We start from the raw sequence: 72,089 nt of genomic DNA, 5'->3' as shown, positions 1-72,089 counted from the left end.
ACCCCGGATCTACTGGATTTGGAAGCAGAGGGGGGTCACTTTCACTGTCTTTGAGCAGAATAGTACAATTCTCAAGGCAGGACTTATGCTGGTGAGACTTGTGTGTTTGGGACTTGCTGGCCCTCGTTCTCTCGGAAAGGGATCCTGAAGCATCTAGGGTTGCACCCCTGCTCACACTGTGATGGACAGGGTGTCAAAGGGCTGTCACCTGAGGCCACATCAGGGATTACACCTGAGGTGAAGGTCAATAGGTCATACCTTATAATCCAGAAAATCCAGTTTCATGTTGCTCTCTCTTTTTTCTTCTTTCGATCTTCCTGAGGCTTAGAGAACGGCTTCTCTGAGGTCCAGCCTGGTCTTAGTCATACTCTGGGGATATGAAGATACGGTCATAAGTCCCTGCGTGGCTGAATAAGTATAAGAACACATACAGGTTAAAGGTAAAAGGATGGAAAAGATACATGATGCAAATCTAGTCCTAAGAAAACTAGAGTGGCTATTTTTTAAATTAATTAATTTATTTTTGGCTGCGTTGGGTCTTCGTTGCTGTGTGCAGGCTTTCTCTATTTGCCGCGAGCGGGGGCTACTCCTCGTTGCAGAGCACGGGCTTCAGTAGTTGTGGCACGTGGGCTCAGCAGTTGTGGCTCGCGGGCTCTAGAGTGCAGGCTCAGTAGTTGTGGCACACGGGCTTAGTTGCTCCGTGGCAAGTGGGATCTTCCCAGACCAGGGCTCGAACCCGTGTCCCCTGCATTGGGGGTGGGGACATGGGTTCCACTGCACCACCAGGGAAGCCCCTAGAGTGACTATCTTGAGTGGACTTCAAAACAAGAAAAATCGGGCTTCCCTGGTGGCACAGGGGTTGGGAGTCCACCTGCCAATGCAGGGGACACGGGTTCGTGCCCCGGTCTGGGAAGATCCCATATGCCGCGGAGCGGCTGGGCCCGTGAGCCATGGCCGCTGAGCCTGTGCGTCCGGAGCCTGTGCTCCGCAACGGGAGAGGCCACAACAGTGAGGGGCCCGCGTACCGCAAAAAAAAAAAAAGAAAAGTCGAGAAAAAATACTTCAAAACATATATTTTGCTCACAAGTCTGCAGTTTTGGCTGGCAGATCTCAGAGGGGGTGATGTCCCTGCCCCAGCGGCTGTCAGCTGCGGCAGTTCATGGTGGGGACTCGAGAGTCCTCTGAAGGGATCTTGCCCACTCACGGGGCTGGCAGGCGATGCTGGCTGCTGGCTGGGATGGGAAATGGAGTTGACGGACCCCATCCACGCTGTCTTCCACAGATGTATTTGGCTGCAAGGAAAGAGGCTTAAATTAATCAAAGAACAGTGGCTGAAATTATAAGGACTTGGCTGTGGAGGGAGGGAGTCACAGGGTGAAGGAATTCTGAGGCTCAGTGAATCCCAGGCTCTTGTCCGGACCTGGGAAGGGTCTGACGTTTTACCTACTTGCAGAGTCACTGTTTCATGGACACTGGCGGCCACGGCTCCTGGCTTCACACAAGATCTCAGGATGAGAAGGGAGACAACCAAGGTCTCTTCAGGCTAAACCGCAATCCAGAGCTGGAGAACTGACATGGTCTTGAGTGAAGAAAATACAGGTGAATTACTGATACTGGTCCGCAAGCAAGTCCACTGTTTTATCAGAAGGTCCGTCTCTTCTCACAAGCTCCACGCTGACTGCTCCCAGGTTCCAACGCGAAACCATGGCTCCATTGGTTCTGTTTCTCCAGGGAATCCTGACCAGTACGGGGACAGGAAGACAGCAACGGTCCTGTATCCGGGCAGGCTCACCCTGTTTCATACCTATTTCTCTGGATGGTGGGAAGCGTGCATCAAGCCCAAGTAGCCACAGGACTCGGGAGACCTGGCCCCAGGGGACCCTCACTCTCACACTAGGACATTCGCCGGGACCCTCTGCTTCGGCTCTGTCCCGTAGGTCGGGGCTGAATGGCAGAAGGAGGGAGCAGATCCGGCCACAGCCAGGCTCTCGGAAATGGGGCTCGCCACCTCCAGTTGCGGATTCCCAGGCCGGGCAAGGTCAGGTGCCACAGGGACAGGCCCTGTTTCCTCCGCTCCTGCCTTTCTCTGCTGAGCGTTCTTACCAAGCACACACGGCAACATAATCCTTCTCACAACACCAGCCTGCCCAGAAGCTTCGGCCCTTAGTGCACCTCGGTTGGAAGACTTTACTGCTCAGAGTGAACGAGGCCAGGCCCCCAAGATGCAGAGCTGACAGGGCAGGGAGACGGGGAGTGCGCTCAGCTGGGAGCCCAGCCATGCAGAGCGTTTGCGTGGGGAGTAGATCAGGGTCAAGGGCGGAACCGAGGTGTCCACCTCCTAGAACCCGGCGCTGAGAACCCGTGGGACTGGTGGATGCAGGGCAACTTCCTGCCGACGCTTGTCGACCTCCACAGGTGGGTCTTGGCTTCCAAAAGAGACTAGAAATTAGAGATGATAATCTCATCTCACCCGCCGTGCCCTCGACGGAGCTGTATCGTCACTGAGGCAGCTCAGTTGAGATCTCTACACTGTAACGTGTTTAGAATCAAAGCCACTGATTCAGAAGAAATCCTCCGAAACCTTACACGGAGCAAGCCCGCCTGCTCCGTTCCTCTGCACAGGTACCCTAACCTCCAACACCAGAGGGCCAGTTGGTATGTGCCCGTTTCACTCTACTTCTGGGAGAAAAGAAAAGTACTCAAAAGTCTTCAGCGAGGCGAAGCACAAAACCAGAGAGCCGTAATGAACCTGCTGGCAGGAAGACTACGGTGGATAAAGGGGTTTCTCAGACCCAAGGCGGTCAGTGGCAGAGGTGGGGACCAATTCATTCTTTCACTTGAGGTGCCTTTGGCCATTCAGCTGCTGAGTCCAGGAGACTCAGGGTCCCCTCCCGCAGTGTAAGGGGTCCTCCTCCCATCGGCCCAGGGATGGGAACGGGATGCGGGGGCCAGGGAGGCGAGGGCAAGGGGACGGGGGTGCACACGATGAGGCACGGCCAGACTCCTCCCTCGCCATCCTCGGAGGCCGGCCCTCCCTCCCTCCCTCCGTCTCCAGCCCCCAAGAGGGCCTCAGGGTCCCAAAGCACGGGTGCAGGTAAGTCTGTGGCTTTCCTCCCCCACCCAGCCCCCATCCCAGCCTGTCCAGGGGCCACGGCAGCCTCGGCTGGCCGGTCCAGCCTGCTCTAGCCTCGGTTTCTCTTGTACAACAGCCTGGCAGCTCCGAACACGGAACTTACTTACTGTGCTTCTTGTCACTTCTGTTTTTGAGTCAGCGGCTCCGTGGAGCAGAAGATGCTGTGGGGAAAAGCTTCCAGGTCAGGGAGGCGCTCACCCACTGGCTGCTCGGTCTGAAGTGACAGCCGCCTTCACTGAACACGCAGCTGTGTCCACACAGCCCCCAACCCCCCATCGAGGTCTCTTAAAGTGTCCTTCAGGCCCATCAGGCAGCGGTTAGAGAGCAGACGAGGGCTACGTGACACAGCATCCTGCCTCTGAGGACCCGCCCACTCAGACCCACGTCTGGACGCAGAACTGACGGCCTGCAGTTGGAGGAGGGCGATTTAATACCTGCTCCTTCCAGGCAGGAGTGAGGACCCAGGCCGGGCACTGACACCAGCCCGCTCTCCCAGGCTCTGTCAGGGGCACGTTCCGTGCGGTAGGAAATGCCTACTTTCAGGCAGAAGTAGCCTTGGGAAGCAGAAGTTTTGGGTTAGACCACTCTGACTGCATACCCTACACTCAGAAGACTCAGCTGGGGGGCCGGGAAGCCTCTGGGCTCCAGACCCCGGGGTGGAGGACGGGCCCAGCGGCAATGTCCACCTGCACTGGGCAGCTGGTCACTTGAGGGCAGCGGATGACAAGGCAGGTGGGAGGCCCCACAGGGGTGCTGAGGGTCCCTGCGCCGGGTGACACCTCATCCTGGTCCTTTCAGACACATCCAGGCGGGAAGCTTCCGAGGTGCTCGAGGCAGTGCTGACCCCCCGTGGAAGGTCCCTGCGCTTCTCCGTGAACTAGCATCCCAGCCAGCTGGTTCCCGACAGCACGTGTAGCAGCAGCGCTAAAATCCACTCATCGCTGGATTTGGGTCCACCAACGCTCCCGCTATGGAGTAGGCATCGTTCTCACCTTGTTACAGGCGAGGAAACTGAGGCTCAGAAACCGTATGTGAGTAAGGCCAGCAGGTCCGGGGAAGGGCCTAGGGAGCCAGACGGAACCCCCGCCAAGGAGGCGGATGCAACCGACACCCAACATTGCCACAGCACCCGAAAGATTACCAAAAAGGGGGGCTGCTTCACACAGCAAGCACCTCCCCTGCGTCCACCCCTATACATTTTGTTGGCGCCCGCACCCGGGCGCGACTTCTCTGGCCCCTTTCTCTCGGACCAGTGAACCTCGCCCGGGAGCGTTCCCAAATAAAGCTTGTTTAAGCTCTCCTCCGTTTTTGGTGCCCTTCCTTACATTTGGTGCCGAAACCTGGGAGGGGTACCCAGCCCCACAAATTACCGCGGGGCCACCCCTCCCCACCAGGGGACGACCGGCGACCTCTGCTCACCCACCCAATCCGGCAGAAGCGGGGTAAGTTCCTCCTTCGTTCCCCTCGACCCCCGGGGTCCCTACCCACCGGACTTCCTGTCCTTAACCGCAGCCGCGTCAGGGACTCCTCCGTCCTCCCTCCGAGCCTCGGGCGATTGTGGAGACGTCCCAACCGCCTGACTGCTCTCCGATCCGCCACGACCAGAGATTGAGACCAGAGACGTCTCTCTCTTTCTCTGTTCACCCGGGGACAGACCGGAGGTCATGGGGACTTCAGAATCCAAACCAGATCCTAAGGCACCCCTGGGGTGTCTCCTGGCCAACTTTACAAAACTCGGCTTTTCTCAAGATCTCTGCCGCAGGCGGCTCGTATTCTCTTCCACCGAGGCCTGGCCGGGGTACCCTCTAGACAATCAGTCTAAATGGCCTCCTGAAGGGACTTTTGATTTCAACATCCTCCGCGATTTAGATAACTACTGCTGCAGGACGGGTGAATGGTCCGAGGTCCGCTACGTCCAGGCCTTCTGGTATTTACACTCCCGCCCTTCCCTCTGCATCGACTGTTCCACTTCCCAGATCCTTCTTGCCAAACAGACATCTACTACATCCAAGCCCCTAATTTCCTTTGACGATGACCCCTCTCCACTCGCCGACCCACCTGAATCTCTCGCCTCTCCCCCCTCCAGAGCTCCTCTCCAACCCCCACCCTACCCTGGACCGGCCCCTCTCCCTCCCGAACCCACTCCATCACCCCCCACCTCTCCCCCCTTCCCCCGCTTCCTCTCCCTCCGTCTCTCTCCCATCACCCCTCTCCTCGCCGGTCAGCTCACACACCCGCTCTCACCACCACGACTCCCAAAACCCAAACCTTCTCTGTCCCTTAAGAGAGGTGGCCGGAGCAGAAGGATTAGTTAGGGTTCATGTTCCCTTTTCCCTCCAAGATCTCTCTCAAATAGAAAAGCAATTAGGCTCCTTTCCTGCCGACTCCTCCCGCTACATCAAAGAATTTCGCTACCTCTCTCAAGCTTACCATCTAACCTGGCACGACATCTTTGTGATCCTATCTTCCACTCTGACCCCCGACAAGAGGGAACGAATTCAAGCTGCTGCCCATAACCACGCAGATCAGGTCCACCTCACTGATTATGCCCGTCGGAGCCACTGCCGTTCCTGGCACCGATCCGGGCTGCAGTTATCAGGACGGCCAAGACGGGTCGCCGCAAACGCAATCTAATGATCCAGTGCCTCTTGGCTGGTATGCTGGCTGCCTCCCACAAGACTGTCAACTTCGAAAAGCTAAAAGGGATAACCCAAGAGCCCAATGAAAATCCAGCCGTTTTTCTCACCTGCCTTATAGAGGCCCTAACTCTCTACACCTGCTTGGACCCTGACACCCCCGCAGGTGCAACGGTCTTGGCCACCCACTTTATCACCCAATCAGCCCCTGATATCAGAAAAAAACTTAAGCGGGCAGAGGATGGCCCCCAGACTCCCATCCGAGACCTGGTAAAAATAGCCTTTAAAGTCTACAATGCCTGTGAAGATTTGGTAGAGTCCAGCCGACAGGCTCGGATGCACCAAAAGGTGGCCCTCCAGACCCAAGCCCTCGTAGCCACCCTGCGGCCGGCCATCTCCCTTGGACAACATCCACGGGACCCGCCGAAGGCAGCCCCACCAGGGGCCTGCTTCAAGTGCGGAAAAGAGGGGCACTGGGCTCGCCAATGTCCCAATCCCCGGCCTCCTTCCAAGCCCTGCCCTGGCTGCGGGCTAACAGGCCATTGGAAGAGTGAATGCCCTACGGCCGGCCCTCCCTCAGCGCCTCCACGCAGAGGGCGAACCGACCCGACGGCTCTACCACTCGAACTCCTGGGATTGGCTGACGACTGACATCACCCGGACTCGAAGACCCCCATCACCCTCGCCGAGCCCGGGGTATCGCTACAGGTAGCGGGTAAGTCCATCTCATTCGTGGTGGACACGGGGGCTACCTATTCGGTCTTGCCTACATATTCCGGGCCAGTTTTTCCTTCCCAGATCTTGGTTATGGGCATTGACGGTAAGCCGTCCTTCCCGCTCCAGACCGGCCCCCTCTCATGTTACATCGAGAGGCCCCCTTTCACTCGTTCTTTCTTAGTCATACCATCCTGCCCGGTTCCTCTGCTAGGTCGTGATGTTCTCTTCCAATTAGGGGCCTCTCTCCAACTGGCCAGGCTCGATCCTAAGGCCTCCTCCTCTCGACTCCTGTTCCCCTTCCTCGGCCTGGCAGCGGAGCCCTCTCCCTCCTCTCTCCCTCCTCCCATCTCCCCCAACCTGATAGACCCCCAGGTCTGGGATACATCAAAACCCATAATAGCGACACACCACCCCCCGTCCTAATCCGTCTAAAAGACACCTCCAAGTTTCCATCCAGGCCCCAATTCCCCAGCTCTGAGACTCATCTAAGGGGCTTACAGCCTATTATCACCAGACTCTTAGACCAGGGGCTCCTCGTCCCCACAGACTCTCCCTGCAACACCCCCATCCTGCCTGTCCGCAAGGCCTCAGGAGATTACCGCCTGGTCCAGGACCTCCGACTGACCAATGAGGCGATAATTCCCCTCCACCCAGTTGTGCCAAACCCATACACTTTGCTCTCCCATATTCCCCCATCCACCACCCATTTTACAGTCCTCGATCTCAAAGACGCCTTTTCTATCCCCCTACACCCTGATTCCTACTTCCTTTTTGCTTTCACCTGGACAGATCCGGATACCCAGGCTTCCCACCAGCTCACCTGGACGGTTCTTCCCCAGGGCTTCCGCGACAGCCCCCACCTCTTTGGCCAGGCTCTAGCGCGGGACCTCGCTTCCTGTCCTCTCACCCCCAGTATAGTCCTCCAATACGTGGATGACCTCCTCCTCTGTAGTCCATCTCTCAGCCTCTCAAAACAGCACACTGCTGACCTCCTCAATTATCTTGGCTCTCGCGGCTATCGGGTCTCTCCAACCAAGGCCCAACTGTCTACACCCTTAGTAACCTACCTGGGAATCCACCTCACCCCCACAACAAGGAGCCTGACAGCCGACCGCACCCAGGCCATCCGCGACCTCCAGCCTCCAGAGACAGCTGACCAGATTCTCTCCTTTCTGGGCCTAATAGGATTTTTCCGACACTGGATCCCTAACTTTGCTCTTCTTGCTAAGCTCCTATATTTAGCTGCTAAAGAAACCCCCCCAAGGACCCCTTACCTCTCCCTCCACTGTTCAACGGGCCTTTCTCACCCTCAGAGACGCCCTGATATCCTCCCCTCCCCTCTCTCTGCCTAACCCAGACCGTCCTTTCCACCTCTTTACAGATGAACGGACCGGAATAGCTACTGGACTCCTTGTCCAACCTGTAGGGCCTTCCTACCACCCCGTGGCCTACCTCTCCAAACAACTGGACCCAACCATTCGGGGATGGCAACCATGCCTCCAAGCTGACCAAACAAACACTCAAACTGACCCTGGCCCGCCCGCTGACTGTATTTTCCTCCCACCGACTGGCCAACCTCCTCAGCCATAAGTCTCTCTCTCTCGGGCCCCTCCCGCATCCAGGAATTCCACCTGCTGTTCATTGAAAACCCTGCTATCTCCCTCGACCTCTCCCCCCACCCCCGCCTAAACCCGGCCTCCATCTTGCCTATCTCCGATACCAGGACCTCCCCTTCCCACTCCTGCCCCCAAGTCATAGAGGCCCTCAGCCCGCCGAGGGAGGGACTCTTTGATACTCCACTGTTAAACCCGGACCGCACCCTCTTCGCAGATGGCAGCTCAATACTCGGCCCCGACGGACGCCGCCGGGCGGCCTATGCGGTAGTAACCATCTCAACCATTATCGAGGCCAACCGCCTCCCAGAAGGGACAGCCTCTCAAAGGGCTGAACTGATAGCACTCACGCGGGCCCTCGAGCTCTCTAAGGGCCAAAGGGTCGATATCTGTACAGATTCTAAATACGCCTTCCTGATTGCACACCACCGTTCAGCTCTTTGGAGGGAGCGCGGATTTTTGACCACCAAGGGCTCCCCAGTGGTCAACGCCTCCCTCATCGCAAAACTCCTGGATGCCCTCCAGCTGCCTGAGGAGGTGGCAATCATCCACTGCAGGGGCCACCAGGCTGCCTCTAACCCAACAGCACAAGGTAACTCAAAGGCCGACTCCGTGGCCGCGAGCTCGCCAAACAGGCCCCTCCAGCTCTGATCTTGTTCCTCACCACCTCAATCCGACCCGCATACGACCCCCACGAAGAGACGGCCCTACTATCCAAAGGGGGCCACCAGGCCGAAAAAGGATGGATTTTTATGGACAACAAAGTTGCCCTCCCTTCAGCCCAAGCGGCCAGCCTCCTAGCAGACATCCACAAGTCCCTACACATTGGCCCGAGGGCGATGTTCCGTTTCCTAGATCCCCTCTTTTACATGCCTGGACTCAGAGATGCCATCTCAAAAACTCACGCGGCTTGCCAGACTTGCGCGTCCGTCTCTCCACAAGGAGGGCTACGGCCCCGAATCCCTACTCACCAGATGCGCGGACACCAACCTGGCGAGGACCGGCAGACTGACTTCACCCACGTGCCCCGCCATGAACGCTTCCGATATTTGCTCACTCTCATTGACACCTTTTCAGGTTGGATCGAGGCCTTCCCAACGGCCCAAGAAACGGCAGATACGGTCGCCACCATCCTTCTCCAACATATCATCCCCCGATTTGGCCTGCCTATCTCCATCCAGTCGGACAGCGGACCCACCTTCGTGTCTCAGGTGGTTCAACAGGTTTCTCCCCAGCCGTATACAAGTCTCTCGGGTGGCGGTGAATCAGATGCTCCTCCACCCACATGCCTTACTACCCACAGAACCCCCCGCTGCCGCCCTCCCCTAACCTCTGGACCGCTGGCCGCCCAACTCCCTTCCGGCGCCCCCATACAGCAGGAAGTAGCCAGCGACCAAACGTCGCCCCATTACACCAAAGAAGTCGGGATGTAAGGCCAGCAGGTCCGGGGAAGGGCCCAGGGAGCCAGACGGAACCCCCTTCAAGGAGGTGGATGCAACTGACCGGTCTTCCCGCTCCCCGAGGGGCGGAACCAACGGCTCTGAGGCTGATGCAGCCGACACCCAACATTGCCACAACACCCGAAAGATTACCAAAAAAGGGGGCCGCTTCACACAGCAAGCGCCTCCCCTGCGTCCACCCCTATACATTTTGTTGGCGCCCGCACCCGGGCGCGACTTCTCTGGCCCCTTTCTCTCGGACCAGTGAACCTCACCCGGGAGTGTTCCCAAATAAAGCTTGTTTGTTTAAGCTCTCCTCCGCTTTTGGTGCCGTTCCTTACAGTGACCTGCCCGGGGCCATGCAGCCAGCGGAGGGCCGATGGGCGACCAGAGCTCCGGACACAGGCAGGGCCCTGCTCCCTGCTCTACCTCGGTGCTGCCCCTCCCCTAATCCCACCCTCTCCTGATTACTGCAGCCTTACAGTGAGCCTTAAGCAGGAGCGTCAGCCCTCTGACTCTGTTTCCTCCTTCAACATCGTGCTGGCTGCTCTGTGTTTTGCCTCTTCTCAGACCAGCCCTGGCCCAGCCACACCCTCTCCTGAGCCCAGCCCCCCTGCACCACACCCTGTGGCCAGGCCAGGTTCCTGCCTGCCCATCCTCCAGGAATAGTGGCCGCTGTATAGACCGGTGCCAGCCCACAGCCTGGCAAAGGGCTTGTTTTGTCTTAGTCTGGTTTCCCCCCAGCAGACTGCGGGTTCCTGCGGGACCGCCGTGTGGGAGGGGTCCCTGCCCTAATCCTTCATTCCTTCACTGCCCCCTCTTGCCCAGCCGAGAAGCAGTAGCTGTTCTTTCATACCTCTTACCTCTGCACTCCTCGGGGTCCTCTTAAGGAATTAACCACCTGGTAGGACTTCACCTGTTAGGAATTAACCACCTTGTCTTGTTCTACTTAATAATTCTTTATAGAATTCCCTGGTGGTCCAGTGGTTAGGATGCCACATTTCCACTGCGGGGCGCACAGGTTCAATCTCTGGTCGGGGAGCTAAGATCCCGTAAGCTGCAGGGCCAAAAAAAAAAAAAAATCTTTATATTAAAATACCCCTGTTCAAATAAGCAGTAAGTTTCTGTCTCCCAATTGGACACTGACAGGCCCCGGCAGAGCTCCAGGCTGGCAAGAGGGGCAATGTCTCTGGCAGACTCCCCGCCCCAGGGCACAAAGCAGGGTGGGGAGAGGGGGTTGGGGGACGGGGTGTGCCTGTGGAGATATGGGAGAATCACTCAACAACGAACTGAGGGTGAAATAAAGATGTTTTCAGATGAAAAGAATGAGTTCTTTTCCATCAGCAGATACTCACTGAAACAAATTCTAAAATAACATACTTCAGGACAGAACGAAGTGATCCCAGATGGAAGTCTGAAATACGCAAAGAAAGGATGCGCAAAAATAATGATAAATATTGGGATAAATCTACAAGGACATGAAACAATGCTATCTTATGAGGTTAAAAAAAAGGAACATGCAAGTCAGATGGGGGCAGGGGGGAGCTATGCACAGAATCGTATTTCCCCAAAATTCACACGTTGAAGCCCTACTCCCACTGTGATACCATTTGGAGGCAGGGCCCTTGGGAGGTGATTAAGTTATGAGAGGGGCCCTCATGACGGGATCGGTGCTCTTATAAGAAGAGACCCCAGGGACTTCCCTGGCCGTCCAGTGGTTGACTCCGCCTTCCAGTGCAGGGGGTGCGGGTTCGATCCCTGGTTGGGGAGCTAAGGTCCCACATGCCTCGTGGCCAAAAAAACCAAGACATAGAACAGAAGCAATATTGCAGCAAATTCAATAAAGACTTTAAAAATGGCCCACATCCAAGAGTAAATCTTAAACAAACAGAAAAAGAAGAGACCCCCAAACAGCCCTCCCTCTCCCCCCGCCCTGCCGTGTGAGGACACAGTGGGAAGGCGGCCGTCTGCAAACCAGGACGGGGGGCCCCACCAGAATCCAGCCACACTGACACCCTGATCTTGGACTTCCAGCCTTTAGAACTGTGAGAAAATACATTTCTGCTGTTTAAGCCACGCAGGCTGTGGTACTTCATTATGGCAGCTGAGCTAAAACAGGGATAAATGCTGCAAAGACCCTTGTTATTGTCCTGAAGGAGTGAGCAGACAGGGCTGGCACCCAGGCGGCGTGAACCCGCACATCGTCCCAAGTGAATTGGCCACTAGGGTTCTGATTGGTCCGTGTGTGTCATAAAACAAATATTTTCATTACCTCTGCAGAAAATTACTGACTAACTTTAGACTTTGATAAATTAAGCTTTCATATTATAATTCTTAGAGTAATGACCCATTAAAATTTTTCCATTTAAAACAAAGAAACTGTCAGAATGAGGAAAAAATCCAAATATTTGCTAACAAGAGGCATATCTAAAACATAAGAATACAGATGTTGAAAGTAAAAGGACAGTAAAAGATGCAACAGGAAGATGTTAATCAAAAACAAAAAAGCTACTGGAACATTATAAATATTAGACAAAATAGATTTAAGGCAAACATAATCACCAGGACGAAGCTCGTGTCATAATGATAGAAGCTCTTTCAGTAGAACAATGTCAGTTTGGTTAGAAGAACAGGTTCCAGAGTCGGTCTGTTCAAATTCCAGCTCGGCTACTGACTATACGTGTGATCTTCAGCAAATTGCTTCGTCTCTGTATTTTTCAGTTTCCACACGTAAACGGGATGCATTATAGTAAGTACCTTGTAGGATGGTTAAGAGGATAACAGAGTTAGCATATATTTAAAGCACTTAGAACAATGCCTGCCATGTATGGACACAGTAGGCATTACACACATAGGGCATGAAATTGCAAACCCTAATAACATTCATCAAAATATGTGAAGAAGGGCTTCCCTGGCGGCGCAGTGGTTGAGAGTCCGCCTGCCGACGCAGGGGACACGGGTTCGTGCCCCGGTCCAGGAAGATCCCACATGCTGCAGAGCGGCTGGGCCCATGAGCCGTGGCCGGTGAGCCTGCGCATCCGGAGCCTGTGCTCCGCAACGGGAGAGGCCACAACAGTGAGAGGCCCGCGTACCACCAAAAAAAAAAAAAAAAAAAAAATATGTGAAGAAAAGTTTAACAGAACTACAGAAATGAACAGATACCAGTCCAAATTCTCAATGGGCTATTTTAAACACATCCTCTGAGTGATTAAAAATTCAGTAGCAATATGGAAGAGTTGACAATACAAAAAGTCTATGGACACATAAAACACTGCATCCAGTAACGTACACGTTATTTTCCAAAATTTGCCGTATACTGGGTCGTAAAGTGAATCTCATCAAATTTCATACAAAGCATGCGTGAAATCATGAGAAACATGTTCTAGAACTACATGCAGTAAAGCTAGAAATCAAGAACAAGCCAAAGAGCCTCGAAAATCCTCATTGGGAAATTAACATTTCTAAATAACTTACACAAGCTGGAAAATGTCTTGAACTGAGTGCACCATCACTCCCCATTGTACAGAGGAGGAAACTAAAGAATTGGTCATTTGAGTAACTTGCCCAAGGTCACAGAGCAGAGGCAGGATTTGAACCCCAGAAGCCTGATTCTAGAGCCTCACTCTTTACTGTCGTACTTTACTGTTTCCCTTAATTGTAGAAAAATAAGGTGAATGTTATGATGGCCAGCAGCAGTCTTTCGTCTCTATATCACCATGTCCAGCATATCAAAAGGCCTTTATACATTTAAAAATAATTGATCCATTTTTTTAGGTAGGTGAACATTTACTTGGTTACAAAATTGACAGGTACTGAAAGGGGAGCGTAGCAGAGATTCCCCTCCCCACCCCCAGACAGCCGGGTGCCCTCCAGAGGTAATGCTGTCACAATCTTATGGGTCCTTTCAGAAATATTTTATGCACATATAAACGAAGACACATATTTTTTCTTTTTATCTAATGAATAGCATATAGGCACATTTTTCTGCTCTTTGTTTCTTCACTTTAATGATCTATCTTGAAAATCACATTAATGCATTTGAAACACCCTCATTCTTTGTACACTTGCAGGGTATTCCATTGTGTACGTACTATAATGTAATCCATATTCTGTTGCTAGAACAGTAGGTTGTCACCAATCTTTTGTTATTTTAAACCATGCTGTGGGGAATATGTCATTTTGCACATGTTCAACTAAGTCTGAAATACCTATCCATCCCAGTTACTGGAATCTGTCTCGGTTCCTAAAGATGTATAACCAGTTACACCAAATCTGAGTTACCTAAAATGATGACATTTATTTTTGCTCACGGATCTGCAGTTTTGCCCTGATGAGCTCTGTCGGGATGGATGTCCTGCCTCAGCAGGTGTCATCTGCGGCAGTTCATGGCGGGGACTCTGAAGGGGTCTTGCCCACTCACGGGGCTGGCAGGTGATGTTGGCTGCTGGCTGGGACCATGGCTGGAACCAGACTTTGCATGTGGCCCCTCAGGTGGCCTAAGCCCGGAGGTGGGTCCTGAGGGAGAGCCAGGCTTCTTGCCTTTGTGACCTTGCCTTGGAAGTCAGGCCTGCAGTGAGGCAGTCCCATCAGCTCCAAGGGGAGGGAAATAGAATCCACCTCTTGCCAGTGGAGGGGCAAAGTGCTGGAGGAGAACGTGGGGCTGAAAATACTGTCCTCACACTTTGGGAAAATCCACTCTAGATGTGGATTTGCTTGGTCACGCATAGGTACAGTCTTTTTTTTTTCTTTTCTGTCCTTCGTTGTTGGCATTGCCTACCATTATTACTATTATTATCGTCTTGGCTGTGTTGGGTCTTCCTTGCTGTGTGCGGGCTTTCTCTAGTTGCGGCGAGCGGGGGCTACTCTTTGTTGCAGCGCGCGAGCTTCTCATTGTGGTGGCTTCTCTTGTTGCAGAGCACGGGCTCTAGGCACGTGGGCTTCAGTAGTTGCGGCACGCTGGCTCAGTAGTTGTGGCTCGTGGGCTCTAGAGCGCAGGCTCAGTAGTTGTGGCGCGTGGGCTTAGTTGCTCTGCGGCGTGTGGGATCTTCCCGGAACAGGGATCGAACCCGTGTCCCCTGCATTGGCAGGTGGGTTCTTAACCACTGCGCCACCAGGGAAATCCCCTACCATTATTTTTAAAAAAATTTTTTATTGGTGTATAGTTGATTTATCAACACAGTGTTGTGTTAGTTTCTGCTGTACAGCAAAGTAAATCAGTTACACGTATACATACATCCACTCTTTTTTAGAGTATTTTCCCATACAGGTTATTACAGAGTATTGGGTAGGGTTCCCTGTGCTATACAGTAGGTCCTTATTAGTTATCTATTTCATATATAGTAGTGTGTATATGTCAATCCCAATCTCCCAGTCTATCCCTCCTCCTCCCCTCGGTTTCCCCCCTGGTAACCACGTTTGTTTTCTACATCGGTGACTCTATTTCTGTTTTGTAAATAAGTTCATTTGTGTCATATTTTAGATTCCACATATAAGCGATATCACATATTTGTCTTTCTCTGTCTGACTTACTTCACTCAGTATGACAATCTCTAGGTACAGTCAGTGTTGACAGATGTTTGCTAACTGCCCTTTGGAGAATGTGTCCCAATTCACTCCTAACAGCAGGGCGCGAGAAACACGTGCAGGACGGATTGAGGGAAAGAACGGGTTAGTGGACGTGCCGCAGGAGTGAAGCTGGTGCACCATGTGGCCACTGGGGGGCGGAGCTGCGCCCTCGGGAGGCTCCCTAGCACTTGGTGACACGCACTTTAGCAGAAGGAGGCCGGAAGCTCCCTGCATCCGGTCCGTACTTCGGGGTCGCACTGCACGGATGCCTCGGTGGACGGAAGAGGGGAGCCGGGATCACAGATTTCCGTTTCTCTAGCTCATCTGTACAGGGGGCGTCTGTTCCCCGTGGAGAGTCCTCCCAAAACCACAGGACCGGGACTCAGAACCCACCTGTCTTCTGCAGGGGCCTCACGGGGTGATGCAATTCCTTTACAGGCAGGTTTCCAAACGGCCTCCGTGTTAAGCCGGGAGTCGCTCCGCCCCGGGAGAACAGGAGATGCTGCTCTGCGGCCCAGAGACCGTGCGGATGCTGAGCCCCGCGCTCCGCTGTTGCCCAGGTGATTCCAGGGGCGCCGCTCCTCGCCCCGCCCTCCCGCGTGCAGAATCCTCAGTCGCTTCCAGGGACCCCAGACCAGAGACCCCGAGACCACGGGCGTTGTGGGCTCCGGGCGTGGCATCCTACGGGCAGCAACTCCCACTCTGCAAACGTCTGCCCACACGGTCGTTTGCGGAACCTCACATCCTGAGATGCAGGCCCGCCCTGGTGTCATCATCATACAGATGCCTATTCCTGACAGACCCAGTGGGGATGTCCGTGTCCACCACTGAGACCCGGGCGGGGCTCGGGACCTGCTGGAGTCAGGGAGGGTCGCGGGAAGCAGCACAGCGCCTCGGGACATCCAACAATTTGCTTTTAGTCCAAAGTGGGGGACCAGCAGCTTTCTTCGGCTGAGCCCTGCCGCCTACCATGAAGAGGCCGTGTTGCCCCTTGCATGGACTCGTCTAGTTCTGGGGTCCATTTGTGCCCCAGCCCCTCGCTTCCACCTGCAGTCCAGCCTCAGTCCGGCAGCGGGGAAGGCTGCCCAACGAGTCCTCCTGCAAACTTCTCCAACGCCTGGGAAGGCGGGGGCGCGGAGTCCCATCAGGAAGGCCTGGTTTGAACCTCAATCCTGGGACCCCGGGCGGGTCACGTGGCCTCACTTTTCTCACCTACGAAATGGATCACAGCCCCCACGGCACAGAATCGCTGTGTTCAGTCAGAAAGCACACGCAGCCATCCTAGCGTGAGGCCTGCCACGGGGGGCTGCCGGGGGGTCAGCCCCTGTGCCAGTCCCGCCACTCTGGCCCTGCCCTGACCTTACAGCTCCCAGCCCTGATGCCTTCATCCAAACAGGAGATGCGGGCGTCCTGGCCACACTCACGGCAGAGGCGGGTCACGCTGAGACTCAGCACCAAGGCTGCCGGGGCTCACGAGCCTCCCTCCAGCTTCCCCCCACACGCTCTGTTCCTCCAGCTGACGTGGACAGGCCCTTGGGGACACGGCAATTGCTCCCCCTGCATCACCTGTGTTGGGGGGCAGGTTGAGTGTCAGGCCTCGAGTGCCGGCTCCACCAGGGCCCAGCCCCGCCCAACCCTCTGACCCTCTGCTGGACTTGGCCCTGAGCCCGGCGCTGGTGGCTCCAGGCCACAGAGGGGTGAGATGCGCTCCTCTCCATGCCGTGGCTGGCCCCTCACTGCCCTCTATCCCCATCCACTAAGGAGCCCGAACACGGGGAAGCCTGCCTCCTACCCTCCCAGGTCGGAAGCGAGGCCTCTGTGCTAACCTCCTTTCCGGATTGCTTTCTTGCGGTGGCCTCGGAACAGACTGCGTACGAGCCAGCGGGCAGGGCCGGGAGGGGTGGGCAGGCTCCAGCAGGCTCCCTGGGCCCCCAGGCTGAGCACAGGCGCGTCTTTTTCGTGCAGAGGTGGAGGGCCCGCCGGGGCGTGCATTAGTCTCTTTGACCGCTTGTCTTAGCAGAGGGCACATAACCATGGTACTAGGTGTGGGGCTGACTGGAGGATGTTTATTCTGTTTCCCATTTAAAGGCAGTTACCACATGGGAAAGGACAACCTAGGGTGCTCCCCACCCCGGGTGGTTAGGGACCCACCCGCCTGGGTCAGCTCTGCAGACCAACTGCACCCGGGGCGAGGAAGCCCCCTTCCCCCCTTCCCCACCCCGCGTGACGGGCCAGGACCCCACAGCAGCATCTCTGTAAGACACGCGGCCCGAAGAAAATCAAGGAAGTGCTTGGCTCTCTTCCACGCCACCTTTGACGCTGCCCGTCCCCGCGGGGCAGGGTACCCCCCGCCATCATAACCTGCCCCACAGGCTGGTTTTATGGGCCATGAAGGGAGATATGGGAGCCTTTAAGAGTGGGGTGCTCACAACCCCAGGAGAGAAGTCCCGGGAGCTCGGGGCCAATTCATGCACCTGCGTGCATCACGCCACCTTGTTCCCACCCCAAGGACCCCACGGCGGTAGAAACAGAGCCGAGAATCAGACTAACATCTCCCAGTCCAGCCACGGGAGGACGAAGCCCTGTCCAGTGAGTGACATCAACGGGGACAGCCCCCAGGCAAGGATCAGGCCCCAGCATTTGTCTTCCCAGGTTCTGAGACCAAGAGCTCAAAGGGGCTCCTAAATTACCTGCCCCGGGACCATAACATCTCCCAGGGGCTTTGGGCAGCCAAGACCCATCGATATAAACAAGTGAGAAGCTTGGTGGAGGTGCCGAGCCGCAGGCAGGTTTGGAAACGAAGGGACAGCCGCCCTGAAAGGAACATGGAGCTGGGCCACCGGATGTGAAATTAGGGATGGCGATTCTGCATCCCTGCGCCTGGGGTCCAAAGACGAAGATGACCAGCAGGGACTCAGCTCACCCCCGAGTGCACCAGGGCTGCACAGAGCCTCCTTCAGGAGCCAGAGTGACAGACAGCCCCTTCCTGTGGTCTGGGGCCCAATGTCCAGTCCATCTGGTGCCTCCGCCAGCTGAGTAACAGCCTAGGTCACCGCAGGGGCATCTCTGGGCTCCTGTCAACCATGTAAGGGCACGTGCTGACCTGGTGTTTCTGGAACTTTGGTGTCCCTAAGAATCACTTGCGTGACGGGATAAACTGTGGATTCCAGAGTCTCGTGCTCAAGGTTTGGGAGAGGGCCCGGAAATCTGCATTTTAACACGCATCCCAGGTAACTTTGAGGTGGGTAGGGTGAGGGACCGCCCTGGGAGAAAACCCCGGCTCTGCTGGTAAGACAGGGAAGGGGCGCCTGGCCTGGCTCCTCCCCCCACATTCAGGAGCACCTCGGCTCCGATGCCAGGCTGAGTCCTCTGTTAACTGCCTTGGGTCCCTGTGCCCCCAGCGTTGCCTCAGAACCCGCTGTGGCCGCCGGGGGGCGGGGGGCGGCGGGGGTGGGGAGTGGAGGGGCGGGAGCGCCCTGGAGGGGATTACGAGAATACCCCGCAGTGACTCACTCAGCTCTGCCTCAATGCACAGGCCGTTGAGACTCTCTAACTTACAAATCAAATGAATGCCTGGGTCCTTGAAATATTTCAAAGGAGCTCAAAGCTAACAACACCCGACCTTAATTATCAAGGTCATAAAGTCTCGATTTCGAGAGGGTACATTTCGACCAACCATCACGCGCGCACGAGGAAGGCAACGTCTGATCCACGGGAACGCTAAGTTACACTCACGTCTGCAGGATGTGAAGGCTACGTACTCTTCAATTGCCCGACTTCAATTGAAACTGGTTTTAGGCCAGAACAGCCGAAGCACATCCTAGAATATTAAATGCTTTGAAATGTCACTTCATGCGAAGGCTTGGTAGACTTTAATTACTCTCAGAGGGCATATTTTCTTCATTTATCTTCATTGTGAATCAGCGACCAATTCACCACCTCTAGCTAACCATGGTGCCGTGTTTGAAGCTAATTACTCACATCACAAATGTGCGGGACGAATGCAGTGGGGGATTTGGAAAGACGACAGAAGCAAATATTCACAACAGAGCTGTTGTGTTTGGGCAAATACACGTCCAGCAGGTGTCAGCTCTGTGAAGAAAGTGTACTTTGAAAGCAAATCTCTTTCTCATCTAAGTCCCTGTCAAGATAGATACCGCTACAAGTTACTCACACCTGCACATTCAATGTGTAAGTCTTCTCAAGCTTTGACATACCTCTGGATTAGCGCTGCCTTTGCAGAACACAAAACTGGCGCACGGTACGATGCGCTGTTAGCGGCGTGAATGCTTCTTGGTCTAAGGATACGAGAATCAGAGAGCGATGATGTCAAGCAGTGGTTCTCAAACCGTTAAGTAGTGAAACCATATTTTCAAATGAACCCCCAATAACAGAATTTACATCTCTAACACTCAGTGAAAACATTAAGGTTCTTTGGGGAACATAAAAATTTGAGACTGGGGTTAATTAAGGCCGGCAATTTGCAAAAGTAGCTTCAATCTCCACATTACTTATGTGCTGTGTTTTGCCGGCGGTTTAGAGAACATCCCGATTCACAGACATAAGGAGGTGCGTACAGCAAGCGTTTCAGAGCACGCCACACGCGCAATCCTTCTATACCATATGAATAAAGATGTCGCAAGCTTTACTGCAGAGTCCTTGCAAAAACAGGTTTGCCTGGTAGAAAATCTGAACCGTTGGTAGTCTGTTATATTTTGGTATTCAACAACAGTCTGCATTTTAAAAAATCACATTTAAAAAGATTTAAAAAAATAAACATGGCATCAAATATTTACAGACTGAGGGCTCCTGGGAAGGAAGGACTAACCCATTCCAGACCAATTCTTTACAGAAAACAATTATAAACTGGACAAAATAGACCTCACAACTATTTAAGGCACTGGAGAGAAATCAAAAAGACAGTAGAGGAAGTTGATGCTTGGGAAGGAAAGAAGTTTGGTGCATTTCCTGTTTTTTAATGGCTTTTTTTGCCTGAGGACAGGCTCCATCCTGCCAAGCAGGGCAGCTAAACTTGAATAGAAACCCTGAAGCCTTGCTGGCGTATCCCAAAGTCCACTGGCTTAAAGAATAAGAGGACCAAGTTCAGAGTGACCAGAGTGGATAGAAAGTGGAGGAGGATCCAAGAAAGGAGAGCCAGAGAAGGGACATTCTGTGAAAAACTGCCCACCTCCCGGTGATCCTGCAACTAGGCCTGAGCAACGCCAACTCCAGGCAGCCTAAGCCAAAAGAAAAGATTTCTGCTGTTATACATTGCAAGGGGAGTGGGGGCGCATTGGGAGCTTAGTTCTAGCCATGTTAACTGTCTCTCTTAAAAAAAAAAAATTGGCACTTTTCAGAGGAACATAATGGAATCCAGAGTCTCTAAAATGACTTATTCACCAAGTTTAGGATACAAACCTAAACTACTAGGCATCGTGTGCTCAAGAGAGGAGGCCATCAATAGGGATTCATCCTGAAAAGATCCAGATGTTGGAATTAGCAGGCAAAAATTTTTAAAGAGCTCGCATAACTGTGTTCGAAGATGTAAAGGAAAATAATTTTAATTTTTTTGCCGTGCCGCGAGGCATGCAGGATCTTGGTTCCCCGGCCAGGGATCGAATCCGCGCCCCCTGCAGTGGAAGCTCAGAGTCTTAACCGCTGGACCAACAGGGAAGTCCCGGAAAATAAGCTTTTAATAAATGAACAAGTAGGAAATCTCATCAGAGAAACTATAAAAAAAAGAACCAACAGCAAATTCTAGAATGGAAAAAAAAGAACAATGAATAAAAGATATGCTAGATGGGCTTAAGAGCAAATTATAGATTACATATGAAGATCCAGTGAACCTGAAGATGGAGACATAAAAATTATCCAATCCGCAAAACAGGAAGAAAAAGAATTTTTAAATCGAAAGAGTCCCAAGCAACTGTGGGCCAACATCAAAAGGTCTAACATATGTATACAGGCAGACCTCGGAGATACTGAAGGTTTGGTTCCAGAACACTGCAATAAAGCGAGTCACATGAACTTTTTGGTTTCTCAGTGAATATAAATTTATGTTTACACTATACTGTAGTCTATTAAGTGTGCAATACATCTAAAAATTAATGTAAATGCCCTAATTTAAAAAACTTTATTGCTAAAAAATGCCAAAACAATTAACAATAGTAACATCAAAGATCACTGATCACAAACCACCATAACAAATATAATAATGAAAAAGTAAAATATGGAGACAGTTACCAAAATGTGATGCAAAACAGGAAGTGAGCAAATGCTGTTGGAAAAATGGCACCGACAGACTTGCGTGAGGCAGGGCTGCCACAAAGCTTTGATTTGAAAAAAATTCAGTATCTGTGAAGGGCAATAAAGCAAAGCACAAAACGAGGTCTGCCTGTAACAGCAGTACAAGAAGGCAAGTATGGAAAGGGGCAGAAAATATATTTGAAAAAATAATGTCCAAATATTTCCCAGATTTCATGAAAGACATAAATTTACAGATTCAATATCAGTGAACCCCAAGCAGGATAACTACAGAGAAGATCACATCTAAGGATGTGGAGCAACATCGCTGATGGCGATAAAACAGTATATCCACTTTGCAAAAGTCTGGAAGTTTCTTATAAAACTAGACAGGCACCTACCTATGATACAGAAATGTCACTCCTAGATATTTATCCAAAGACAGATGAACATGTATGTCCAGAAGGGACCTGTGTTAAGTCTTATCCAAGAAAATGGATAAACCCACTGTGGTACATTCATACAAAGGAACAGTACTCAGCAACAAACAGGAACTAACAATTGACACACGCAATAATGTGAATGAATTTCAAGAACGTTACGCTCAAAGAAGCCAGATGCAAAAGGGCACGTACTGTTTTATTCCATTAGATGAAGTTTTAAACAGGCTAAATTAACCCATGGAAAACAAACAAACAAAAAGCTAGAACAGTGGTTGCTCTGGGGACTGGAATAGGAGAGAACTGAATCTGAAAGCGCCCGAGAGAACTTTCTGAGGTGAGGATAATGTGTCTGTCTTGATGGGATTTGCACTACACGAGGGCACACATTTTCAAACTCATTGAATGGTATACCTAAGATGTGTGCATTTCACTCTAAGTATGTTTTACCTTAAAAGACTAAATGCAAATATTAAACTCTAATTTATGATATACTGAAGTGCCCAGGGGTGAAGTATACTGGAACGTTGAAATGCATAAAATAAGGTGGACTGATGGACGGGTGGATGGATAGATACGGGTGTGTGGGCATTTACTGAACAGGTCTGCTGTGGAACAGGGATGCCACAGTTTGAAAATAAGACTTAAGAGACCAAGTTCTGCAACCCCAGCAATGGCCAGATTCCTCATCTTTAAGGCTAGGGAGCTGGACTAGCCTAGCACTAAGAAGCCTTCTAAATATAATATAAATAAATAAGTAAAACTGATCTAAGTGAAACTAACACGCTACATAGAGTATTAGTACTAAGGCACGAGGCTGTCAAGATCAATAAATAACCAACATGCTGCAAATATGGAGAGATTTTCTATACGTTTGAAGCTGCAGCTGTGGTGGCTTAAAAAGCCCCCTCAGGGGCTCCCCTGGTGGCACACTGGTTAAGAACCCGCCTGCCAATGCAGGGGACATGGGTTCGAGCCCTGGTCTGGGAAGATCCCACATGCTGCGGAGCAGCTAAGCCCGTGCGCCTCAACTACGGAGCCTGCGCTCTAGAGCCACAACTACTGAAGCCCGCATGCCTAGAGCCCGTGCTCTGCAACAAGAGAGGCCACCGCAATGAGAAGCCTGTGCACCGCAACAAAGAGTAGCCCCCGCTCGCCGCAACTAGAGAAAGCCTGCACGTAGCAACGAAGACCTGATGCAGCCGGAAAAAAAAAAGCCCCCTCGGTCCTGAGTACTGGGCCCAGGAAGGTCTCCATCCTATTTGTACCCCATCTCATGACACCCCCCTTCTTCTCGCTCCGTTTCACTGATACTTGGGTTCCATGGTCACCTGTCACGGTCTTTCCCACTCAGCAAACACCAGTGCTGTCCCCGCTATTGAGAAACTCCCTCCCCGCCCTTGGCTCCCAGCTAATTTCTGCCCATTCCTAGACCGCAGCTTCCCCTGGTCCAGTCTAGACTGAGGAGACCTCACCTCACCCCTGACTAAAGTACACAGACAATGATCGAAATTACTTATTCGACAACATATGACGTCTTTCTCTTTAGACGAGATGCTCCACGAGGGTTAAGACCGACCTGTGCCTCATCATCAGCAAGTGGCCTGCGGACGCCTACGGCCCACATCCCCGTCCGCCGACAAGGTGTCCGGCACAGTTCTATGCACTTTACGCGGGTTATTGCATCTACACTCTTCGTAAGCCTTCGAGTGTGTGTTGACGAAGGCTTCTCTTCTGCTCTTTGCTCTTTCTTCTGCAGACGACCATCAGTCAGTAAAGATGTGTGGACCCCTACGAAGTGCCAGGTGCTGGGCTCCACAAACCGGCTGTAACAGTAAACACGAGGCCCCACGTCTGTGCTGCGGAGCCCAGGCTGTCGCAAACACACCCAGATAGAGTGGGAGCCGTGCGTCCAGGGACAAGGAGGAAACACGGGGTACCTGGCAAAATGCTTCATGTCTTAAAAATGGCACACAATTAACTTTTGGTGAAAAAAAGTAACTGGAAAATGTCATTCATCCAATCACTGCACAAGCAGCTGCTCGCCATCGAGGGGTCGGGCCGTGCCGGGAGGGTCTCAGGACATGCAGAGGAACGTAGCACACGCGGAGCACACCATGCACACGGGCAGCTCGGGGCAGCGGCCACAGCAGCCTCGACGCCAGCCTGCTCCCGCTAAGGCGCCCCTCTTACCCCCCGACCCCCTGCAATGCTGCAGTTCAGATCCCCCGGGAACCTTCCCCGGGCCAGCAGCTGATCTTCACTCTGTTCCCTCCCACAGGAAGCAGAGAGAATGCCCCTTTCAAAGGTTAAATGGAAGCATCTCAGAAGCAATCAATGCTCCAGAGTATCAGTCGCTACGATAACCGAGACTGGATGCGGTCGAGACGCCTCTGTCTTCCGGGCAGGTTGCTTCCTGCTCCAGGAACGGCTTCTTCTTTCTAACTATACCAGTGCTTTCCCGACTCACTCGAGAATCCAACCTGAACTCTTGGTTACGCAAGAATTGTGCAGAAATTTAAATGGAAATCAGAGCAGTGTCTTCTGTTACCTAATAATGAAAATGCTAATTAAAAGCCCCACCCTTGGGCTTCCCTGGTGGCGCAGTGGTTGAGAGTCCGCCTGCCGATGCAGGGGACGCGGGTTCGTGCCCCGGTCCGGGAAGATCCCACATGCCACGGAGCGGCTGGACCCGTGAACCATGGCCGCTGAGCCTGCGCGTCCGGAGCCTGTGCTCTGCAACGGGAGAGGCCACAACAGTGAGAGGCCCGCGTACCGCAAAAAAAAAAAAAAAAAAAAAAAAAAAGCCCCACCCAACCCCCAACTTCCCCCCCACCCACGTCCCCACCAAAGATTAAACATACAACACTGTTATAAACAAGCAAAAGTGTTTAGGGTTAAAAGTGTAATTTTATTTAGATGTTACTTGTACATAATCTATAGTAAGATATACAAACAGATAAAAATTGTTTACTAGGAGGTTTTTTTTTTTTATACCACTTTAAATTCAATGTACAACAGCATTGGTAATACTGCAAGATGACAGACTCTGGTTTAGAAAACAAAAATTACTTGCTACTGTCGCTGACACATTCCCATGAGTGTTCAATGGATGAAAATGTATCATGAATTTCAGCTGCAAATTATTACAAAACTTTCACAACCTAGCCACTTGGCGCTCAGAAAAGATTTCGATATTCTAAAAATTCACTGAAATGAAAATGCTAATTCTCCAACAGTATACTTTTACTGAAGAAAACCGTAAGTGACCAAATCTTAGGGTTTGGGGCCAAGAACAGAAAATCAACCGCATCATGGGTGGTTCTGAGGAATCTTCTCATCCCTCTGCCTGATCTATGACATGAGGAAAAGCTTGTAAGAAATTAAACTAAATACACACTGGGGGAAACGGGACAATTTAAAATAACCTTACAACATACAACTACTTTAAAATGTAAAATCCACGGATATGAGGGATGCATTTACATGTTTTTCTCCATCTGTTTTGTAAATACTTTTTGAAAATGAGAACGGACAATTCAAAATAGTCACTTTTTCCTTTTCATGTACTATCATATTAGAAAAAGTCTGGATTTCATTTTTAGAATAAATCAAATGCGCTGAGAAAAATACTGCAAAAAATAATCTACACTGGATTTTAGTCCTCTCCCCTTCTGTTAAAGGCTACATAACACATCAGGGCAAAAGCTTTTTCACTTGTCAGAATATCAAGTTGAAAATAACTTGCTAATTAAACTACAGGAAGACAACCAATACTTAACAGGCTCATGAATATTTACGGATAAAGTGCCACTAATTTTATCGTAATGAGATATAAATAGAAGAAATCCTGACATGGATGGTAGCTTTACGCATTCTCTCCATCCTGAGGACAGAAGGGCCATAAAAAAAAAAACCAAAGAAGCACTACCAAATACAAGTTCTAGAATGACACAGGTGATTCCTTATCCAAAGTAAAGCTAAAGACAAAATATTATAAGAAAGACAAAATACGATCAAAACTGGTAAAAGTCCCAAGGAAAATGCCAACACAGTTGGCCTCCACATTGGGGAAAAAAAAAAAAGGAGAGAAATTAAAGAGAGAAACTGAGAAGTTCATTAATAACTACTACTTACAGGCAATAAACGTATGGCGACGAGCTCCAAGACACAGAAACTCAATCAAGGACCACGTGCCCAGACAGCTGGCTTTAGCTGAAAAGACTCAGATAACCCGGCCGGGGCACTGGGAAAGGTAATACAGACCTGAGGCTTTTCAGAGCTCCAACCTAGGTGACTAAAAGCCCGTCAGCCTGGCCTTACAGGATGACCACGACCTTCCACAGGCCACAAGTGTCCCTCGGGGACACAGACGTGGTGGGGGGCCAGTGACGTCCCGAGGAGAGCTCACTGACAAAACCCGGCAGTCGGGGTCCTGCTGACATTCTACCACCCACCCAAACACCTCCGTCTCAGCTACAGATTCCTGGGTCGCAACTGAGAGTCACTAGGACCCACAGTCCGTCTGACACACGGTACGGACGAAAGAACTGCTCAGTGGGTAAAGTGTCTCGTACATCCGTGAAGTTATATCTGAGATCAAAGCCTGAGATGTTTATTCCTTCCAAACAAGCAGTTACCCTTCACCCAGCATTACAGAATGTCAGCTCTCATTCATGAGTTTCCCAGGGGTTTGCCTTGGGCAGGAAAATCTGCCTGGGCTCACGTGTCACCACGTGGGAGGGGCGACTCTCCTCTGAGGTGCCTGGTCCAGCCTCGTGTGCTCACGACCGTGTGGGAAAGGGACCGATGTGCCTCTAGGACAGAGCGAAGGCCCTACTCGTGCTGGGTCCCTAAACGGCCACAGCACCAGGAAAGGTGAAAAGCTGCCCAAGTCTCCTTTCACCTAAACTGAAGCGGTCAGGATTCAGACCAGGTGGGGCGAGGTGCCACCCGGCCCCTCCTCTGCAGCACCGAGGCCTCCACGCGGCCTCACTTGGCACATGGCTCCGGAAGAGAGGTTGTACAGGGCTCTGCACCCGGGGCCACCCGGGTCCGGGCAGGCTGGCACCCGAGCTGCAAGGACTGCCAAGGGTTCTGTGTGCCATCGCAGACGGCAGTGGCCCTGAAGGAAGAAGGGCTGTTCTCCACTTTCATTACGACTGCGCTGCTGAAACCTCTTACAAAACTCCTCAACAAGCACCGACTCCATGGATGCCCACAGGGGATCCTGCCTGCAAAGGGCCAAGTTCCCATTTCACAAGAGTGAGCAGAGGAAACGCAATTCTTCAACAGAGCGTTCCAACGCACAGAGGCTACCGGGCCGAGAGACTGAAAACAGAAACATCTAATTCTCCTACTTGTCAAATCTTTCTCTCTAGAACCAACTTCTTCTGAAACACATTTAAAAAAAAAAAAAAAGTGGAAACAATATCACTTACTGATGGGAAGACATCAGTCTGACGCAGTCATTCATCTTGCAAAGACCAGACATCAGGCAGCTTCACAAACACACAGCGAGTCTGCAGGACTCTAATGATCAAGGGGAGCGAACCCAAACTGCACTAAGTACTTTGATGGCCAGGAGAAAGGAAGCAGAAGGCTGTTTTCAGGACAATGCAATAGTTACAGCTTATCTCCTCGTGTGCAGCATGGTTTGCTATGTTTCGTGGCACTTAAGTATTCCACAGTAAATACTGAAAAACCCAGAATTTTTGCATGTGCTAGAGCAATCTCACATTATCGATACAAAAGTCGCTAAGCTACGGGATTATAATACCACTATGTGGGCGCCGGGGCCACAGAGATCGTCAGCGCACTCCCCAGCCCGGTGCCCCGGGCGCCAGCCTCAGTCGGACCAGTCGTTCTCGTCCAGCTCCGAGTCATCGTCCGAGTCGCTGTACTCGACGGCGATGCGGCGGGACAGGATGGTGGCCACGTCGTTGCCCACGGGCTCGCGCTTGGCTTCCTGCTCCTGCAGTTCTTGCACCTTCTTCAGCTGGATTCCTGGATACACGGGACACGGCTTAGAATGACACCCCTCGGCTTACTGCTCCAACCACACAGAACGGACAGGGAAGGCTACCCGGCGGCTGTTCTCCCTACTGACACTCTCAGAAAAAGCTTGAGAAATCTGAGGGGAGAAGCTTGGGAAACAGAGTTTCACGAGCAAGAAAAAAGGAATGTGCAAAGTCATAAGGTTCTTTACAGCGATGCGTTGAAATGTAAGAAAGTCAGTTACAATTTCAGCGCACACAGCACCGTGAAAGAAAACTCCAGGACGGCACAGCCTGACCTGGCAGCCACCGGGCACGAGAGGCTGTTTCAAGGTAGATTTACGGTGGCCGGTGGCCCCCATAGTGGACCGTGCTCCTGGACAGCCTGGAACCCAAAGGCTTGGGAAACAGAGCCAAGTTCCTGGCTAGGAGGGCGAAGTAAGTGAGGAAGCTCAACTTCAACAATTACCGTTGAAAATGGGTATGAGATCGCAATCATCTTACTCTCTTACTTTTGTAAGTAACAAAATGGGATATCTAACAATGTGCTGTGTTATTTCCTTAACCTTTTCTTTCAGAGTAATTTCAGACCTCTAAAGTAGCCGTAAGACTAGTAGAAAAACGTTCCCATATAACCTACTCAGATTCCCCAACTGATAACATCTGACCAAATTTATCCGCTTTCGCTCTCATTTACACACACACACATACTTTTTTTCTGGACCATTTGAGAGTTAAGTGGCATATAATGTCCCTTTGCCCCTAAAATACTTCATGTGTCTTTCCTAAAAAAAAAAACTGATCAAAATCAGACTATCAGCAGAGATACAATAGCACCATCTATTCGGGCTTCCCTGGTGGCACGGTGGTTGAGAGTCCGCCTGCCGATGCAGGGGACACGGGTTCGTGCCCCGGTCCGGGAGGATCCCACACGCCGCGGAGCGGCTGGGCCCGTGAGCCACGGCCGCTGAGCCCGCGCGTCCGGAGCCTGTGCTCCGCGACGGGAGAGGCCACAGCAGTGAGAGGCCCGCGTACTGCAAAAAAAAAAAAAAAAAAAAAAAAAAAAGAGTACCATCTATTCTATGAATTTTATTTAAATTTTGCAAACAGACCTAATATAACAAACGAAAAAAGTTTTCCACCAGGTTTGGGATCCGCCATGGGATCTCACCTGTTACATTACTTGCCACGTTTCATTAACCTCCCTTAATCTCTGTGTTCTACGACCTTCATGTTTTTGTAGGACGTCCCTCGATGTGGGCCCCTCAGAGGTTTCCTCTGACAGATCCAGGTTACGGATCCCTCTCATTGGACACGGCTCACAGGTGTCAAAAAGCAAAACACTGTCCTACCAGGACCCCAAACGCGTGATCAGTGAGGTATTCTGACTCTGGGACTTTTTTCTTGACAAAATCATCGTGCGTCAGTAACGTCAATGCATACAAGAGCTCCCCGCCCTGATCTGACCAGAGACGCTCCACTTCTTAAGGTTTCATGCTCTGGGGTTTGGTGTAGGACCTTCACCTGACAAGGGTTTTGCTACTTAAATAAACGTTGAAAATCTACTGGCTTAGCACATCAAACTAAAAATATGAAAAGGCTAAGTAAGTTACATCCTAGGTTTCTAGAAAAACTAAATCACTGACATGAGCTCATGTTCTTTCATTTATACTTTGGCCCTGAGAGTAGAACGCAGAGAAAAAAGATCCCATTAACTCGTGATCATTTTTATTATCCGTTTCTGCTCAAGTAAAGCTTTCCTGAATTCAGTGCTTTATCACTGAGCTTACTTTGCACTGAAAAACAAATGTATCCACTATTAAGAAAAAAGAAAACCAAACAAGGCTCCTTCAACCCTCTTCTACCGGCCCTCTGGGGCAGAGGGGGTCCCTGGAAGCAGACGAGGCTGCAGCCGCCGGGACAGGGGGCAGCGTCCCGGGACGCGCACTCACCCATCCGAATGGCAGCGAGGAGGTCGCTCCGGGCGTCGCTCACGGGTGGCTGCGCAGCCTCCGGCCTCTTTGCCTCAGCTCCAGGCGGGCCGTGCATCGGGGAGGGGGAGAGCGAAGAGCCGGCACCTGGAGGGCCCGGCGGCGGCGGCGGGGGGCCCGGGGGGGGCGGGGCCGTGACCACCAGCCCACCGGAGGGAGGGTGGGTAGGACCCGCGTAGGAGGGGCCGGCGGACGCTGGGAAGGGGGGCTGCGTGGGCATCTGGAGGGGGCTGACGAAGGCAGTCTGTGCGGAAGGGATCATGGGCGGGGGCGGCGGCGGCGGGGGTCCTGAGGGGTTGTAATACTCCATGATCTGTGCCGGGAGCATCCTGGCGGAGACACGAAACAAGAGTCACCAAAGAGCAACCCAGGGTCCCAACCTCGGAGGTTCCTGCACGCCTCGGAGAGGGGCCTCCCCGGACAAGACGCACACTGGCAGCTGAATTTACAACACTGCAGGACACGAACATCCACGCTTTGGACCACAGAACCACATAAATCCCTAGGTCGGAATTCAAGAGCATCTACTGACGTGCACCAGAAAGTTAACCACTGAAAACGTAACTTTCTGTGGAACACTGGAACGGCTGACTGCAGAGGTAAGAAGGCAGCACAAATGCATCCTTTGCACGAGGCATCTCAGAAGTGGGGGCTTGAAAACCCATCTTACAAGGGTTCTGTGGCCAATCAGGTTGGAAAATTCTGTATTTTATATCGCGTCTCCATGGCAATTCCCCAAGCCCATGACGCCCATCAGAACACCCAAAGCTTTGAAAACCCCTCCAAGCCAAGAAATCTGCTGAGTTCTGTTTAGCCAAGAGCTTTCCAAACCAACTGGACCGCAAACCCTCTCTGCCTGATACTTGGTAAGAGCCACAGAACACACTCTGGGGATCCTGACTTAAAGAGAACCAACCACAGGGAGAAAACCTCGGGGAGCTGAGGGACATACATTCAGAATGTGACCCACGCTGCTCTGGAGTGAAGAAAAACACTGTTGATGGAAACACATTTTCAACTTCCCTGGGCGCTGACTCAGAGGGGCTAACTCTTTAAAGACTGAGGTTGTGCGAAAACTACAGCCTATCAAAACACAGGCGGGGGCTTCAATTAACAAACGCTAAACAGGAGGGTCTTTGTTTAGGTGGTGTTCGAATTTCTCCCGAACGACGGAAAGCAAGAGGACCTGGTGGCAGAAGCGTATTTGGGCACCAAGAGGTCCGGGTCACATGTACAAGTGTCGCAAGAACCACACTGTATAGCCTTCTCCTTTGAGATGCGAGTTCTCTGCGGTTCGCCCGGCATATCAGAGAGACACTGGGGCATCTGGGACAGGCTCACAAAACTGGCAGCTCATCCTTTGTCAATGCCTTGGCTCAGCCATTCAGACATAAAGGGGACGTGCGTTGGCGAATACAGACACCAACCTGAGGTTTCTCTGTAATAAAAAGGGGGAGCAGCATGACACTGCATTTTTTCACACAGGATCTCTCACGACTGACAGCATCCGTATCCGGTCATTCTTGGCTGCATCCTGGCCTCCACAGTGTGACTATTCAGTGAACATTCCTCCACCACGCACAGCAAGACCCCAGCGCAACGGCAAGCCACGGTCAGAGCCCGGGAGTGGGGAATTACCCGTAGTCGGCGGGAGCCAGGGGCGCGGGGGCCTGCGACGCCTCTGCAGCCTGCGGCGGGGGCGGAGGCGGCTTCTGGGGCCGGTTCAGGGCCAGGTGCCTGGCCGAGGCCGACGGGGGCCGGAACTCGTGCTCGGGGGCCTGGGCTGCCGGCCCGCGTGGCGGTGCGTCACCGGCTCCGTGGGAAGGCGTCCCGGGCTGCGGGTGCAGAGAATGGTTGGGGGTGGCAGGATACGAGTAATCCGTGACGTCCGACGCGTGGGACCTGACGGCCAGAACCAGGGGTGGGAGAAAACGACGTAAGTGAAAAAGATTTCCCCTGCCAGGCATCAGCATGTATTTGAATAATAACACGGCCAAGGCACAGAAATCACACGCTTATTCCCTTTCCCGTCAACTAGGTCTAGGCCCACAAGCGACAATGTAATCACGACTTTATCAGCAAGCGCCAGGGTTACGCGGATTCAGAGCCGCAGCTTTGAAGTGAGTGCATCAGACGGACACGGGCGGGCAAGCGGCAGACAGCAGAGCCCCCTTCCTCAACATCGCAGCCGACCCTTTTCTAAGAGAGGCTGCGAGACACACTGTGCGTAACTTGAAAATGGCATCGGAGACCTCAGATTTTAGGGCAGCGAAACTGAGCGCCTATGATGAGACCTTATCAAATGGCAGACGAACCGGATACGTATTAACAGTAAGAACAGAAAAAGAAATCAAGGATGCGATACGGTGAGTCGCAGTTTTCTTAAACCGAAGAAACGTATTTAGCCAAAAAGGAGAGGAGGAGTGCGGTGCCATGCGCAGAGGCCCTCTTGCTGTCTCTGAACGCACGGGTGGGAGGGAAACTCTGAAAGGAATGCACGTCTCGTTTTAGTCAGCAGGGTTCAGGAGGATGCTGGTACCCGGCCGCTGGGGGAGGGGAGGGCTCGGCAACGTCACAGGGTGTTAGTCACCCGGGTTACGGGACGCGTGGTCAGTACAGGGGGCACATCCTCTCGTGACGCCGAAGCAGGGGGCTGCTGAGGCTGCGATCCAAGAACAAGCGGAGCGACAAACCCTCTGGGCGTCCTGTCGTCTCCCGAGCTCCCTGCCTGCTGCAGTTTCCTGGCGTCACTCATAAACTCAATGCCCATCTTCCTTCTCTCCCACTCTTCTCTTCTCGTTCTTACTTTTCTCACACTTACTTGCTGGTTTCTGTTAGGATTCAGCTTGTGTCTCTCCCTCTGAAGGAAAGAGGCAAACACACATCGGGTCTTTGGAATTCAGACAGTAGCGTCCCTGGAGCGTCACACCACACCGAAAAGGTCTTTAAATGGCAAAAGATCGCTGGCTTTTTTCTTTTTCCTTCCCTAATTGCAATATAATAATAACCTGTAACTCACTTTCTTCTCCCCGAAGTGCACTATAAACTCTAGATTACGGTGTGCGTATGACTGCCTTCTGAACTATGGCAACTGCTTGCTGGTCAGAGTTAAAAATATTTTCAGCGGGGGAAGACTCTGACCTGTATTTAGATTTATCTTATTTTAAAAACGTAAATACCTAAAACTCTGGAGTCCTTGACGATGGGTGCCTGGCTCTGTCGGGGGGGGGGGGGGGGGCTACGTCACAGACTGGGCATAACTTTCTAAGGGAAACGGACTCATCTACAAAACACGGAGTGCTTCTGAGGGGATGAGCAGCCAGGAACTGGGAGTACTCTGGCACAATTTGGAAAGCTGTCCTGTAAAGCAGCTTGGTGATAAAGGGCCGAAAGGAGGCAATACAAACGGCATAATCGGATGGAGGAAAGGAACGGGCGGTGAATGTCCGACATCAAGAATTACAGCAGGAGAGCGGGAAGGACAGGGCTCTGACGAAGGGTGGGTGGGAGATGGGACCGGTCACTCGAGGGGTCACTGCCCAAGTACAGGGGACACCGGTGGGCTGGAGGAGAGGTGAGGAGGGGGGTGACCTCTGAGAGACAAGGACCCCTACGGGAAGGCAGAAATCAGCCACAGAAGACACGGCACTAGTGTGGGCGCGAGCAGGTGGTCCTGAAGCTGCATGAGCGTCAGGAATTATCTGTTATGGGAAAGAGAACTTGGAGGAGTGAAGACAAGATGGAAACAGGAGGAAGTAGGTGTAGGCCAGTGGAGACCCAGTGGGAGAATCAAACGAATCCCGCAGGGTTCTGTGGGTGGGAGGGTGGGCAGAGTCGGACGTCTGCAACACCCAGGACAGGAGGAGGAAAGGGGCGAGGATGGTGGGCAAGGAGGCATCCTGCTTCCAGATCGCTGGGGAGAGCAGGGGGCAGGCACTGCATCAAGTCTTATCCTAAACGTACGCTGAGAATCAAACCATTCCTGACCATCTACAAAGAGAGTAAAAACTTATCATCAGTTTATGCAATCAGCTTAAAATATGTCAGTTATATGAACAACTTGCACACATACCATGATACTTGATACTCAAATTTCCCTCAGTTATCCTGAATACATCCACTAAAAACCAAGTTTCTAAGTAATACTTAAAACATGAATACAAGAAGTTAAAAAAAATAAAAAGATAGAAAACAGAGCAGGATTTCACTTTTGTAAAAAAAAAATTTGCACGTTTACAGGAAAAAGACCAAAGAAAGAAACACACAAAAATGTAAAAAAAGTGGTTTCTTTGGATAACAGGATTATGAATACTTTAATTTTTTCTATAATTTCCAAATATGGAAAGTTTATCTTATTTCATAATAAGAAAAATAGTGATATACTTTAGTCAAATAAAAAATAAAAATTTCCAAAATAATTTAAGGGATATCATCCATCAATTGTACACCCAGTATGGCACAATCCAATCTCAGATTCTAGAATAAATATCAATTATTCAACTGAGGGATTAAAAAAAGTCATTTTCCATCATCTACCTACTGAAATGAAAGGGAATATATGGAGAATTACAAAGTATATGTTTTGCATGAGTCAACAGTCACAACTAAGTTAGCTGTAAAAAAACAAAACCCAAATGGCCCTCCTGGGAGCTATCAAGTTCAAGCACTTCTCCCACCCAAAGAACTATGGGCACAAGTGTGTCATCGTTCTTACTTTCCACAGAAATAAACTGACATAAAGGTTAAAACTTGAGGCCAGGGCTCAGTTAAAGCTCCAATAATTCTCTAATAGCTAACCGATCACAGCTTGTACAGAAGAATGACCTAGACCTGCCTCATAGACAATGACTGACAGCCCTTGTGGGGTAGGAGTACCTATAGGGCTGTAACCACCAAATATTAAAAGCATCTTCCGTCTGTCAGTCTGTGCTAAACACTGAGGTTAATAAAGACAAACATAAAAAAAAAAACGAAAACCCAGATCTAACGCAAGGTCCAGGTTGTTGCTGTTTGTGAAACATCCTTGAATCACGTAAGAATTCTCTATTCACATTTTTAAACACTGACGGAAGACTCCAACTTTACAGAAGCAGAAATAGGAAATTAACCGTAAGTTACAATCGACTGGTCAGTTCTTCTCCTTCAGTGAAGCCCTTTTGGGATAAATGCTGCTTACTGACCACATCTTTCACATCTGCAAGAGAGATTTTTACTTAATTGCTAACAAATTTTTAAAATAAACTTCAACACAATTCTCCTCCTGCAGTTAGAATACATAAGATTAGCGAACTGAAGGAAAAAAGTCTTTGTCCATCACTTTTAGAAAAGGTTATCAAAAAGAACAACAGTTATTCCTTGATCACATCAGCCACCACCTACCAATCGGTTCAGATACCAAGTGGCAAAGGAAAGGCAACATTCTAAGCAAAAGAGGCAGAGAGAGAATTAAATGATTATTAAAATTAAAAGGGTCAGTATAGGCAGTTACTATGCCAAATTCAGAATCAATGTTAAAACAGTACATCTAGGTTAATGGAATGCTCGAGTTAAGCCAGAGAGACAGGAAATCCCACAAAGTAACCCAACGTCATAGAAAACTGCTGTAAACTATTATTTCGAAGTCAAAGCATATATACCGTTCATTTTTAACGAAAGTTTGGAAACACACTGTGGGCCACAGAAGCACAATGTTACCATGCATGTCCATTTACAGGGAAGCCAAGGCCGGCTTTGCACACACACACGCACACACACCTAGTGTCTGGGGACAGGGATCCCTCGGAAGACGCTCCGTGGTGTACGCTCTGCGACAGCCTGGTGTCGGGTCTAAGCTCTTTGTCATACGCCATCATGTTCCATTCCTGGCGCCTGTTTCTCGCTTTTCTAACCTTTTTCACCTCCCGGGTTGTGCCATCTATACGCTTTTGCTCCTGACGTCCGGGAAGGAAGGCAAGCGTGCCGAGACAGAGGGAAGGAAAAGAGCGGGTTAGTGCAGCGGCCCCAGCAGCCACGAGCCTGGCGTGCAGGCAAGGCAGGCCCGTTTCCATCACTCCCGGGTCAAGAACGTTCTAACACGCTTACCCAACTCAGACCCGACCAAGATAACACATACCTAACGATTTGACGTCGACACATCAGGGTTACCGTGCTGCGACTTCAAGAGTCGCTTACCATCATTTTTGGTCAAGAATTCTCACTTCACTAGGGTTCAGCCCGTTTTCAATGTATGACACCTTTTAGATCCCTGTTATACTCATGAGATACCTGCCCGCACCAGACAGAGAAATCGTTTCCCACCCCTACACCATTCTGACTTGTTAACGTGCAGTCATCTTTCAAAGCATAATTTTAAATGCTCCATTTCAGTTTGAAAAGGTTATTGCAGAATATTTAAGCGAACCCTGCAACTAGCTTAACAAAAAAAACAAGAACTTACCTTCCCTCCCGTACAAAGAATCATTCCTGCTCCAGCCCTACTTTGCCAGCAAAAACGTCTTCGATAAATAACTTGGGTCCTACGCAGGTGCTTCTTTAAAGGTGAGGACAGTTACTTCTACGTGTGTTTACGTCCCTCCTGCTTCCCCCGTGAGATCTGCTGACCTTTAGGGAGGTGAACTATGCGTCTTTAAGTCCTACGCTCCCCTCACGGCACCTCCACGCACGGCTCTACAGAGGGTCCACGCTCAGCAGACGCGGACTGAATGATCACGTCCAGGTGAGCGATGGTGCTCACTACGTCCCAGCACCTGCCAGGCCCGGACGGTACAAACGGCAAACAACAAAAGACAAGAATCTGCCCTCATGGAGCTTGAGGTCCAGCGGGGAAGCCCGCAGAGTCACACGGGTAAATGCACAATTATGAAATGTGCAACACGAATGTATTACACAGAGAACGCTGTCCGGTCTGGAAGTCAGGGAGGGTGCCCGAGAGGCTGGGACGAGCTCTGCAGGGTGAGGAGGCCTGAGTCCTGCAGAGGAGGGGGGCAGACGCACTCAAGAGGCCATGGGACAGCATCTCGCCAGGAGAAGCGACAGAAGGCGAGTGTGAATTCGGGCGAACGGTGGGTAAGACCTTGAAGGCTGCGTAGAAATGTTGTTCTTTATCCCAAGAGTAACGGGAAGCCATGAAGACTGAGAGGGGAGGGGCTGGCACGCGAGAGGAGCCCCTGTGCTGGGGACAGAGTCCACGGGGAGAGGCAGGCATGCTGGGCAGAAAGCTGCTCAGGTGTCCAGAAGGAGAGGAGGCCCATGGGAGAGGAGGGGAGCTGTGAGCCCGGGTACCCAGGAGGCTCAAGTGATGTGCTGGCAGACGGCGTGAACGTGAAATTCACAGAACACATGCCAAGTGTTATAAAGACACGGAAAGATGTGCAATTGGTATTCGATTTTTTGGTGGGTGGGGAAGCTCATCAAAAAATAATAATAGTTCATCAGCAGATGAATGGATAAAGAAGATGTGGTACATATATACGATGGAATACTACTCTGTCACAGAAAAGAACGAAATAATGCCACTTGCAGCAACATGGATGGACTTGGAGGGCATTATGCTCAGTGAAGTAAGTCAGACAGAGAAAGACAAGTACCGTATGATACACTTATATGTGGAATCTAAAAACTACAACAAACGAATGAATATAACAAAAAAGCAGCAGACTCACAGATACAGAGAACAAACCAGTGGTTACCAGTGGTGGGGGGCACGTAGGGATGGGGGAGGGGGAGGTGCAAACTAGTGGGTGTAGGGCAGGCTCGAGGATGTATGTACAACATGGGGAATAGAGCCAATATTTTGTAGTAACTGTAAATGGAAAGTAACCTTTAAAAACTGTATAAAAATTTTTAAAAATTTTTAAATAAATGAAGATAATGCCAAATAATAATAATCTTCAGGACTGGAGGAGGCCCGTGAGGAGTATAAACGGGTTCAGTCCGTAAAGGGTCAGGAGCAATAGGATGGTATCTTTCAAATTTTCAAGTTCGCATTGGACTTCGGGGAATTTACTCTGACGAAACATGTGCATGTGAGCACAGGTACCCCCTACAGTGCTGTGACAGCAACAGTTTAGAAGCAACCTAAATGTTCACTAATTCGGTAATGGGTAAATAGTCTATGAAGCCTCCGAACTCTGGAATATGACACAACTATTAAAAAGAAGGAAGTACACCTTTATTACGTCACCGTATGTATATGTCTGTGTGTGTGTGTACACAGGTCAATGCTAGGAATAAAAAATACTCCGTGAAGTGTGTACACATGTATTTATGAACGCCCTACGAGGTCGAGAAGTATGCACATGTGTTACCAGAGGGTGGTTATGCCTGGGCAAGGGAGAAACTCACCCCCAAGTTTTCTAAACGAACGTGCTTACTTCAGGGTGGGTGGGGCATTTTACAACTGGCATGTATTGTGTGAACACTTTTAAAGCCAAAAGAGAAAAAAGAAGGGAGACCTCAATATACATCTCACTCAAGCGTCACCGTATGACACTAATTAATAACTATCACCCTTACTTTTAAGAGATGTATGCTGGCATATTCAGGGATAAGTGTTATATCTGCCACTTTCTTTACAATGGTTTAGCCTCCAATCTACCCATCAACACGCACCCGACACACACACACACACACACACACCAGCTATGCTAAAATGCTAACCATGAGGTGCCTGCATCTCAACTACGCGGCCCACGTTAAATCCTGCGGCTACTGCAAGCTGTGTCCTGCCCCAGGAGGATCCTAGCTGCTCCTACCAACACCTGAAAGCCCCTCCGTCCGCCCAGCACGCCTCCGGCATCCCCTCTCACGTACGTGCACGCACAGTCGCACACACGCTCACTCTGTAGCTAACTTCTGCTATCAGTCCTTGCACCTCAGTGAGCAACACCGAGACGCCTTCCTCAACTCACCACCTCACCTTCTGCACTGTCACCCCACCCGCCGCGGCCACCTCCCCCAAGGCTTCTCCTTCCCAGCACTGTCACTACAGCCTTACAACGACATAATTATTTGCGTAACTTAGAAAAAGTGTTTTTAGACCATCAAACCAAGGAAATTTAATGTTCAGAAACAATGGATGTCTTATCCCCAAATTTTCTAAACTAATTCTTCCTTCAGATAGAATTGTCTGTTCCAAAGTGAAAGTGACTTTTGGGTTTCTAAAATCCTGGGAAATTAAGGATATCTTGCCTCATTTTCTGTTCCTATATAAAGCAGATTTGTATTAAAACTTTCAAATTTCCGTCCCTCTTTATGAGTTCCAAAGGACAGCATGGTTATCTAATGTTTGTTTCCCCCGCTATATTTTCATCTCCATGAGGGTGATAATCCTTTCTTTTTTATCACAGCATTTACAAGCCATTCAAAAGAGAACCATTATATAAATGAATGAATAAGAAATTCTCATCAGAATTTTATGTCTTTGAGGAATATGGAATGAGACAAAACTGCCAAGGAAATGACAAATAATTTTGAAGACACAGTAACCAGAGTAGATTAAGACTAAAGAACAGTGGCAGAAAAGTTAAATATTTTTGTCAAAAGTATCACTGATGCTTCTAGGAAATCCTGGGAGGCCACTTTAAAGCAGGAGATTTTTAAAGGAGAGTACTCTTAAAAGTACTTGGGGGTTTGCCCTGTTACCACAAAAAAGTTCGGGGATTCAGACCAACAGGCCTTTAAATCTCTGTTCCTTTTCCTTTGGAGAGATTAGTATCTTCTTTTTCTTCACCTGAACACTTTGCAGCTTCTTTGCTTGGATATTTCTCCATGTGAATACCCAGCAACTCTTCGAAGATTTCCCATTAAATCTCCCCAACCCATCCGCACGAGACGTGCACACAGATAACCAAGTCTGTGGAATTCTCTCCCAGAATTCGTGGTAACCTCTCACACTTGCAGTCTGCAACCTATTTCCATGTTCCCTTTCCTAAATCCTGTTTTCAAATCTCAAGTTCTCTTCCATCTCGAACTGTCACTCCTACTGGGCCAATACACCTACTAGATGTCTCAGAACCTTCAGGCAGCCAGCCCACAACACGCTAAGCTCTTAATTCACACACCCTAATATTTGTCAAACAAAGCAGGTGGTCATTTTTTAAAAAACACAGCTCACATATAAAAGGCTTGGCAAATATCTGCCTTTGGAGAGTTAACTCTGATTTTCAATGGTTTAAGTCTAATTTCTGGGCCCCAAAGGGATAATTTTCAAAACAGAAGTTCCTTAATCTGAGAGTGGGTTTGTCCTCCCAAGAGCGTTTGCAGTGCAGATGTCTCTCAACCTTCCAACTTGCAGTTCTCCTGCCTACGACCACCCCACCAAAGGGAATCTCATTTTTAGTAAATACTACCCTCCTCCAAATGTGCATATCACACACGCTTTTCAATCCAATATGAGCCTCTCACCACGGTCTTAATTACAGTTAGGTGACAACCCAACAATTAATAATGTTAAAAAGACCGAAGCAGAAAATTCTAACTGATGTGGAATGTTGACTACTTTACGAAATCTGAAGAGCAAGAGAAAAGTTATAAACCACAGTTACGAACAAAACTGAAATTTCAGCCACTGTATTTATTAAAGCAGAGCAAGTATTAGAGAACAAATCAACAGTATTTATTGAAAATAGTATTACTGTGTTAGACTGAATGGTATCTTCATGTGACAAATGCAACCTCTAAAAAATCTTCACGAAATTCAACATCTCAACCGTTTAAAGAATTTACTGATTTTAAACTTCTAATTTCTAAGGGAGAATCCCATTTACACATTTATACGCACGTTTCCCATACTAGAATTATTTACCTTTTGACGTCTTTTCTCTTTCCTTTTGTCTTCTGTGTCCTGTAGCATTTTTTCTTTCCAGAGGTCAAAGAAATAGGAAGGATCAGTATAGAACTTCAGCCCGTCCTTTTTATCATCTCTATAAACCAATGTATTACAATTCGGGGGGGGGGAGAAAAGGTCGTTAGAGAGTTTCATATGGGGTAAACATTAATGTTAATTCTAAATCATGAGATAACATCTACGTGAGGAATTTGAACTGTCCTTATGCACGGTTAAGTCTCCCAGTTTTCCTTATTTGGAAGAATGTGTGAACATGCAAGAACAGCACTTTTTTCCTAGAATAATGAAGTAAAAGCTACTCTGCACATTTGGATTTCGGTATAGCCAAGTGCTGCCCAAATCACAATAACGTAACCAGCAAGATTTAGTTCCACAGTTATGTCAAGGTATGTTCTGTTTATTCCAGTGGGGGCTACACACACAGATGGATGGATTCTTAGCATACACGTGCATTCACTTCTACTCTGGAGCGACAATGTTATTAGGATAAAAATTAGCAAGTACTCTGTGCTTTTCTCTTAATCAGGTTTGCCCAATGTCTACAGTTCAATTCGGAAAGGAGCAAAAGGTTCATGGTGTATAAATGTAACTAGGATAAAAAGTGATGACCTAGATAGTTTTTTAAATGGAGGTAACCGGCAAAGAAAATTCACTTGTAGCCATTTCATTGTCAAGAACTGCTACAATTACTATATTCTAAAACATACTTCAAGTCTTTTTCAAAAAAATTTATTTATTTATTTTGGGCTGCATTGGGTCTTCGTTGCTGTGCACGGGCTTCTCACTGCGGTAGCTTCTCTTTGTTGCAGAGCACCGGCTCTAGGCACACGGGCTTCAGTAGTTGTGGCTCACGGACTCAGTTGCTCCACGGCATGTGCGATCTTCCTGGACCAGGGCTCGAACCCGTGTCCCCTGCATTGGCAGGTGGATTCTTAACCACTGTGCCACCAGGGAAGCCCCAAGTTTTTATGTAAGTTATTCATTTATCATAAAGCCAGTAAGAATGCAGCCAATATGAATCCAAAGTTGTAATATAAATCAATAGATAGCAAAGCTCAAAATAATCATGATAAGAAGGGAACACTCTATTTATTCTACTAATGCTTTAAAAAGTATCTGGACTGTATATTACCTTCAAGAGAAGGCAAAACATTTACATTTAAAATTAGCATGTCAGGGACTCCCCTGGTGGCGCAGTGGTTGGGAATCCGCCTGCCAATGCAGGGGACACAGGTTCGATCCCTGGTCTGGGAGGATCCCACACGCCATGGAGCACCTGAGCCCATATGCCACAACTACTGAGCCTGCGCTCTAGAGCCCGTGAGTCACAACTACTGAGCCCGTGTGCTGCAACTACTGAAGCCCGTGTGCCTAGAGCCCGTGCTCCGCAACAAGAGAAGCCACCGCAATGAGAAGCCTGTGCACCGCAACGAAGAGCAGCCCCTGCTCGCCACAACTAAGACCCAATGCAGCCCCAAATAAATTTATTTTTAAAAATTAGCTTTTCAATTAGTCATTTAAGGCATACAGAGGAAGAAAAAAAAAAATCAGAGAAATGAGTATAGAAAAGAGTTTGTGGCCACACAGTCAAAGAAAGTGACATGAATTACTCAAGGAAACCTGGTCTTGAAGTTCCTGCTATGCCGTGTTCTGTAAGCTTCTCAGCATCAAATAAAGAGACCCAGGCTTTCATGAGGGTCATCTGGTAGCTCTGTCTTAAAGTCGCTAACAAATCAGCACAATTCACTCTGTACTTTAAACTTTAATTACTTAAAATCCTTTCTTTTCCAAATTTCCTAAGTGAGAAGCAACCTGCACTATTGAGATTTTATTAATAACATTATTGTGAAAAATATAAATTATTTCCCTAAGATACTAGGCCTTCAATATAGGTGAAGACAGAAAAACTGAGCAGGAACTTGCTGCAATTTTAAGATGTATAAAATGCACCTTCTTTTTTTCAAAAATGGAGCTAATACTTAATGGAATAAATATGTTTAATAACTTAAGCAAATGTTAACCTTGACATCAGAACATAAGCAGAAATGTCCTGTGTTTATCGCAACTAAACATTCGATTTTCAGTCACATTGTACGTCTCATATTTAAGACTGCATTGTGACTGTGTCATATTTAAGTCCAAATGCAAAAGTTTATGTGTTTTCTTACCCCAAACATTTCTGTATTAATAAAAAGTAGATTTGAGCTGGCACTACTATTCTTAAATACCATTAAAAAGTCAAAGACATTTTTCTTTTCCATAAAACTGAGTAAACACACAATAATATAATATATAAAGGTCGATCCATTTTTTATGCAATTAAACATTTTAAGTCATCACAAATATTTAATCATGATCTTGAATAATCAAATACAAGTGGTTCATTGAATTTTCTGGGTTTCTTTTTTCCTTTAGAACAATGTATTTAGTGAGGTTTATTAGGAAAATTTTACTAAGTTCTCATGGCTCTGGGCTAATAAGTAAAACTGAAATTGTCCCAGAAAAACGTCTATTGAACAAAAGCAAAGTCACAAGTTAAAACGTTAGGCTTGCAATACCACTATTCATCTACATCTTTAAGTGAGTGTGCTAAAACCTCCAGAAAAGTATGCTTGTTTCATATAAAAATGTGGTACCCTGGTCCTCTCCCATCATGGTTTCCATGGAATCTCTATTACATTTTTTGGAGAATCTTTCTGTCCATGCTGAAAGACAGGGATGCAGTCTGAATTACTGCTTTACTAGCAGAGCCGCAACAAAGCACAGCTCCAAACGTCTCCTTTTGGACCCTGCGAAAGGATAGTTAATTCAGACCCAAAAAACCTCTGGGCACTCCCTGAGAAGGGCCACTGGGCCCAGGAGGGCAATAATGGACGTGAAGGACACAGTGATTTCAGGAAGGCCTCTGCAGGGGTACTACCCAGCAGAGCTAATCCTAGGGGACCGTGGGGACCCCACCACCAGCCTGACTGAGCTCATCAGAAGCTGGACCAGTGAGCTCGACAGTGGGGTGAAAAGACAGGGAAGTACATGAAACGGGAGAGGACACACGGATGTGGCCAGCGGGAGGAGAGGAGTTCTAAAGGGCATTTTTAGTTAGTTTCTTAATATTCATTTTTTGCACATTTTCTATTCTTTTTCCTGGAAGTTTGGTCCTAATGATGTGTCCTACCACTTCACACAGAAGGTTAATTTCTTGACTATATATTCACTCTTAGAAACCTCTAATGCTGTAGAACATGTTTTTCTGAATTCAGTAACAAATGTCTGCAGGGCTGAAATGCTGAGACAGGTGTTTTGCTGCATTAGAAGTGAATTATGCAGTTCCTTTAAACTTGATTTTGAACGCGAGGAACAACACAATCACACAGGGTTATTACATAATGTGCCCACTTCTGCTTTAGATATCTGCATTTAAAAGCTAACATGAGCGCTCCCGCTTCTCTTGGTAAACTTATTTATATTTTGAAAGACTCAGACTTCAGCAATTCTGTAAATGACTAATTTCACTGTGGCTAACACCACAGTTATCATTCTCAAGGTCTGAAAAGCTATTTTCACCGCACTGCTCGCCTCTCTCAGCTTATTTACACTGAAAAGGCTCTGGGGATGCACAAAGCCGTACCTGTACGGTGTAAGGATGCTCAGAGGAGGCGGTTTGTCGCTCTGGTTGTAGATGTCGGCAACAGGATTAGGAATGCTGCTCTTAGAAACTACCTGCTGGTCTTGGACTGTGGAACTTTTGAAAGCCTTTTTCATGTTGATATCCTGGAGTGACACTATTTAGAGAAAAGTCCAAGTCGGGTTATATGGAAATATTTTAGAAACAAGTATAATTTGACTCACAATCATACACATCTCCTAGAAGAGCCAAATAATGTCTTTTATTGTTCACTTAAAACCATGCTTAAATAGTACATGCATTCCCTCCCTCTGATAAACAGTTATCTCTGTGAGTCACGCCTTTCCTTCTTCTGTAGCGATATAATGATTTCATTGAACCTAATATTAGAGCATCATTCTTTACTTAAATAGCATTTCTCAGAAACCACACAGGAATAGAGTTATGAGTATAACAGGAATGTAAACACAATACCCCTGGGTATCTTAGGGGGGAAAATCACTCAAACAGTTAATACCAGTTTAATTACAATACATGTGGGAAATACTTCTGCAAAAAACACACAAACGTAAAAACTGCATTAAATTTTTCTGACACTAACATTAAAGAGAGAGGGCAAAGCTTTTCAACCTACCTGTAGTCCTAGAAATTAAGCAGCATGATACAAATCTACACTAAGGGATGAGAGAACCAGGCTAATTATCCTCATTTCTTGAGTCTGTACAACATGTTACATCTCAGGTTTCAACTCATCTGACCTCCACACAGACTTTTGGAGGTGGGTAAACTGTTGCATTAACCCACTGGACCAATGAAGCTGACGGTCAGGGGTGTTAAATGACCTTTCCAAGGTCACCCTGCAGAACAGTGGCAGGCCCAAGTAGAGCACAGATTTCCTAACTCGGCCGAGGGATTTTTCTACAGTTACATCCATGGCAAGGAAAGTAATAAGGTAAAATCTTGATTGGAAAGAAATTTTAAGGATATGAGATATGCTGTAGAATCTCATGAGATTTAACCTACAGACTAACCTTCTCCAGTGTAAGGTTTATCACAAGCGTTACAACTGCAAGAACCAACAAAAAACTGAAGAAAGACAAATATTTTTTAAAAAACACTTGTGATACCATTTGAAAAGTGGATGATTGATTTAAAATGTTAAAAATTTCTTATCTGAATAGACCAAGCAACTATTCAAATTTTTATTTTTTAAAATAAGAGATAAATTTAAAAAATCAGATTAAAAAGAGCACAGCTTCAGCTTGCTACTTATTGTTCGAAAAGTCAGTAAGAATGCTCATAACAGATATTAAAATATCAATGTTCTACATTTCTGTTAAATTTTTAGTTTGCTAATTTAGTTTTGACCTTTGAAAAAGATCTGAACATGAGAAAACATGTTTTTCTTAAATGATGAGGGATGAATTCCATAAATAACTATATTAAAAAAAAGAAAACCTTCTTATTACTACTACTATTAAAGGCCTAGTAGAAAAATCAGATGCTAGGATGGTTTTAATGCAACAAGAGAAATTGTAAGTACCCTTATATAAAGGTAAAAATAACTTTTCAAAGTAAATATAAAATGGCACATCTTGATTTTGGGGGACAGATTTTTTCCAGTCTAATTTCAGTCTTTTGTTCAAAAGAGACAGCAAGTGGAAAAATTTTAAAAGGAATTGTTGAATATTTTGTTGAAACTACCCCAATTTCAGGGTATGACCATCAATTAACTACACAGCGCCTGTCAACACTAACTTTGTTTTAAAACCCTGAAGCCTAGAGGCCTTCAGTAAATGTTATTTCTGGGTAGTTAACCCAGCAGGATCAGCGGCATGACTTAGAAGCCTCGGCCCAAAGGAGAGCAGCAGGTGATAGCACACCCTCCCCCTTAGCTGGACAGAGTCTGTGATTTTTAGGTAAGAAATTATCTTTACTACCAATAACTACCAATGACGTCCATGAGGACTTCTAATACTGAATGCATTCAAAGAGTCCTTTAAAACAAATACTACATGTGTAGTTTATTTAAAAAGAGAGTGTGGGGCTTCCCTGGTGGCACAGTGGTTGAGAGTCCGCCTGCCGATGCAGGGGACGCGGGTTCGTGCCCCGGTCCGGGAAGATCCCACATGCCGCGGAGCGGCTGGGCCCGTGACCCATGGATGCTGAGCCTGCGCGTCCGGAGCCTGTGCTCCGCAACGGGAGAGGCCACGGCAGTGAGAGGCCCGCGTACCGACCAAAATAAAAAAGAGAGTGTAGCACACAAGGCAGACAAGATAGGACTCTCTTAATTATGAATTAACCCCATTGTTGTGGGTTTTCCCCCTCACCGTTCTAGAAAAAGACAAGACGAAATAACAGCATACGACCCCAACGAAGAAGCAGGAATTACCCTGCGATTAACCACTCCTGTCCCGTCCGCATCATTTCCAGCTCACAGCTCTCAGGCAGTTACCTACCCTCTTCCACTGTTGAGTCCAGCTGGGTGACTTTGACAGCAAGGCGATCGATTCTGTCTTGAAGAGAATTTGCTCGGATGTAGAAGTTGTTGGCCTCATTAAACAACTCACCAAATATGTCTTCAGCATGTTTGCCTGGAGAAGGAACGCATGGGAAAGGCCACCTGGTCAGAACCCACATTCTCACCCAAGCCAAACTCCAATCTCAACACGTGGGGTTTTGCGCAAATGATCACAAGAATAAAGTATCACAGTCAAAGGCCTGTAGAATTTTTCAAAATGTATTCGGCATGTTCACACATATCTGAGACTGACCCAAAGTTGTAGAATTTTAAAATGCCCCAAAATGGTACAGAATTTTTACTTGATTGTTCCACGAGCTATCCCACCAGCTGCTTTAATAACATTTCTGAAAGTTTAACAAGCAAGATAGGAATCAGTATCTTACGATGAATTTCCAAATCCGAACGCTATTCCTTTATTCTCTTAACAAACATCTAATAACTGCCTACTGAATGTACAAGGCATGCCTGCATCCTCTCTCCCTGGACAGAGACACCACTATTTTTTTTTTTAACTAGATTTCATTTTTTAGACAGTTTTAGGTTCACTGAAAAACTGGGCAGAAAGCAGAGAGTTCCCATGTAACACCTGCCCGCCCCCCACACACATAGCCTCCCCTGCTATCAGCACCCTGCACCAGATGGCACATGTGTTATAACTGATGAACCCACACTGACATGCCATTATCACCCCAAGTCCACAGTCTACATTAGGGTTCACTCTTGATGTAGGACATTCTATGGACTTTGACGTGTGTATAATGACGGGGATCCACCATCGTAGTTATCATACAGAGTAGTTTCACTGCCCTAAAAATCCTTTGTGCTCCAGCTGTTTACCCCACCCCATCTTGGCGACCACCGATCTTGCTTTTACTGTCTCCATAGTTTTGCCTTTTCCAGAATGTCATAGGATTGAAGTCATATAGTAGACAGCCTTTTCAGATTGGCTTCTATCACCTAGTGATATGCACTTAAGGTTCCTCCGTGCCTTTTCACGGCCTGATAACTCATTTCTTGTTGTCACTGGATAACAACCCATTGTCTAAAAGTAACACAGTTTTATTTATCCGTTCACCTACTGAAGGACATCCTGGCTGCTTCCAGTGTTTGGTGATTATGAATAAGCATTTGGGTGCAGCTTTCCGTGTGGATCTAAGTTTTCGACTCACTTGGGTAAATACCAAGGAGCATGACTACTAGATTCTACGGTACGAGTATGTTTCGGTCTTTAAGAAACAGCTAAACAGTCTTTCAAAGTGGCTGCACCACTCTGCACTCCCACCGGCAATGAACAAGCGTTCCTGTTGCTCCACGCCCTTGCCAGCACTTGGTGTTGTCAGTGTTTTGCATTTTTGCCATTCTAATAGGTGTGTAGTGATATCTCGTTTTAATTTGCACTTCCCCGATGACATATGATGTGGAGCATCTTTTCATGTGCCTGTTTGCCATCTGTACACCTTCTCTGGTGAGGGGTCTGTTCAATAAAGAGTCTGCACACAAATTATATATGCTTTTAAATACTGTAACTAGATGTGGCACCCGGAGTCAACGTTTGTTTGCTGCCTTGTCAACTCTTTCCTGAGCGAGACTTGTGCATCTAATTACCTCATAAACATCTCCACATGGATGTCCTGTAAGACTCTCAAAGCCAGTACAAGTTCTCATAGGAACTCATGTTCACCTTAACGCAAACGTGCACCCCCACGTGGAAAGGCACTGACCACCCCGAAAGAAGCCCAAGTGAGAACAGAGTCCTCCGTGACAGCTCCCTCCCTCCACGGCCACTGACACCAAACCTCGGCCCCTTACGCCCCCAGCCCCTCGGCTCTGGCCCTCCTTGCTTCTCGCCCGAATTACATCAACAGCTTTGTTTTTCTGCCTCCAGACTGACCTTCCACTCTCAAATCCCTGCAGCACGCTGCTACTGGCGCCGATCCTGCACAGCTCCCAGCAGCCTAACGCCACCCCTGAGGCTCTCAGCAGGACACGGGGGGCCCTGTGCACCTCAGCGCTGCCGCTTTTCTGGGCTCCAGAAGAACGCACTGCCGAAACCTGCCCCACTTGCTCACAGACCCTGCTAGTCCCTCCTCAGGTTCGAACCCGTGCACTGTCACCTCACTCAGAAGACGCTGAAGGCCAGTTACGGCCCAGAAGGTTCTACGTGGTCCGGCTCATCTGCCTCGCTGGCCCATCCCCTGCTTCCCTCTCCCTCCCACGCCCCACGGGGGCCACACGGGCCCCTGCTGACGACGCTCAGCTGCGTCGGCCACGCCCGCTCCTTCCCAGGGTCACATCTCCTGTCCCTCCTGCCTGGGCCACTGCTGCCACCCAGGTCTCGACCCAAGGTCACCTTCTAAGGGAGGCCTTCTCCAGCAACTACAGCTAAATGACCATCGCCTCCCGCCCACACTCACAGACGTAAACAAACACACACGCAGCCCGTCCCTGCCGGGCTGTATTTTTCTCCCGAGCACTTACCACCACGTAGTAAGTTACACACCCGTACTTATTCATCCTGTTTCCTGCCTGGCTCCTGCCACTAGGACATACGATCCGGAGAGGAGGTCTCTCCTCGGTCTGTGCGCTGCTGTTTCAGTCGCCAAGGTCTAGGGCGTGCCTGGCTCATCACAGGTGCTCAGAAAGAGTTTTGAATAAACGAATAAAAACGCATACACTTAAAATCAATCCTTCCAGATGCAGACTGGGGTCTGTGAGATCAGAGGCCCCTCTCTGTGTTCGCAAATACAGTAAGTCTGTTACATACGAACCTTCAAGTTGTGAAACTTCAAAGACCCGAACATGCGTTCCCAGGTCCAGTCGTGTGAATTAGTTCACGTGTCTGGCGTACATTGCCACGTGCGTGCGTCCTCTACACGTGGTTGTGCTTTTGTGTGCGTTACTGTACAGTACTGTATAGAGCACAGTAGTCCAGTCCCTTTACTTCAAGCCCAGATGTCCAGAAGCAAGTGTAAAAGCAGCAATGACGTGGCTGGTACTACTTTTCAAGGGACTGTACTGTAAGATTAAAAACGTCTTATTGTGTGTGTCTGTTTTTTATGTATTATTTGTGTGAAAAGTATTATAAACCTACTAAAGTACAGCACTATATAGCCAACTGTGTTAGCTGGGTACCTAGGTTTTGTTGGCCTTATGAACGAACTGGACTTACGAACGCACTCTCAGAACAGGACTTGTCCACATGTCAGGGACTTACTGTACCCAAAGGACGCCTCAGTCACAGGACGCATCACATGCCCCTATTCTTGTCTTTATTGACGGAAGTTCTTTAAGGGTGTGAGCCATGCCTTATCTGCATTGCTTCTCTGCACTGTCTGTGCTGAGCCTTTGCTCAGTATCTCTTGAATAAAAACACATAACCTGTACCAGGTGTTTTCTTGTTAACAAGGACACAGCCGACAAAGGCTCCCCGCTCATGTAAGTTTGGGAAATGCTGGACTAGAAGGATTAAACGTGTATCTACGCCTCAGGGCATCTTAAAATCTTTAAGACACTCGTGTGTGTTAGGATTCTGCAGAAGCCCCTAGCACACCCTGTTTTCAAACTGACTGGGCCTGGAAGCACCAGTAACACCTTTCAGAAATACTGTTTTCTGAAGCCCATTTGGGAAAATGCCTGCCCGTTCACCGGGATGACCTGTAGACAGAGCACCGTGTTCCGAATGCTTTAGATCCAGGTCTAGCAGTTGCTTATTCGGAATGCCAGACATAGTCAAAATGGAACCAACTGATTTTTGTGTCTCTACTTGCCCATTCATGGTTAGAAAAAAAAAAAAATTCCAGTGCAACTCCAGAAGAACCCTTTTCCCTTCAACTCTGCAGAAATCTAATTAATAGGGACAGCGTATACCAGCAAGAACACAGGCATGTACGGCACAACCTCTTGCAGAAGAGATATCAGCGTTCTCACAGCACAGCAAGCACTGCTGAGAAGCACACGCTGCTAGATGCTGAATAAGTTGGAAAGGGTCAATAACACGGGCCCTTACCTTCCATGCTTAACCCTACTTGAAAAGAACATACAACCGCTACTATACTCCCACTGAAGTTCTCAATTTATAAAGAGAAACAGAAATTAAAGACTTGCATACTTAATCCCTTCCAGCTGCTGAAAGCTGACGAGTGACTAAAGAGAAGGAAATGGAAGAACTACATCTTCCGATGAACAAGAATAAAGTGTTGCAATCACAGCATTCCGTTTTGCAGACTGCAACTATTCCGAAAAGCTTAATTGTACTCACTCTTCCAGTGGCAAGTCCAATAATAGCTACACTAAAATAATTCTGAATTGAATTAAAGACCACACAGAGGTAAAGCACCATTTATTCATTCTTTACTGACAAAGAATCCATTTACAGATTTATTGGCACCACCATGAGCTTACGTCCAAGTGTGTCAGGTCGCGAAGTGCGCCTCCCAACTGCCAAAGCATCAAAATTATGTGCAGATTTTCTGTTGTATTTAGGATTTTCGGGAAACAATCAGTGTGTCTGTGAGAGTCCTTTCTGCGGAACAAGGAACCAGTCATAATGAGGTCCTTCAGAAATTTTAATCCGTACACCCAGCACCTTGATTTGGGCTTTCCATTTTCCACTAAAAGGAACGAGGCTCCTTGAAAAAATGACTGCTTCTAGGGATGAGGGTGAAAAAGTACAAGATGTGCTTAGAATATCTTGGTGTGCTTTTCAAAAAAAGCAAAGAAGTATTCAGAGAGTGGTGGGGACATGTCAAAAGGACACAGGAGCCAGCATGAAAGGGTCCCACTGGCCAAGTCTGGGAAAATGTGAGTACTAAGACAAATAATCAAGATGATGGCTTATAATCCACGGAATAAGAGTCCATGAGTCCATACTGTTGTAAATAAACGAATGAATGAATAACAGGCAAAGAAGTGAAAGCACTTACATCAGAATTCCAACTAATAAACGCAGAAGAAATTAGGGAATGACAAAAATCACCATTCTGTAACCACCCCAATAATAAGTGCTTTGGCCAAGGATCATCCATGGATGCTAAGACTACTGGGCAGAACTGGGATAGAACATAGTCTCAAAGTGTCTCCCCACAAGATACTTACTAATTACATAGGGGATAAAACTTTACAGTACAGAAACCCACAGACAAAATGTTAACCAAGCAATCAGAGTTCACAGGGGCAGTTACGGGACAAGCCAGTAACGTGTGCTTCCAGATAGAATGCCCTGAGTAGGAGGTGTCAACCCTCTGTGACAGTCCTGAGAACATCTTAACATCTAGTCATGACGGAGCATCAGAAGATAGACCAAGGAATGGTCCATAAAACCATGGCTGGTTCCCCTTAAAATGTCAAGATGTCAAGTCATAAAAGTCAAGACAGACTGAGGAACTGCTCCACATTAAAGGAGAAAGATAGAAATAGATATATGTTTGTATATATAAGAACTATATATGTATGTGTATGCATGTATGTACACACAGAGACACAGGAGGGGACAGAGGAGGAGAAAGCAGGGCAGGAGGAAAAGAGAGGAATTTCTGAGAAAAAGAAAAGATGAGGTAAAATAATATGTGGGTGAAAGTTTGAGAATTCTTCATATTCTTTTTGACCTTTTTGTAAGTCTGAAATCATTTCAAAATTAAAAATTAAAAAATAGGGCTTCCCTGGTGGCGCAGTGGTTGAGAGTCCGCCTGCCGATGCCGGGGACACGGGTTCGTGCCCCGGTCCGGGAAGATCCCACGTGCCGCGGAGCGGCTGGGCCCGTGAGCCATGGCCGCTGAGCCTGCGCGTCCGGAGCCTGTGCTCCGCAACGGGAGAGGCCACAACGGTGATAGGCCCGCGTACCAAAAACAAAAACAAAAACATAGCATACAGCCTGATTCTTTGAAATGTCTTTGTGGGTATATAAAAGCAACACAAGCTCATGGAAGAAAATTTGCAAAACTCAGAGAACAATAAAAAGTAAAACATGTCACGCATAGTTAACCACAGTGAACTCTTTTGTACACTTGTTTACAACACCCTTTCTAGGCATTTTATAAGAACTAAGACAACAGATGCTGGTTGTTATGCATCTTCAGCTTATTCAGCAAATATGTATCAAACACCCACTGTGTACCAGGCACTATGCTAGTCACTTGAAGAAATACAGCAATGAACACAGCTTTTATTATATGCAGACAATACCACACAGTCCATAAATAAACACACAATCCATCACATGACAAGTGGTATGAAGAAAACAAAACTGCAAGAGAATATGGTAGGAAGTGGGTGACACTCAGGTGGTCACAAAAGGCCTCTCTGAGGAGGTGACGTTGGGGCGGACGGTGGCTGGAGGTGAGGGGGCACCTTCCAGGCAGAGACAGGCTGCAGGTGAGGACAGCGTTCAGGGAGGAGGGCGAGTGGTGGAGGAGGACGGAGAAAGGGATGTCCTTCCCTTGCGGTGGGGGGACCAGAGTGGGGCGGGCAGGTCCCACAGGGCCCCCGTACAGCAGGGCTGGGGCAGCTGGGACCAGAACTGCGGCAGCAGAGGTGGGAGCAGGTGTGCGGATTCAGTACACACTGTGAAGATGCAGGAAGAGAGAAGGGGAAGACCACGGCAGCTGGAAGAGCAGAGCCCCCACCTGCTAAGATATATAGGGGGGAAGAGAGAAGAAAATCATTATTTCGGTTTGATCACGTTGCACGTGAGATGCTTCCGGAAGCAGCTGTACACACAAGTTTGAGGTCTGGGGAGAGGTCGTACGTTTGGAAGCCATCAGCGTGAAGGTGGTATTCGGGCCACGGCGGGTGAGGTGGCCTGGGAACCGGGAGCGGGGGAGGGCTTGTGGCCACACCCTGGGGCCCCACGACGCAGAAGAGCTCGTGAGGCGAGAGACACCCTGAGGGTGCTGGCCCGAGGCAGGTAAGGAAGCCCTCCAGGACGGGGAGGGAGTTATCAGGGGTCGAACGGTACTCAGCCATCAGGCCACACGCCTGAGACTGAGCACGGGACTTAGCAACGTGGGTGTCACTGTGGGTGACCCTGACAAGCACAGCCTCAGGAAAAGATGCAACAGAACTTCAGTGGAGACAAGAGACGAGCGGGGGGAGGGTAAAGGCAGGAGTGGTTCTTTCAAGGAAGCTTGCTGTGAAGGGAGCAAGAAATGGGGCGACGGGGAGAGGATGACCTGAGCGTGATTTCTCAGTGTGTTAACATTCGGTAGGAATGATGCGGACGGGGGTGGGGTGGAGGACACGGGAAAGACGGAGCTTAACCCAGTCCTGGAGTGAGTCCTGGGGTCCGCACTGTAGAGCAGGGTGGGCGGGGCGCCGGTGCACAGGCAGATCGGAGGGCTGATCTGGCAGGAGGGGGGTGTTTGGTTCTCCCCTGAATGCTCTTATTTTCCCAGGGAAATAAGCAAACCACCAGCTCAGAGTTTGGGGTGGAAAGAGAAGATGTGACACGGGCACCTCCGGGCGGGGAAAACTAATGAGCGAAGGAAGTTCAGCAGGACTGCCACGCAACTGGGTGCTCACCCGAGGAACGCGCGTGGTTCTACACCTCTCTTCTTTCCTGACGTGAGCACTTAAAGGTACAAATTTCCCCCTAAGCACCTCTTTACGTTAATCCCACAAACACACTGGTGATTCTGTGTGTTCATTACCCACACAGTTAGAGACAGCTCGCAATTTCCTTTTTGGTTTCTTCTTTGACCCAAGGAGTTATTTAGAAGCTATTGCTTGATTTTCCAATATGTGAGAAGTATCGAAAAAGGTTATTGTAATTATTTCCTCATTTACACCATACTCTTTATGGTATCAGTCCTTTCAAATGTATTATTCTCTGGCTAAGCATATGTCCCACCTCGAGGAACATTCCATGTGAACGGAACATTAGAAGAATGTGTATTCTACAGGTGGGCGTTTAGCGTTCTGTAAAGCTCAATTAGGTCAGATTGGCTGGGAGTGTTGTGCAAAACTTCTATATCCCGGTGAGTTGTGATTCTCAGAATCTGTCTGTCTTTCCAAATTTGGGGACAGCGGTTTGCCCTGTGACCTCAGTTCTCTGAAGGATCTAAGAGAAGCTGGTGGATTTCGGTTTGTTGAGCTCCTTTCCTGTTATGCAGGCGGGAGTGGCTTCTAAGTTCCTGAAACGCCGGGCTGGAGTCATCTGTGGATCCTGTTTCTACTAACTTCTCTTTCTCTTAATTATGAGTCATGCTTTTCTCCTTTCCCATGTGTCTCCTATTTTAATTTTTTGCTGGACAACGTGTGTAAAAGACTAGTCAAGAATGAAGTAGGCAGGGCTTCCCTGGTGGCGCAGTGGTTGAGAGTCCGCCTGCTAATGCAGGGGACACGGGTTCGAGCCCTGGTCTGGGAGGATCCAATATGCCGCGGAGCAACTGGGCCCGTGGGCCACAACTACTGAGCCTGCGCGTCTGGAGCCTGTGCTCCGCAACAAGAGAGGCCGCGATAGTCAGAGGTCCGCGCACCGCGATGAAGAGTGGTCCCCGCTTGCCACAACTAGAGAAAGCCCTCACACAGAAACGAAGACCCAACACAGCAAAAATAAATAAATAAATTACTGAACTCCTACCCCCAACATCTTCTTTAAAAAACAAAAAGAATGAAGTAGACAACGTTCACTCCTATGGAAGGGGCTACGTCAAGGAGGAACACGACTGAACTCAGGACGCCGGTAATCACAATCGTGGACCTGAGAGGGGAGTGATCATGGTTAGGACAACTTTAGAAAACAACATTAAAATCCTTGAAAATCTTCCCCCAAAGTTTTTAGATGATAATAACAGTGTAAATCACAACCATCAGAAAGACACCTGCAAGTCACTGAAGACACGTTACCATAAGCCTATGAACTCATGAAGTGGAAAGAATACCGATGACAAAAGCAGAGAGGTTTGATGGCAGACTTGACTGAACATTCGGACGTGGCTAGCTCTCCACATGTGCTCTGGACAATTAGTCTACACTTAAATCCTGCCATGTCGCAACCTGTCCAGGGCAAGAAGTGAGAAACGGCCCCCTCGTCGTTTCTTCTGTTAAGGAAGTGTTTCCGATGTTCCAGGTGGGGCGGTAAGTGCTTGGATTCCCAACAGTCCTGCCTTTGTGGGGGACTCTCATTATACTCACCTCCAGTTCTACGGCTGACGGAGTTGTGCCTTATACTTTCCTAAGTACACATTTCTCTTACCTCTCTTCACTGGCTTCCTATTTTTATCCACAAGTAATGCAAATACTTATCTCAGATTGAAGCAGTAAACTTTAAAAAATGTGTGCTGTTTCTTCCAGTCAGTTCTGTCCACTACATTCATACGTTTTCTCTTAAAGTACCCCAACCCAGCCTTAACCTGCATGGAAATGAACTTATGATCTATTTCTTGCATATACTGTGTTTACATCTTCCCTTTCACTTCAAAAATCCCATTTGGCTAAGAACATCCAAGAAACCTATTCAGTGCATGCCTTCAAAATACTTAAATCTCTATTCTGACTAGAACTGCACTTGGTATAATCAATTAATACAACCGTGAATTTCAGATCCAATTACATAAAGCAAATGTATTACACTGCAAGCCCTCAAGGAAGCATTTTTATGACGATTTGGCATTTGGTTTGATACGAGACATAATACATACCATAAGGAGTAGCAATAAAAATAATAATCACTAATTAAAATCTGAGAAAACAGAATTTCTTTCTCATTTATACAAGTACTCAATGTAGAAATTAATAGAAAATAGATTTTGTAATAACTTTTTTTCAGAGACTCACGTTTAAAATTAATGGAGTCTCAAAAATTTTAGACCATTTGTAAGAACGATCCTAGCTCTTTGTGAGGAAGTTTGATGACCTATAAGATGTAAGAAATCTTAAAAAAAAAAAAAAAAAAGTGCCAAAAAAGACTAGTGCCTCCCTGACAAAGAAACATACGGTTATGTCCAACAGCAAGATAATGGTTAATGATACTGTATCAATATAACACAGTAATCTCTAGCTATTAAAAATGTGTCTTAGAAGACTCAACAAAGATGTTTACTATATACAAGTGAGTATAGGCTACAAAACCGTATGTATGAGGTATCATTTTTATAATGATATATACAAAGCATTATCAATGATTTCCCGATTAATAAAAAAATTTGTAATTTTTTTCCTTTGTGTTGTCCTGTGCTAAGTTCTCTATATGATCTTATTAGTACCATCAAATATAACCAAAAACTTTGGGGCAGGGGAGGCACCTAAGGTCTAACTCCTTTCCTTGTGACATACTTTTAAGAAAGGAAAGGGAAGACAGCTATAATCACAAGAACGAAGTGAAAGAAGTGGAAACCAGCCTGGGAGGTATTGAAGTGGATTCGCATCATCCTTGGCACAAATGCCCTACTTCCTTTTTAAAGCAAATTATATTAAAATGAGACTATAATATCAGTAGGAATTTGATTGCAAGACACTGTAATTTTTTTTTTTTTTTGCGGTACACGGGCCTCTCACTGCTGTGGCCTCTCCCGTTGCGGAGCACAGGCTCTGGACGCGCAGGCTCGGCGGCCATGGCTCACGGGCCCAGCCGCTCCGCGGCATGTGGGATCTTCCCGGACCGGGGCATGAACCCGCGTCCCCTGCATCGGCAGGCAGACTCTCAACCACCGCGCCACCAGGGAAGCCCAAGACACTGTAATTTTAATTGAGCAACTAGCTGATAAGAACAAGAGCACTCAGATAATTAATCAAGGAAAACGATGAAAAAGCACTCCTGATTTAATGTTAACTGCTACACTAAACTATCATTATTTGAAGAAAAGAATATCAATATTCCATTACTGGAAAACCACGTGACACACGAATGTTTTCTCAATGAAGTAGAGCTGATTTACAATATTATTTTAGCTTCAGGTATACAGTACAGTGATTCAGTATGTTTACAGATTATCCTCCATTAAAAGTTATTAGAAGATAATGGCTGTAAGTCCCTGTGCTGTACAATATATCCTTGTTGCTTATCTGTTTTATACCCAGCAGTATGTATCTCTTAATCCCATACCCCTATCTTGCCCCTCCCACTGGTTACCCCACTGGTAACCACTAGCTTGTTTTCTATATCTGTGAGTCTCTGTTTTGCTAGATACATTCATTTATTCTTTCAATTCCACATATAAGTGATATACAGTATCTTTTTCCGACTGATTATTTCACTAAGTATAATGTTCTCTAGGTCCATCCATATTGCTGCAAGTGGCCGAATTTCATTCTTTTTTATGGCTGAGTAATGTTCCACTGTATATATGTACCACATCTTCTTTATCCATTCCTCTGTCAATGGACATTTAGGTTGCTTCCATGTCTTGGCTGTAGTGAATAGTGCTGCTATGAACACTGGGGTGCATGTATGTTTTCAAGTTAGTGTTTTCATTTTTTCTGGATATAAACCCAGGAGTGGAAGTGCTGGGTCATATGGTAATTCTACTTTTAGTTTTTTGAGGAACCTCCATACTGTTTTCCATAGTGAATTCACCAATTTATTGATACATTCCCACCAACAGTGTACATATCCTCACTGACATTTGTTATTTGTAGACTTTTGGATGATGGCCATTCTGATAAGTGTGAGGTGATATCTTGCTTTGATTTGCATTTCTCTAATAATTAGAAAAGCTGGATATATCACCCTCCCAGACTTCAGACTATACTACAAAGCTACACTAATCAAAACTGCATGGTACCAGCACAAAAATAAACACTCAGATCAATGGAACAGAATAAACAGCTCAGAAATAAACCTACACACTTATGGTCAGTTAATCTACAACAAAGGAGGCAAGAATATACAATGCAGAGAAGACAGTCTCTTCAACAAGTGGTGCTGGGAAAACTGGACAGCTGCATGTAAAAGAATGAGATTAGAACATTTCCTCACACCATATACAAAGATAAACTCAAAATGGATTAAAGACCTAATTGTAAGATGTGAAACCATAAAACTCCTAGAAGAGAACATAGGCAGAACACTCTTTGACATAAATCACAGCAATTTTTTTAATCTGTCTCCTAAGGCAAAAGAAACAAAAGCAAAAATAAACAAATGGGACCTAATTAAACTTAAAAGCTTTTGCACAGCAAAAGAAACCACTGACAAAATGAAGAGACAATCTATGGAGTGAGAGAAAATATTTACAAATGATATGACTGACAAGGGATTATTATCCAAAATATACAGACAGCTCATACAACTCAATATCAAAACAAACAACCAACCCAATCAAAAAATGGGCAGAAGACCTGAACAGACATTTTCCATGAAAGACATACAGATGGCCAACAGGCCAAGTAACACACTATTAACCAAAACCACTTTAAAAAGTGGCTTTCCTTCTCCCTCCCACTCCCCTCCCCACACCGTCACTCATATTAGAAGTTAGTAACACTCAAAGGAAAAAAATCTGAAAACTACTAAACACCGATTTTTTATTTTATTGGACAAAGCTTTGAAAGCTTTTGATACTTATTCTCTAATTATAAGGCTGTTCAAGTTACAAATTTCCTCTTCCTCATTTCTATGACTGTTCTTATACTCAATACCAATAAGCAATATTTTTTCATTGAAAAGAAACAATTCCCTGAAAAGCCTGGGAAATATCTAGTTCTGACAAAATTTCTGGCCCTTTAAAGTCAACTGTCTAGTTTGGATGTAGTGGGAGCACTGTAACTGGCAAAAACCTAAAGATTTCCCCAAAGTTACGTAGAGTCACTGGGGCTTCAAAGGCCTATCTGGTACCAGGACCAGGTTCTCTTGTTTGATGTAAAGTTATTTAAACCCTCATGACCCTGAACTGTTCCCCCATGGATGTGATGAGAATCAGAATGATCTGGTGAATCGGGCTCTCAACTGCTAGTCTTCCTTTTTGGAAAAGACCAAAGAAACTCCTTCTGGCCCCTTGGTCTGCTCTTCCTTCCTTAGACCCACCAGAGAATTAGTTACTCTGGATTACGGCAGGAGGACAAGTCGGCTGCTCAGGCAGGTATGACCACTCTAGGATCAAGGCAGATCCCTAAAGTTCCCCTTGGGATTCCCCCAAGATGGCCTTTGTAGACAAAGTCTAGCCTCCCTCTGTATCACTTATAGGAAGTTCAGATGACTGTCCATCACCTGTCCTAATCTGGGAGTGGAGGTGTTGGGGCAGGGTGGGCAGGATCCTACTGAATGACGGTCAGAAACTCAAAGGAATAAAAAAATAGACTCTGTTTTGACTTTATCTTGAAAAAATTCATCCTCAGTAATAGACGAATTTTAATATGACAGACTCATACTTTCCTAAAACTTCACTTTAAAAATAACTGATGAATGATTAGAAAATCAGAAAACACAAAAACTCTACTCAGTGCTCTGTGGTGACCTAAGTGGGAAGGAAATCCAAAAGGAGGGGATATACGTGTATGTATGGCTGATTCACTTTGCTGTACAGCAGAAAGTAACACAGCATTGTAAAGCAACTATACTCCAATAAAAATTTTAAAAAAAGAAATCTATTTATGTCCAGGAAAAAAACAGAAAAAAACATTGTTTTATTGATTTATAAACATTCTTTTAAATTCTTATTTTCCTTAACAATTTTAGATCATAAAAATTTTTTTGCATATACCTTTTCTCATCTCCTATATTTCCACTCAGTGGGGAAAAAACCTACAAAAACTAAAGATTCACCCAAAATGTAGACGTCACTCATCACGTGTGAGAGTTTATGGCAGGTCATAATTGCATATGTTGCCTACTGTATGACCATATTGACGTCAATTATATATGCTTTTGTAACTTCTAAGTAGGGACCCAGTTGACTTTATTTGCTGTAGGCTGCACCTAGAGGAGCACCAAGTGAATAAACAGGAATAAATAAATCGCTGGTTATCAGGAACTTGCTGCTCCACCACCAATTAACAACCATCCTCGTTTTCTGAGGCTGCACCCTTGGCTCTCGCGCCCCCGTCCTCCCTGGGCGGCGAGCACGGGGCACCTGGGCACCTGTGAGGATCTGCCGTGAACTGGCCACGCGGCTCCTTGACCGGGAGTGGGGCCATCAGTGCAACCCTCCTGCCTCGCCGGCCCAGGGCCTCGCTCGTGCCCAGCGCCTGTTTCTCTCCCCGCGCCCTCCTGCCTTTCTTCGCCCGCTGGCTTCTTCTAGCTCCTTGCGGCCTCCCTCCACCCGCCGCAATAACCACGCAGGCCTGCGATGGCCACCGGGACCTCTCGGTCCTGGGCCACACCCCAGCGGTAGATCCCACGATAAACGAGCACACGTGCTGTGTCTTAGTTCAAACTTCCCGACAGAACACGACTGGCCCAGACAGGCTTTTCGATCCAGACACGCAGCATCTGACTTCGTAGGTCACCCCGATCACAATCCCTGCAGTGATTCCTAGCATCTTCTGTTCAAGCTCCCCCAGTGATTCTAGCAGAGAATCAGGGCTGAAGCAGGCTGACTGGGGTTGGACTGTGCTTGAGACCAGGACCCATGCCTGGTCCACTCACGAGGCTAGAGCAGGATGTGTGTACAAAGCGTCACCACGGCTCCAGTGGTGCGCTGTTTCCTACTGCTGCTGTAACGAATTTTCACAACTTTAGTGGATTAAAACAACACAAAATTACCATCTTACAGCTCGGGAGATCAGACGTGTGAAATGTTACCACTGGGCTGAAATCCAGGCGCTGGCAGAGCTCTGTTCCCTTGGAGGCCCCAGGGGAAAGTCCAGTTCCCAGCCTTTTGCAATGTACAGAGGCCACCTGCACTCCTTGGCTTGTGGCCTCTTTTCCTGTCTTCGGAGCCAGCAACGGTTGATGGATCCTTTTCACATCCTATCACTCTGACACTCCTTCCTCCCACTTAAAGGACCCCCGGGATTACATGGGGCCACCAGACAGCCCAGGATAACCTCCTTCTCGTGAGGTGAGCTGACGAGCAGCCTTAATCCTCCCCTTGCCCAGTCACACAGCACATCTGCGGGTTCCCAGGGTGAGGATGCAGACATCTTCAGAGGGGCTGTGATCATTCTGCCTACACACGGACTCTACAGAACAAAACGTACCCTGCGGGTAGTTTCACTTAGAAGAGACTGTGGCCAAGCAGGCACCTCTGATGTACCACTGCACACGAGGCATGGTGTGATTATTAAAACCTTAACAGTTCATGTTGGTTTTCATCACTTAGACCTTATGCCAATAGACGTTTCAGCCATAAGAAACAAGAGACTGAAAAACATTCTTATGGAGATATATGAATGCACACAGAAATACGTTCACCCTTCAATAATTTACAAGGTATCCTCCTGTAATTATACGAATTTATACATTTTACCAACCACCACTACCAAAAATCAATTATAATTAGTTCAGATTCCAGAAGAAATCTATTTTGAAGCACATTTTAAGCAATTTCCAAATGCCTTTTGTTTAGCCAATGATTATAGACATAATATATCAAAAATATACCAATAATGATGCGCTACAATTCTTCTAAAGAAAAAGAAAATACTCATCCATAGTGTTTCTTCTTCAAAACAAATAAAAGCACTTGAGTTGTTTTTAAAACCACTCTCCCCTGCTGGACGCGTCCAGGATGTGAAATTTCATGGAGAATTTTCTCATTATTAACAGAGGTTCTGAAAATTTAACTGTGAAAACCTGTCATCCAAAATGCAGTGTGAACCATCTAAACTGAAAAGGAGTGGGACGAAGTGAGAAAATAAGATCACGACGTAAATGTAAAAGTTAGGGAGAAAGACTGCAACTTCAAAAAGCTTTGAAGGAAAAGCATTTTCATGCATATGTGAGGCGTAAGAAATGGAATATTTCTTGGGTATTTCATATTCATGTTCAAAGTTAGAGTAACAGGAAGTCCTCTCTTCCTTACGCTTGTGTTTGCTTATATTTCTACAATCTGTGTATGTAATGTGTACATGGCACTGCGTACGTGTAACCATCAACTCATCTGCTGACCTCAATTTGGAAGTCAATACCTGCATTTTAACCTTCAGTAGGTTAAAATCAGCAAGTCTCACTAGCTTGGGGCTTGATTCTTTGATTCATTTGGAATATTATTCAATCAACAAACATGTATTGAGCCTCTATTCTAACGCCGGGCATATCACAGGTGCGACCTAGTTTTCAATTCGTTACACTGAAAAATAATTAGTCCTGTCCAAGTTTAATGCATAATTCACGTTTTTGAAAATGCCAATTATTTTATCCTCATTTTTAATAAGCTTTTAAAAATGAACACTACTTTAAATCTACACCTTTGGTGGTACCTAGTGACTTGTGAACTGGTCAATGCTAACTTCGTCACACGAAGCTGGTATCACCAGACCAGTGAGGGGGCCACAGCTGACTGCACGCTGGGAAATTCAAGAGGGAGGATGGGAGGGAGGGAGGCTCTCTCCTTCAAAGCCGCAGCCTCTTCTCTGGACAATCACATAACTACTGAATTGAAATCAATTTGCTAATTTGTTGAAATATGTCACTGGTAATCAGAAGAAAGGAGCCCCGAGGCAAGACACTCACTCAGACTGCTCAGCTGACGTATGATGGCAGCCAGGGTGCTGTTGGTCACACACTCGAGTTCACTGGGGATGCCCTCGGGCAGGGCTCCCCGGCACAAGTGCCGGGGTTCGATGTTCCTCTTCACTAAAGGCATGGCTCACAATCTGAAAATTAAAAAGACAGTTTTAAAAGCTCATATTCACGTTTTAACAAGCCTAGAGTTTCAACTCCCTGGAAAACGGACTCTTTTCCGGGAATCTGCATTATCCTGCCATTTCCGCGTGAGAGAATCGGCTCAATGCGCGACAGGTGTCCAATTACTTACACGAATGCCACAGACTTCGAAGATACATGGACAGCACAATCCTACTTTGATAGAAAAAGGATGCACGCAAGACTTCCAGTTAAGCATTAGCGACTGAATATGTGCATTTTTACCTTTCCCCCACTCCGCTAAAATGACAAGAGAGAGGAAAGGCACAAGCCCACACGTACTAAGAGAGGAAAGGACACAACAGCCCAAAACCACAGGCAGCGCTTACAGACTAGGACACAGGAAAGGCTGAACCTGGGCTGCCAAGGAGGGAGCAGGACGGAGCCCACCTACCTGGGCGAAGGGTCACCAGACACTCAGGAAAGCCTTCCCCATTATCCCGGGAATTCAATCCACTTCTCTCCTCAAAAAGTACGTTACACATCCAATGACATCTCAACTTTTTGTTTAAGGAGGTATATAGAATTTCAAGCCTACCACCTATACAGCACATCTACTGCCCCCTACAGCAGGAGAAAACCCAATGACTGGGACACACTGTCACCCTGACAGGGTGCCCACAAGGCCCAATTCACAGGAGGAGCGACCCAGAAAAGCCAAGGAGCCTGGTGGCGTCTGAGCAATTCTCGTTACATCAGACAAATCATACCTTGCTTAAGTCACTGTTGCTGGGTGTTCTGTTACTGAATTAAATTTATTCCCAACTGGTACAACGGCTCACCTCAAGAACCCGGAACTAGCGAGGCACATGGTAAATCTTTCTTCCCTTCCTCCCTTCTCCATTACCTCTGTTCACGCATCCCATAAGCACCTGCTGAGCACTGACCCGACACCGGGCAGTGTGCAAGGCAACGAGGACCCCGCGGTGAGTGAAACAGACAAGGCCCCCCCCCCCCCGGGGAAGTGAGACATCGGTCCAACCGCCCAGGTCAGTGGACTCAGGTTATGAAACCCCCTGGGGGACCCTGGGCAGCCTCTCTGTGGACGTGACTGCTCAGCTGAAATCACAAGGGTGGACAGGGCTCTAGCCGAGGGCAAAAGGCGGGGGCAGCTGCAGAGGACAAGTTCTGCTCAACTGGCCAGTGTTTTTATCAACTATTTCCGCCTCTTGTCCATTAAGAGGCTGGTTGAGCACACCGACCACATCTTCCAACCCAAATACTACTTCATCCACCAACCTAGGTGCACAGCCTGTGGTACATCACTTCACCCCTCCATGCCTTCCTCTCCTCCCCACAAAACGGGGATCACAACGGGACCTACCTCACGGAGTGAGGACTTAATGCGTTATTACATAATAAACCACTTAGAACAGGGCCTGGCATATAGGGACACTCAAACAATGCGACTGATTCTATTAATTTTATTACACCTCATATGTTGTTATGATGTTAATTCTGACTCTGATTATAACAATAAAAAAGCAACAGTTCACTGGTTGAAAATAAGGCTGAACCACAGAAGACGGATAACAATATCTACATTAAAAGTATGTCTAAGAACATATATACACTATTATGTATAAAACAGATAACTAATAAGAACCTGCTGTATAGCACAGGGAACTCTACTTCACTTTGCTGTCCAGCAGAAACTAGCACAACACTGTAAAACAACTATGCCTCGACTTTAAAAAAAGGAAGGTAGAACTGCACATCATCTCAATAGCCGTGGATCCATCAAACACTGAGCACCGACTGTGTACCGGCCCGACGCTGACGTCTAACACCTTCACAGATTCAAGTGGGAGACTGAGAGGTACCAAAGGAGAAGGGACTGGAATTATCTAGAACCTGGAAGAAGTGAGGAGAAGCCCCTGGCCCTTTCAACCGAAAGCCTGTGGGCCTCCTTCCGCGCAGACACGCGGTGTCCACTGGGCAAGGTGGGTTTAACAGGCCTTGTGATGCTCTCACTGGCCTTCCAAGGCCATCCCATTCCCCACTCCCATCCAGAGCATCAGACTGGGATGTCCCAAAGCCACATCACTGATGGGAGAATATCTGAGTCCTATTTGGGGGACTAGTTTGGGGAAGTCAGGCACCCGAAGGAACTGTTAGAGTCTGGTTCATCTCAGTGATGTTAGCCATACTTCTACATCCGTTCCTAAAATTGTTTTTCTTAACGTACACATATGCTGACATTAGGAAGACATGGGCACTGCCTCCCACCCCGTCCTTAAACATCTCATGATTATTAAGAATAAGAAAGGGAGCGGCTGGGCCCGTGAGCCACGGCCTCTGAGCCTGCGCGTCCGGAGCCTGTGCTCCGCAACGGGAGAGGCCACAACAGTGAGAGGCCCGCGTACCACCAAAAAAAAAAAAAAGAATAAGAAAGGGACCAGGTGGTGATGAGAGAATCTTTATATGCGTAAAAATAAACTGAAAATTTCCCAGGGTGCCAGAAAAAAGAAATGATGTCAAAGAAGAGGTACACATCCAAGGAAAGCCTGTTAAACTATGAAAATTCTAGATATACTAGTCTCTAGTCAAACGTGTAACTATGATTTATGCCATTTCTTCCTGAGAGAATCAATCAGAGCAAGAGGCTGGTAACTAGTCATAATAAACTAGAAAATCTCATAAGGAAAAAAAGAAAAATCATTAACAAACTTAATAAAAGCATAAAGTATAGGAAAGAAAAATACTGAGAACCAATCAGCAGAGACTGGAGAACTAGAAGGAAATTAGGCAACAGCAACTACCATGTACATAAAGAGGCAGATAGCACTGCGGGGGCGGGGCGGGGGGGGGCACAGCTTCTACAGACGCAGGTGAGCAAGGGATGCGGACGGGGCCGCAAGGCTCTGAACCCACCTGCTCAGGACGCTGCTCAGTGAGAACGGCCCACACGTGAACTAGCTCTCGAGTAAGTTCTCACAAGAGGGTTGTACAAGGGCTTGGGGTAGACATGAGCTCGGAGCCGAGCGCCGACTGTGTATATAACATTCTCTTCCACGTGCATTTGTATTTATTCAAGATGGAATGTCCCTCCTTCCCCATATTTTTCGACCTCTGACAGCCCCAAAACTTGCCAGTCTGACACCCCCCGGCCCACCACCCATATTTCTTTGGATCCGCCGTCGTTCAGATACACAAAATCCTAACTACACACGCACCCCGCAGACGTCCCACCTGCCCGTGCAAAACAGGCCAAGCGGTCACCACCTCCCCCTCCTTCCCTGACTGGGTGGCTCTCCGACGTCAGATATGCCATCACGTCGTCGTCCTGGCGTATCTGGAGCTAACACCGCCGTTTCCCACAAGCCGTCCTGAAAACTACACCAGCCTTTTCGGAGCCTCTCCCTGCCCTGCCGCCCTGCCCCGCCCCCGCTGAAGTCCTTCACGTTTACACCTGAGACACCCCCTCCGGCATCGGTGAGCTGCCTGGAGGCTCCGTGTGTCCCTGACAGACGTGCTGAAGGCGCCCACCCGAACACTCACCTGTGATGCTATCAGGGCACAAAGGAGAAGAGCTTAAGTCTCTGCAGGGGCATTAACCACATCTTGTCTTTTCTGGATTCTCATGCTTCGACACCTGAGCCCACGCTCGGCCTGCAGGAGCTGCCCCTCCCGGGACTGGCCAAATCCTGAACTCACTTTGCCCACCCAACCCACCAGTGCAGGGCCCTCGCCACCACCTCCACTGCTCTCAGCAGGCCACCTTCCACCCGCCCTAATCACCCAGGCGCCAGACACCAGGGGTGACCTCACACCCCCGAGCCCCTGAGATTATTCAAATGAGCTGCTCCTAAACCCGCTCACCCTGCCTCACCCGTGCCTCCGAGAAAATCCACAATACAGGCTCCTTCCCCCAGATCCCCCCCCCACTCCCTCTGCCTCCCGACGGCCCTGGTGCTTCCCCGTGTGGCCCCCTCCCCTGGGAGCTGGGAGCGACTCACTCTCTCGTCAGTGGCAGTTGTCTCTGGATCCACTGGCTTCACTACACCTCGTGTTTCCTATTAATACACCATATTCTAAACAGTGAGAGGTCTGAGAAGGACTCAGAAGAGGCTGCGTTGTCAGACGCTCACACAGCTCCCCGCTTACTATCCCAAGCACCCCGCAGAGCCGGTGTGCCTGCACTGGGCCAGCACAGACGGCGTCTCTCCCCCCAGGGCAGACCGTAAACTGCCCAGATTTCGGGGCTGAGTCTATCGACTCTTCCCCACAAAGCCCTTCACAGCCCACACCATGGCTCGAGCATCCCAATGATGCCTGCTGATCTCGTGCCCATATACATACACACACATATGTCTATCTGCCCCTCCCTGGGCCCCTGGCCTATTGTTGTTCAGTATTTCAGCTCTAATTAATCCCAGCCTTCACTTCTCACTGTCATTATACCTAGATGTGGGGTTCCCGCACCTGTCTAAATACACAAGACAACAGAGAGAGAGGACATGCTGCCATCTGTATAATTTCAGAAGAAGGCTTGCATTTCACAGATCCTTTTGAAAGTTCTAATCACCCAGCAATGACTTTTATGGTTTTCCTGTCAGTGTGAAGTACTCTAACAGATGTATTTTTTCCCAGACAGCCTTTATCTGACACGAATCCAGTTTTGAATAAATGGAAGCGCAAGGAAGAGGTAAAGGAGAAAATGTTGAGTCAATCGACTCTCTTGAAAACGCTTTGCAATTACAGAAACAGACGTGGAATGAGCGAATCCAACCAGTCACCAGCAAACAATTTCCATGTGCTTCACCATCCCATCCCTGGAACATCCCAACCATTCTTCAAAGCCACCCTACGTGCTAAGAAAAAAATCTACCACTGCTAATCAAATGCTTCAGGACTACTGAGGTAGCATGAGGTTTACTGTTAAGCCTGCGGTTTGTCCAACTTCTCCGGGAAATGTCTCAGTTTACAGACACAACCTGGTTCACGCAACTGTGAACTAGATTCCAAGGCACGACCGAAACCAGGCCAGGGTTCCTCCCCAGGAACCTGGAAGTGGGACCACGATGTCCAGATTAGTTGCTGCTCTTTGGAGCAGCAGAGATGGAGAACTCTTCACCACTTGAGAGGGAGGCTGACGGTCAGTCAGCAGCAAGAAATGAGAACGGGACAGCTGAGGGGAACCAGCAAAGACCAGACAGCGACGGGGCTCCCAGTGGCTCTGCCCAGGCTCCTGCAGACCTCGGCCAACCAGGACGGAACCTTCTCCTACACCCCCACCTCGGGGTCGGACGTGCATCACGCAGGATGCCTCTTCCAGCCTCCTCTCCTCTTTTCACACAGGCACATCCCCCGTCAAACTTTTGCAGGTGGGATCCCATAAGGACACAGAATAATATAAGTGGACATTAGACTTTGATTTTTGTGTCACCTTTCCAAAATAACCCCGAGTCAGTGTGTACTAATTACACCTTCCGTGGCTTCCTTACAGGCTGTATGGAGGTTCACGTGAAAATGTGTGCTGGGCAACAAAATGTAAGATACTAATGATCCTATTACTTTAATATTAATATCACATTCATTACTGAAATAAGATACTTAATATTTCCCATCTAATTTTGTTTATTGCACAATTAACCGAAACCTGAATTTTTCCTGTAATTTTACTCATTATGCAACTAAATGTCTGCAAACTGGCATTTAACTTCTCCAAGTAGTACTCTTGTGATTAAAGTCAAAGAATTTCAGAATCATATCAATGTGTTTTCTACTTTCACTCAAACTTTCCTATCTTCCAATGACTTATTTAACCTCTTTTTAAAATTCCATATACTGAAACTCTTCAGTTTTCCTACAGCATCATTAATTGGAATGCTTTTTTTCCTTAAAAAAAAAAATTATAGAAGCAATTCCACAGATGTTTAAAATAGTATGAAGTTCTCAGAATGTCCCTTTCCACAGCCATTCCTGTCCATGTGAACCATCTGGAAGATCTCTTTCGGGCGAGCAGTCGACTTAGTAATACAAACACAGTGAGTGGATTTTTCCAGATATCCTACTGCGGGTGGTTTTCAGTTGAATTTCATTGTGTTCAGAGGACATGCTTCGTCTGACTTTAACTCACTTAAATTTGCTGAGATTTGTTTTATGGCCCAGAAACCCACGATTGTGATCATTCCCCAGTTTATATTACAATTGTAGAAAGGGTTGATTGGATGCAGAGTGTAACTTAAAGAAAGTGCACTAAGTCCTTATTACATATGTAAAGCTATATTACTGATGGCCCTGGTTGAGTGTATAAAACTGACAAAACTGTGATGGATTTCTGTCTCCACCCTGCAGCCATAAAGACTTCCTGAGGCTGGAGAACACGCACAGCTCAGAGAACCTGACGGTGTTAATGATGCTTTCTTTTCTGCTCCCGACGTGCTGGTAACCTCTGCTCTGACTGCCACATGCCTGGCACTTACAGCACAGCACGTAGCAGAGGAAATCACGCGCCCAGACTCTCCCGCACACAGCAGACTACACGTGTGCCTACTGCACATGCCTGGATTTTTAATCACATTGACTTGTATGTAGGAGTTGTGTCCTCAGAAAAAACGTGATCCCAGCACATGTGGCCCCATCCCTGCACCCACACAGAGCCGGTCCTCTGACTCCCACCATATTTCCCGCTGTGCCCCTTTTACTGTGAGGGGCAAGGACCGTGTCTGCTCCTCCCTGGCTTTATGGGACCCCGCCTGCCTGCTGACGTTCCCCGGAAGGTACCCCCAACGCCGTCACATTCCCGCAGCCAGAGGAAGAGCCTGGGCCTCCTCAGCGCCCACCCTGTTCTGTGATCTTCTAGAGCGACACTGCCCTCCCCCCTTTTACGTAAGCTTCAGGGGAAAGTCGTGATGAAGTCGGGGGGCGAAGTGGGGGAAAGACTGCATAAGTGTGACAGTTGTGTTTCACTGGGATAAATGTCTAGGCTTTGTTACTAGAACATGGTCTGTAGGCTCCTGCATGATGAGGGACAGAAAGGCGCAGAGGAACTGGAGGCCCTGGCTTCCAGGCCCAGTTCTGCCACCAGCACTCAGTGACCCTGTGCAGGTTTCTTAACCAAGGTGGGCCTCGGTTTCCTCCTCCAAAAAAACATATTTGCTCTCACAGGGCCCCCGAGCTCTGGTGTGCTTTCGTTCCTTCCAGTTAGATATTCAGCTGGCTTCCAGAAATATCCATATTGGATTCGCCTGTGCTCCAAACACCTTGTGCATTTTTACTATACTTTAGCCAATGGAAATCCAAAGAATAAACATCAAAAATAAGACAAAATCCCTTTCCTCGAGGAAGTAATGGTTCAGTGAGAGAGGCAGGCATATCAGTAAAGTTACAATCCAGGGTGACAAGCACTAGTTTAAGGTATTTCTCATACCTGGGAAATTAAAACACAACCGGAGGGCTTCCCTGGTGGCGCAGTGGTTGTACAATATATCCTTTTAGCTTATTTTATACAGAATAGTTTGTACCTCTTACTGTCTTTTATGGGCTACAAAACATCACCTGGACATTTTTTCAGGTGGACGCTAACATCTGGTTCTAATTGAAAAGGCAGAGAGTAGAGGTTGAGGCTGAGATTCCTCTGCACCAGCGTGTTCTCCACTGGCTCCTGTCTTGTCGTTTGTTTGCTGTAGAAAGAAACCTCAAGGCCAGAAAAAGTGAAGAAAATAACCTACCACGAGTGGGATATGGAGAAGCAAGTGGTGAAGAGCATCCAGTAAGTGAAGGACAATCCGTGGTCTCTGGCCCGCCCTCCTCTCCTGGGCACCACGGGGGTGGCCATGGGGCTCAAGAAAGCTTCTCTTCTAGAACCTTCCACCAGTTATCTGGGAATCTATATTGAAATTGACTTTCAAGCTCTGTTAGGTCCTTCTTTAGTTTGGACTGTTTTTTTTTTTTTCAATTTCAAGTGATGAAATAAAATTATTTTTAAGGCAGAACAAGAAAATGTTTAAACATAAAATTTTCTCTGCCATTTGAGCCACTACCCTCCCCCCCTCTCTAGTGTGCACTTTGCATCTGTATCACACGTTATATTAACTGGATCCCCTTAAAGACACAGGAATGCCTGCTCACCCAAAAAAAGCAACTTCCTACTGGTGCCAGTGAGGCAATGACTTAGGAATAACACTCCTTTCTCAATCCTGCAAGAGGTCACCGTGACCCACTCCTCGCCTTGTTGGGCTCACAAACTGTCAATATGTCCCTTTGATGTATGACTCTTTGTCTCAGAAACTTATATAACATGTGCTCTGACCTCCGATGAGCAGAGTCTTCAGAGATTTCCAGAAGACTGCCTCCCGGGTTAGAATCTTCAGGATGGCTTGAATAAAATTTTCTCTTTCTTTCTTAGATTGCCTATTGATTAATTTTTCATCAACAAATTACTAAATTCCTTTTAGATGTAAACCTCTTTAAAAATAGATTCGTATTTTATTTCTAAGTCATTTTATAGTGTCTTGGGATCCATATAATCACTCAGCACATTTGGGACTGTAGAATATACTTTATATTTGAGCCTACACCTGTTTTCTATTTCTCTGTTGCACATAAAAGTTTATTCTGATTCATGTTACTAATCCAGGA

The 72,089-nt window shown here is 47.9% G+C and overlaps 1 protein-coding gene across 2 annotated transcripts; it reads right to left on the bottom strand.

The window, feature by feature from the left end:
• Positions 1-26,839: 26,839 nt before the first annotated feature.
• WASF3 (WASP family member 3) lies at positions 26,840-63,444 on the bottom strand. 2 transcript variants are annotated; one of them, XM_065896055.1, is made up of 8 exons: positions 63,312-63,444; positions 46,701-46,835; positions 44,245-44,398; positions 40,578-40,695; positions 35,528-35,703; positions 31,412-31,675; positions 29,735-30,102; positions 26,840-27,792 (listed from the first exon to the last, which is right to left on the bottom strand). In XM_065896055.1, exons 1-8 carry the CDS (start codon positions 63,442-63,444, stop codon positions 27,635-27,637), a joined length of 1,506 nt encoding a protein of 501 aa, XP_065752127.1. In that variant the 3' UTR covers positions 26,840-27,634. The 2 variants fall into 2 exon arrangements, with proteins under 2 accessions (XP_065752127.1, XP_065752128.1); XM_065896056.1 differs by lacking the exon at positions 35,528-35,703 and adding an exon at positions 32,467-32,633 and having other exon boundaries at positions 27,635-27,792.
• Positions 63,445-72,089: the final 8,645 nt, after the last annotated feature.

This window comes from Phocoena phocoena, chromosome 18 (assembly GCF_963924675.1).
Source record: "Phocoena phocoena chromosome 18, mPhoPho1.1, whole genome shotgun sequence".
NCBI lineage: Eukaryota > Metazoa > Chordata > Mammalia > Artiodactyla > Phocoenidae > Phocoena > Phocoena phocoena.
The sequence above is the reverse complement of the archived record's forward strand: the minus strand, read 5'-3'. Positions and strand labels throughout refer to the sequence as shown.

Excerpts from the sequence above, each read along its gene's own strand:
- WASF3 (XM_065896055.1), bottom strand. The coding sequence starts at position 63,444 with ATGCCTTTAGTGAAGAGGAACATCGAACCCCGGCACTTGTGCCGGGGA. Across the intron at positions 46,836-63,311 it reads ACGTCAGCTGAGCAGTCTGA|GCAAACATGCTGAAGACATA; the intron begins GTGAGTGTCTTG and ends TTCCTTCTCCAG. Across the intron at positions 31,676-35,527 it reads TCCCTGTCCCCAGACACTAG|GTCCCACGCGTCGGACGTCA; the intron begins GTGTGTGTGCGT and ends TCTGGCCGTCAG.